This window comes from Saccopteryx leptura, chromosome 1 (assembly GCF_036850995.1).
Source record: "Saccopteryx leptura isolate mSacLep1 chromosome 1, mSacLep1_pri_phased_curated, whole genome shotgun sequence".
Classification (NCBI taxonomy): domain Eukaryota; kingdom Metazoa; phylum Chordata; class Mammalia; order Chiroptera; family Emballonuridae; genus Saccopteryx; species Saccopteryx leptura.
This window is the reverse complement of record NC_089503.1, coordinates 14,271,330-14,343,418: the sequence shown is the minus strand read 5'-3', so window position 1 is coordinate 14,343,418 and position 72,089 is coordinate 14,271,330. Positions and strand designations below refer to the sequence as shown.

At 36.6% G+C, this 72,089-nt stretch overlaps 2 protein-coding genes and 2 pseudogenes across 3 annotated transcripts; 2 read left to right on the top strand and 2 right to left on the bottom strand.

The window, feature by feature from the left end:
* Window positions 1-15,485: 15,485 nt before the first annotated feature.
* Window positions 15,486-16,422, bottom strand: LOC136388598 (olfactory receptor 5B2-like; annotated as a pseudogene).
* Window positions 16,423-29,441: 13,019 nt separating this feature from the next.
* On the bottom strand, window positions 29,442-30,386 carry LOC136388597 (olfactory receptor 5B2-like). The gene has a single exon (XM_066360418.1). It carries the CDS (start codon window positions 30,384-30,386, stop codon window positions 29,442-29,444), a length of 945 nt encoding a protein of 314 aa, XP_066216515.1.
* Window positions 30,387-36,179: 5,793 nt separating this feature from the next.
* Window positions 36,180-37,141, top strand: LOC136387915 (olfactory receptor 5B12-like; annotated as a pseudogene).
* Window positions 37,142-53,434: 16,293 nt separating this feature from the next.
* Window positions 53,435-59,088, top strand: LOC136388596 (olfactory receptor 10Q1-like). 2 transcript variants are annotated; one of them, XM_066360416.1, is made up of 2 exons: window positions 53,435-53,749; window positions 57,723-59,088. In XM_066360416.1, exon 2 carries the CDS (start codon window positions 57,728-57,730, stop codon window positions 58,685-58,687), a length of 960 nt encoding a protein of 319 aa, XP_066216513.1. In that variant the 5' UTR covers window positions 53,435-53,749; window positions 57,723-57,727; the 3' UTR covers window positions 58,688-59,088. The 2 variants fall into 2 exon arrangements, with proteins under 2 accessions (XP_066216513.1, XP_066216514.1); XM_066360417.1 differs by having other exon boundaries at window positions 57,668-59,088.
* Window positions 59,089-72,089: the final 13,001 nt, after the last annotated feature.

The following is a 72,089-nucleotide window of genomic DNA, read 5'->3' as shown; positions in this document are numbered from 1 at the left end:
CATGAGCTGAAAAACGAGGTAACAAGCTTAGCTAATAGAACAGGACAGATAGAAGAGAGGATTAGTGAAATAGAAGACAAGCAACTTGAGGCACAACAGAGAGAAGGAGAAAGAGACTCAAAAATTAAAAAAAAAATGAGAAAGCCCTACAAGAATTCTCTGACTCCATCAAAAAAAATAACATAAGAATAATAGGTATATCAGAGAGAGAAGAAAGAGAAAATGGAATGGAGAACATACTCAAACAAACAATAGATGAGAACTTCCCAAGCCTGTGGAAATAACTAAAGCCTCAAATTGAAGAAGCAAATAGGACTCCGAGTTTTCTTAACCCCAACAAACCTACTCCAAGGCACATCATAATGAAATTGGCATAAACCAACAGCAAAGAAAAAATTCTCAAGGCAGCCAGGGAAAAGAAGAATACATCATATAAAGGAAGGTCCATTAGATTATCATCAGATTTCTCAGCAGAAACTCTACAAGCTAGAAGAGAGTGGACCCCAATACTTAAGTCCTGAAAGAGAGGAACTTTCAGCCATGAGTACTATACCCATCAAAGCTATCCTTCAAATATGAAGGAGAAATAAAAACATTCACAGATACAGAAAAGATGAGGGAATTTATCATCAGAAAACCCCCTCTCCAAGAATTACTAAAGGGGGTTCTCCAATCAGATACAAAGAACAAAAAAAACCCCAGAAAAACAAAAAAAAACAAAAAAAAAAACAACAAAGCTACAAGTAAAAGCTCCAAGAAGAACACAATAAAACCAAATTTAAACTGTGACAACAACAAAAAGAAAGGGGAGGAGAGGATGGAGATTAACAGTAGCAAAGGAAGATGAAGTGCAAAAGTACTCAAAAAAATAGTGTGCTACTGAGTGACGTCACGGAAATGGCGCCGTGAGCAGCGCGTCCGACAGATCTCCCCAAAATCACAACAAATTTATCAACTAGAAACAGGAAAATTTATCCTCGGAGCATTCCGGAGTTCCACACAAACTGAAAGCGAAAGGACTGTTATCATTTGAATCTGAGAGACGAGGGTGTGGAGGAAGCTACCGCAGGGACGTTCATTCAAGCCACGAGGAAGTGCGCCTGTGGTGAGTCAGCCCACACTCGGGAGCCGCGAGCAGCAGCCGCGAGCAGCTGGGAGCAGCTGCCGCGAGCAGCAGCCGCGAGCAGCTGCAGGCGCGCGCCCGGTTCGGTTGCAGAGCGAGCACCGCCCACACTCCGGAGCGGTGAGCAGCCGCTGGCGCACCCGGTCCAGTTACAGAGCGAGCACCGCTAACGTTCCCAGCGGCCCGCGCACTGCGAGTGAGAGTCGCCAGCCACCGGTGCCCGGAGCACCCCATTCGCGGTGTACCCTGGGCATTCCACACGCCCAGAGCGCCCTGCTGGCCCGCACACCCAGGGTGCCCCATCATCCTGTGCCCGGTGCGCCCCAACCGCCAGCAGCGGGAGGAGCGGGAGAGGCCCCAGGGCGGTATTCCCTACTTGGGAGATTCTCTCCGCGGGCGGGGCACCTCACCCAGCCATTCAAGCCAACAATCAAGCGTTGGGGGAGGGGCGCGCGCAGGCAGCCTGAAATACCTTCGGGAGCACAGCTGCGACCCAATCACTAAAATTAACTTAACCCGTGAAATCTGCGCACCCTTGGTTCTAATTGATAAGATCTCTCTCAGTTCACCGACCCAAGACAAGAGGCGTGATATTTTTTAGTGCCTCTCGCTAAAGGGGCGGGGGCAACTTCTGATTGATAGAGCCTCCATATTCAGGGATAAACGCTAACAAGAAGGACTTGGCAGATAATAAGATCTATACTACACTAGTCGCAAGCAGAGTCTAGTGCCTCTTCTTCCCAGCCGAAACAGGCTACAAAGTGTGGAAACCCTGGGTTGAGAGGTCCAACTGAATGCTAGGCGCTGAACAGTCACCTTGACAACAATTGACTCCCACCCCCGCCTGATTACACTGGAGGCCCTGACTGCCAGAGCCTTTCCCAAAGCCTTGCACTGAGTGGGGATAGAGAGGGGATTTCCCAGCTCTTTGAGCCTCTTACTCCCCAGGCAGAAGCAGTTGCAACCTTATAGCTGGATCACCAGGCTGCTAATTCAGGAAGGGGGGACTAGGAGAGAGAATCCAGGAAAGCAAACTCTCTCATCGTTGGACCCTGCAAACGCCAACAAGCCTTGACTACCAGCAAGACTAAAGCCAATTATATGACATTGCCATAGAATCCCATCAACTGCAAATCCCTACCTAAGTGTGACACAGGGGCAGAGCCTGGGGTAGAGTCACCGACCAGGAAGAGGGAGAGAAAAGAAAAAGGAAGAAGTTAACATCTCAAAATCAAGAAAAATCCACAGACTTTACAAATTGTTCCACTAATTTTTTTTTTGTTGTTGTTTGTTTCTTCTATCTTATTGCCTTTATTTCCTCCACCTCAGTCCTTCTATTCTCTGCCCATCTTATGCTTCCCTTTTCTTGAACTACACTACCCATAAGTGTTACATTTTATTTCTCTTCTTCATCCTCACCCTCTTTTAAGGTTATACTCCAAAACACTTAACTCTCACTCTCTCCTCTTTTGTTTTATTTTGTTTTGCTTTATCTTGTTGTTTTCTCTTCCTTTTTTATTTCTTCCTTCGTTTTTCTCTTTTTCTTATTTTTTCCTTTCTATTCGTTTTTTCTTTTCTCGTTTTACTTTCATCCCATTTAATCCTCAATCACGAACAAATTAGTTAATTTGGGACTCAAGGCTTTTCTTTGGCTTTATTTTTCTTTTTCGCTTTTGTTTTTGTTTTTTTTCTTGTTTGTTTATTTTTGTGGCATTTTGGGTCCTCCCAACCCAAGGTCTCCATTGTATTTAGTCTTCGCTCCACTTAATACAACAGATTTTTACTTATCATTTTTATTTTTTTCTTCTTTATTATTCCTTTTTTATGGTTCCCTCTTATACCTCTCATTATATCTCTTAGTTGAGTATCACTCACAAGCAAATCATCTTATGCTTGTCTAAGATTTTCTTCCTTTTTTTTTTTTTGCATTTAGTAGGTCCCTACTCCCTTTTTTTTGCCCCTTGAACTCTTCACCCCAAATCAGGCCCTCCATTATAGGCACAATATTTCCCTGAGGAGGGGAGAGGAGGGAAGGAGAAGAAAGAAAAAAAAGGGGGAAATAATAAATTATTACTGTTTTTTTTTGTGGGGTGTTTTACCTTTTTTTTTTTTTTTTTTTTTACTTTTTACTCTTTATTAATTCTAATTAGTGCTATCAACAAGACCACCCTCAGATGCCAATAAGAAAGAGGAAATCGAATATTATGGATACAAAAGAAAGAGAGGTAACACAAATAGATGTGGAAAAATCTATGGAGAAAAGACTTAACATATTGGAAGCCTTGGAGCTAAATGACAGAGAATTTAAAATAGAAATCTTAAAAATACTCAGAGATATACAAGAAAACACAGAAAGGCAATATAGGGAGATCAGAAAACAACTCAATGAACACAAAGAATATATTACCAAGGAAATTGAAACTATAAAAACAAATCAAACAGAAATGAAAAACTCAATTCACGAGCTGAAAAACGAGGTAACAAGCTTAGCTAGCAGAACAGCCCAGATTGAAGATAGGATTAGTGAAATAGAAGACAAACAACTTGAGGCACAACAGAGAGAAGAAGAAAGAGACTCAAAAATAATAAAAAACGAGAAAGCCCTACAGGAATTGTCTGACTCCATCAGAAAGAATAACATAAGAATAATAGGTATATCAGAGGGAGAAGAGAAAGAAAATGGAATGGAGAATATACTCAAACAAATAATAGACGAGAACTTCCCAAGCCTGTGGAAAGAACTAAAGCCTCAAATTCAAGAAACAAACAGAACACCGAGTTTTCTTAACCCCAACAAACCCACTCCAAGGCACATCATAATAAAGATGACACAAACCAATGACAAAGAAAAAATTCTCAAGGCAGCCAGGGAAAAGAAGAGTACAACATATAAAGGAAGGCCTATTAGATTATCATCAGATTTCTCAGCAGAAACTCTACAAGCTAGAAGAGAGTGGACCCCAATATTTAAAGCCCTGAAAGAGAGGAACTTTCAGCCAAGAATACTATACCCATCAAAGCTATCCTTCAAGTATGAAGGAGATATAAAAACATTCACAAATTCAGAAAAGATGAGAGAATTTATCACCAGAAAGCCCCTACTCCAGGAAATACTAAAGGGGGTTTTCCAACCAGATTCAAAGAACAAAAGAAAACAACACCACAAGTAACAGCTCCACCAAGAACACAATAAAACCAAACTTAAACTGTGACAACAAAGAAAAAAAAGGGGGGAGAGGATGGAGATTAACAGTAGCAAAGGACGATGAAGTGCAGAAATACTTATAAGATAGGGTACTACAATGAATATGGTAGGTACCCTTTTCATTACTTAATGGTAACCACCCTAGAAAAAACCACCACAAAAACACTTGACTTAAAAAAGGTAGCAACAGAGGAAAGAAGTATGGAACACAAACAAACAAAAACAAATGATAGAAAAACAAAAGAGAAGAATCAAACTAGATACAAAACTAACAGAAAGCAATTTATAAAATGGCAGTAGGGAACCCACAAGTGTCAATAATTACACTAAATGTAAATGGATTAAACTTACCAATAAAAAGACACAGAGTAGCAGAATGGATTAAAAAAGAAAATCCAACTATATGCTGCCTACAAGAAACACATCTAAGCAAAAAGGATAAAAACAAATTCAAAGTGAAAGGCTAGAAAACAATACTCCAAGCAAACAACACCCAAAAAAAAGCAGGTGTAGCAATACTCATATCTAATAATGCTGACTACAAGACAGAAAAAGTACTCAGAGACAAAAATGGTCATTTCATAATGATTAAGGGGACACTGAATCAAGAAGACATAACAATCCTTAATATATATGCACCAAATCAAGGAGCACCAAAATATATAAGACAGCTACTTATTGACCTTAAAACAAAAACTAACAAAAATACAATCATACTTGGAGACCTCAATACTCCGCTGACGGCTCTAGATTGGTCATCCAAACAGAGAATCAATAAAGAGATAGTGGCCTTAAACGAAATACTAGAACACCTGGATATGATAGACATCTATAGGACACTTCATCCCAAAGCGACAGAGTATACATTTTTCTCTAGTGTACATGGAACATTCTCAAGAATTGACCATATGTTGGGCCACAAAGACAATATCAGCAAATTTAGAAAAATTGAAATTGTACCAAGCATATTTTCTGATCATAAAGCCTTGAAACTAGAATTCAACTGCAAAAAAGAGGGGGAAAAACCCCACAAAAATGTGGAAACTAAACAACATACTTCTAAAAAATGAATGGGTCAAAGAAGAAATAAGCGCAGAGATCAAAAGATATATACAGACAAATGAAAATGAAAATACGACATATCAGAATCTCTGGGATGCAGCAAAAGCAGTAATAAGAGGAAAGTTCATATCACTTCAGGCCTATATGAACAAACAAGAGAGAGCCGAAGTAAACCACTTAACTTCACACCTTAAGGAACTAGAAAAAGAAGAACAAAGACAACCCAAAACCAGCCGAAGAAAGGAGATAATAAAAATCAGAGCAGAAATAAATGAAATAGAGAACAGAAAAACGATAGAAAAAATCAATAAAACAAGGAGCTGGTTCTTTGAAAAGATCAACAAAATTGACAAACCCTTGGCAAGACTCACCAAGGAAAAAAGGCACAGACTCAAATAAATAAAATCCAAAATGAAAGAGGAGAGATCACCACAGACATCATAGATATACAAAGAATTATTGTAGAATACTATGAAAAATTATATGCCACCAAATACAACAATCTAGAAGAAATGGATAAATTCCTAGAACAATACAACCTTCCTAGACTGAGTCATGAAGAAGCAGAAAGCCTAAACAGACCAATCAGCAGGGAGGAAATAGAAAAAACTATTAAAAACCTCCCCAAAAATAAAAGCCCAGGCCCAGACAGCTATACCAGGGAATTTTATCAAACATTCAAAGAAGACTTGGTTCCTATTCTACTCAAAGTCTTCCAAAAAATTGAAGAAGAAGCAATACTTCCAAACACATTTTATGAGGCCAACATAACCCTCATCCCAAAACCAGGCAAGGATGGCACAAAAAAAGAAAACTACAGACCAATATCTCTAATGAATACAGATGCTAAAATACTAAACAAAATACTAGCAAATCAAATACAACAACATATTAAAAAAATAATACATCATGATCAAGTGGGATTCATCCCAGAATCTCAAGGATGGTTCAACATATGTAAAACGGTTAATGTAATACACCATATCAACAAAACAAAGAACAAAACCCACATAATCTTATCAATAGACGCAGAAAAGGCTTTTGATAAAATACAACACAATTTTATATTCAAGACTCTCAACAAAATGGGTATAGAAGGAAAATATCTCAACATGATAAAGGCCATATATGATAAACCATCAGCTAACATCATATTAAATGGCACAAAACTGAAGGCTTTCCCCCTTAAATCAGGAACAAGACAGGGTTGTCCACTCTCTCCACTCTTATTTAATGTGGTATTAGAGGTTCTATCCAGAGCAATCAGACAAGACAAAGAAATAAAAGGCAACCATATCAGAAAAGAAGAAGTAAAGGTATCACTTTTTGCAGATGATATGATCCTATACATCAAAAACCCCAAAGAATCCACAAAAAGACTACTAGAAACAATAAGCCAATACAGTAAGGTTGCAGAATACAAAATTAAAATACAGAAGTCAATAGCCTTTCTATATGCCAACAATTAAACATTTGAGAATGAACTCAAAAGAATAATCTCCTTCACGATTGCAACAACAACAACAAAATACCTAGGAATAAACATAACAAAGAATGTAAAGGACTTATATAATGAAAACTATAAACCATTGTTAAGGGAAATCGAAAAAGATATAATGAGATGGAAAAATATTTCTTGTTCTTGGTTAGGAAGAATAAATATAATCAAGATGGCCATATTACCCAAAGCAATATACAAATTTAATGCAATTCCCATCAAAATTCCAATGACAGTTTTTAAAGAAATGGAGCAAAAAATCATCAGATTTATATGGAACTATAAAAAACCCCGAATAGCCAAAGCAATTCTAAAGAAAAAGAATGAAGCTGAGGGCATTACAATACCTGACTTCAAACTATATTATAGGGCCACGACAATCAAAACAGCATGGTATTGGCAGAAAAATAGACACTCAGACCAATGGAACAAAATAGAAAACCCAGAAATAAAACCACATATATATAGTCAAATAATTTTTGATAAAGGGGCCAACAACACACGATGGAGAAAAGAAAGCCTCTTCAATAAATAGTGCTGGGAAAACTGGAAAGCCACATGCAAAAGAATGAAACTGGACTATAGTTTGTCCCCCTGTACTAAAATTAACTCAAAATGGATCAAAGTTCTAAACATAAGACCTGAAACAATTAAGTACATAGAAGAAGACATAGGTACTCAACTCATGGACCTGGGTTTTAAAGAGCATTTTATGAATTTCACTCCAAAGGCAAGAGAAGTGAAGGCAAAAATTAATGAATGGGACTACATCAGACTGAGAAGTTTTTGCTCAGCAAGAGAAACTGACAACAAAATAAACAGACAGCCAACTAAATGGGAAATGATATTTTCAAACAACAGCTCAGATAAGGGCCTAATATCCAAAATATACAAAGAACTCATAAAACTCAACAACAAACAAACAAACAATCCAATAAAAAAAATGGGAGGAGGACATGAACAGACACTTCTCCCAGGAAGAAATACAAATGGCCAACAGATATATGAAAAGATGCTCATCTTCATTAGTTATTAGAGAAATGCAAATCAAAACGGCAATGAGGTACCACCTCACACCTGTTAGATTAGCTATTATTAACAAGACAGGTAATAGCAAATGTTGGAGAGGCTGTGGAGAAAAAGGAACCCTCATCCACTGTTGGTGGGAATGTAAAGTAGTACAACCATTATGGAAGAAAGTATGATGGTTCCTCAAAAAAACTGAAAATAGAACTACCTTATGACCCAGCAATCCCTCTACTGGGTATAGACCCTCAAAACTCAGAAACATTGATACGTAAAGACACATGCAGCCCCATGTTCATTGCAGCATTGTTCACAGTGGCCAGGACATGGAAACAACCAAAAAGCCCGTCAATAGATGACTGGATAAAGAAGATGTGCCACATATACACTATGGAATACTACTCAGCCATAAGAAATGATGACATCAGATCATTTACAGCAAAATGGTGGGATCTTGATAACATTATACGAAGTGAAATAAGAAAATCAGAAAAAACCAGGAACTGCATTATTCCATACGTAGGTGGGACATAAAAGTGAGACTAAGAGACATTGATAAGAGTGTGGTGGTTACAGGGCGAGGTGGGGGAGAGGGAGAGGGGAAGGGGGAGGGGGAGGGGCACAAAGAAAACTAGATAGAGGTGACAGTGGACAATCTGCCTTTGGGTGATGGGTATGCAACATAATTGAATGACAAGATAACCTGGACATGTTACCTTTGAATATATGTATCCTGATTTATTGATATCACCCCATTAAAAAAATAAAATTATTAAAATTATTAAAAAGAAGAAGGTTGTAGAGAAGGTAAAATTGTCACTAGGCTTCACCTTTTTAAGCTGTGAGATTCATTATAACTTAGTTTTATTCCTGTCAGATGTTCAGCTCACCTTGACTCTCATTTTAAAGCTCAGAATACTCCTAAATTCAATTTTTTTCAAAAATTTATTATCTAGAAAGAGATATTGTGTCCAAATATGTGATATCTAAATTAGAATAGTGGAAAGGGACCTTAAGAATATTGGAGAACTTGCTTGTAATAAACCTTATAAATTATATTGGATTTATTTGCATGTTCATATTTTTTCTACCATGTGGCAATGCTGACATATGTGGAAAACATGACTCACTCAAACCCATGAAGGGAAGCATACAAAAGAATCCCACATGTGCTAATACATGAATAAGTTGGAAATTTGTTAAAAGAATGAGATAGAGTATGGCTAATTTTTAAATAAAAAGTTAACTAATGTATTAGGATGTACATTATATATATATATTGAATATATATAATTATTTATTTTGTAATTCAAAAGTATTTCAGAAGTTTAAATTCAGGTAAAATGTGACATGCATATTTAAATAAAGATATATGCTTTCTGTCGGCACATTTTATTCAGAGCTACAAATGTATATTACAAAAGCATTAATATTTTGTCTTCAATAAATCTACTGTTAGAAACAGTTTGCTCACATGATGATTTTCAAAACCAAAAAGGCCAGAGTACAAGAAAAGTTGATTAAGCAATAATAAGGGAATTTTATAATTTTTCTGTATATGACTACCTTATTTTATATTTTGTAAACAAATACTGATTAATAATAATGTTATCCATTTTTCTCGTTGGTAGTATTATGAAAAGGTTAATGTCACTCATTCATGGATGCTTTAGTATTAGATGATCTCCGTCATGTCTTACCCCTCTCCTATTTATTCACTCCACTCAATTCACACTGAGTTCCTTGCCTCTCCTGGACAACTCCAAGCATATTCCTGCCTCAGGGTTTTTGTATGTCCAGTCTTGTCCATCACTTTGTACTTGCTCTTACCAATGCTCAGAAAGCTCCCTCACTTACTTCAGGTCTTTGCTTAAATGTTGCCGTATCATAGTTACCCCAACCTTCTCTTTGATTTATTATTCTTAGTCTCCATCAGTACTCAAGTATTAAACTATTATTATTATTAATTTCTCTGTTTATTCACTTGTTTATCTATCTTACTACCTAGAACATACACTAACCTAGAGGAGTTACTTTGCTTCTTTACTAACATTCCTCCCACTAGGTAAATTATGACTTAGTTTATACTAATTTCTCAGTAAACACTTGTTAAATTAATAAATCAGTTAACTAATTAAGCTCCAGTGGACATGTTTCTTCCTTGCACTCCTTGCTTCATCATTCTGATCAGTACTCAACTATTAAACTATTTTCAATATTTATTTATTTCCCTATTGAGAATATATACTACACAAAAGGAGTTACTTTCTCTACTTAACTAAGAACTTCATTTCTAATGCATAAATTACAGCCTGGTTTATACTAAATTCTCAATAAATTTTCATTAAATAAATAAATGAATTAATTAATATTTGAGTATAACAGTGAATATCTTAGAACCACTGATAATTGTAGTAGTTCATTATTCATTATAGATAAGAGTGCAGTGGTTACCACAGGAGTGGAATGGAGGAAAGGCATGGGAATGGGTGGCTGGGGAGGGGCATAAAGAGAAACAAATATAAGGTGACCGAGAATTATTTGACTTTGGTTGATGTTATACACCGTAATTGACTGTCCAAATAATGTGGAAATATTTTCTCTAGATCTGTGTACTCTCATTGACCAATGTCACCTTGTTAAATTTAATTCTCTAAATAAAAGTAATAAATTAAAAAAAGAATTCTTTAGAAAAGTATTTTAGAGCATTTCATGAAACATGGCCAGTTCTTTTTTCTTATCATCTCACTCATTATTTGTATTTCCCCCTTTTGGACAAATTAATTTTTTGAAAACCACACTATCAAATGGATCATATAGAGCCATCTTAATTCTTTTACATTAAGGTTTCTCATTAAGATGAAAGTAACATGAGATAAGTTTTATTTAGTAAATCATAAAGAGACAAAATACCTGGTCCAAGTTGAAAAATACCTTTATAAGTAATGATTATTCATTTAAGGCCAATGATACTAAGCAAACAAGTTTTATGTACCTTTCACCCAATTTTCCTCTTTTATTAATAACTTTATCATATTACATTTTTCAAAACTAAAAAACCAACTTTTCCTAGCTTTTAACATAACTTTTATTACATTTCTACAATCTAAAATTTTAAAAATTTACTCAGATTATTATTTTTCAACTGAGGCCATGTTGCTCTCACAGAATCCAATCCACAATACAACATGGCACATATTTGTCATGTCTCTTTAGAATTTTCTGATCTGTGACAATTTCTCAGTCTTTCCTTAATTTTTATTACTTTGATAGATATTTTGTTGAATGCCTTCCAATTTATACCTGATTGAATTTTTTATCACGGTATTACAGAGGTTGTAAAGTTGAGATTTATACAAAGTAATTATTAATTTTTAATTTATTGTGATGACATGGTTCGCCAAGCCATACAGGTTTCAAGTGTACAGCTCAATATAACACCATTTACACTCCACATCATGCACCCTCCTACCCAAGCAGTCTCCTTTCATCCCCATCCTCCCCTTTTTCTCCTCCTTCTACCTACACCCCACCTTCCCTCTGGCTATTGCCAACTTGATATTCGTATCTATATGTTATGTATATATGTGTTTTTGACTAATCCTTTATGCTTCTTTTATCCAGTTCCCTCATGCCCCCTGGCCTATAAGTTTTAAGAAAGAATAAGCAGTGAACTTATTATCATGTTCTCTCAAGGGATACATGTTACCACCACAATTTGATTAGTTAAATGAGATGATCATGTAAACTTTTGCCAGGTTCTTTAATGTAATCCTACCTTTCCCCCACCCTGCCCCACATACTCAAGCTATACTTTAGAAGTGAGTCACCAACTTCAACACACACTTAAGGTGGAAGGGACTACATTCTATCTCTTAGGGAAAATGTATATAAATTATTTAAAATTTCACTATTTAGGAAATGCAAATCAAAACTATAATGAGATACCAACTCACACATGCTAGAATGGTTATTATCAACAAGAAAAGGAATACCAAGTGTTTGAGACATTGTGGAGGAAAAGGAACCCTCACTCACTTCCGGTGGGAATGCAAACTGGTACAGCCACTATGGAAAACAATATGGCGATTCCTCAAAAAATTAAAAATAAATTACTATATCACCAATAAATCTTCTTCCAAAAATATTGAAAACATTTATCTGCAAAAATATATGGATCCTTATGTTCACTGCAGTATTATTCATGGTGGCCAAGACACAGAAACAACCAAAGTGTTCTGTGATAGACGACTGGATAAAAAAGAAGTGGTACATATATACAATGGAATACTACTCAGCCGTAAGAAACAATGACACAGTGATATTCATGAAAACATGGATGGACCTTGATAACATTATACTGAGTGAAATAAGTAAATCAGAAAAAGTTAAGAATTGTATGATTTTACACATAGATGGGATATAAAACTGAGACTTATGGACATAGATAAAAGTGAAGTGGTTACCAGGAGGAAGGGAATGTGGGGGAAGGGAAGGGGACTTGAGTGAATGGGGAGGGATGAGGAGGTGAGGGGAGGGGTGTAAGGAGGGACGAATATAAGGTGATGGAAAATAATCTGTATTTGGGTGATAAGTATGCAGCATGATTAACAGTTCAAATGCTATAGAAATGTTCACCTGAAACCTAAGTACTCTTTCGTTTTTTTATTCATGATTTTAATTTGTGTTTATATACATTCAAGTGTCCCTGAGAATATATCTTCCCCCACCCCCTTATTCTCCCTCAGCCCCCCATACCCCTTCACCCCAGTGCCTTCCCCCCTTTTTTCCAGGATTTGCTGTATTGTTCTCTATAATGCTGTTTTATGTATATAAAATAATCTCTTTCCCTTCTCTGATTCCATTCTCTCTTCTACTTTCCCTCTGACCGCTTTTCCTCTGATCCCTTTGATTTCGCCTCTGCCTCTATTTCACTCCTGAGTTCACATTGTGCATTGGATTCCTCACATGAGTGAGGTCATATGATATTTTTCTTTCTTTTCCTGGCTTATTTCACTTAGCATGATAGTTTCCAGGTCCATCAATGTTGTTGCAAAAGGTAAGATTTCCTTCTTCTACATGGCTGCTTAGTATTCCATTGTGTATATGTACCACTGCTTTTTAATCCACTCATCCACTGATGGACACTTGGGCTGTTTCCAGATGTTGGTTATTGTAATCAATGCTGCAATAAACATGGGCGTGCATTTCTTTTTTTGAATCAGTGATTTGGTATGCATAGAATATATTCCTAAAAGTGGGATAACTGGGTCAAAGGGCTGTTCCAATTTTAATTTTTTGAGGAATTTCCATACTGTTTTCCACAGTGGCTGCACCAGTCTGCATTCCTACCAGCAGTGCAGAAGGGTTCCGTTTTCTCCATATGTTATAAGTATATGTTTATTTGATTGACATTGCCAAACCGTTTTCTGAAAGACCTGTATCATTTTGATTTCCAATACCAATCCATTTAAATTGTTTTCATCTTTATCAGTATTTGATATTTTAAAAGTTTAAAACTTTTAAGTGCTATAAGCCAGTCAGAGAAGATAAACACTGTATGATTTCAGTTATATGTGGAAGCTAATGAACAAAACAGACAGAAAAAATAAAACCGACTCACAGACACAGAGGACAGATGGACAGCTGTCAGAGGGTGAAAGCTTAGGGGCTGGGTGAAAAGGGTGAAGAAATAAAGCAGTAAAAATCAGTAATTGCAGAATAACCAGAGAGATGCGGTTTGCAGTGTGAGTAATAGAGTTAATAATGTCGAGATAACAGGGCTTGGATGGTGCTTTGGGCAAGAAGAAGATCACTCTGTAAGGTGCATGGTTTTCCAGGCACTTTGCAGTACATCTAAAACTGGTGTGAAATGGTATTGAATGTAAACTGAGATTGAAAAAAATTAAAATAATGTAATTCAACTTTTATTTCATTTTCATTTTTGCTTTATCTCAAAGACATCTCTAGAAGTTTCCTTAGCAAATCTTTCAAAAAGCACTAACTTAACTTGCCATTACAGTTTGGGACTGGGAATTTTTACTCTATCAAAAGAGGTACATCCATTTCTTCTTTTGCACAGATATCTCTGAGTCTATATTTCCATCCTGACTTATCACATGTTTATTGGACCAGACAAATGTCACAGTTACCAAGTTTTCTGTGCACACATTTGCACAATTCCATTTGGCTTTACTTCAAATTACAGTTAAGTCATTTAGCCTCTTCAAACTTCAACTTCTCTTCCATAAACAAGAAAGGAATAATTATCCTGTCATTCTCCTAAGATTTCAAGATTAACACATGACAAATATATTAAGTGTAGCGCTAATATATTAGGTGTTTCATAAAGTTACACACTAATATTTATTTTTATAGATATGGATATTGCATTGATCATAAGAACATTGGTAATCAAATAATACACCTGCTTACCCATATGTGCTTGTCCCTTTTCAGCTAATGAGAGACAATTAATACTTCTAGACAATGGACAGTGGGAAGAAATTATATATTGGTTGCAGCATACCCACTTACCTACACTTGTCTTTTATCCTACTGTGATAATTACTAGGCTTACTGTTCCACAGGTAAAACTTCTCTCTTTCTGGGACACTTATAATGCTTATACTGCATTATGGTTTCTCATAAAAATTTAAAGTTTAAAAAAATATTTTTTTGTTCCTCTGCCTCGATAATTTTAAATAACTCATTTTCAAGTTTTCTTGTTCATTCTTCTGCTTCATCAAGTCTGTTTATAAAGTACTTTATTAAATTTTTTAGTTCACCATTGCATTCTTCATCTCCAGAATTTGATTTTTTTATATAGTTTATATCTTATTGTCAAACTTCTCCTTTTGTTACAGATCATGTCCTGATTTTGTTTAGGTGTCTATGTGTGTTCTCCCCCACCTTAATGAGCTTCTTTAAAACAATCATTTTGAATTCCTTTTCTGGCAATTCACAGATCTTTATTTCTTTAAGATCAATGACTAATTTATTTTATTCTTTTTGTTGTGTCATATTTTTTAATTTCTGTGTTTCTTGTAGCTTTTATTCTTTGTGCACTTGAATAGGACAAGGTTTCCCCCAACTAGCATAGCTAGAGACACTGGGAGATTCATAGGCTTTTTATAATGGATTTAAAGTTTTCAGAACTAGCTATATTTCATTTACTTATGACAATGCCCCACTCCAGTGTGAGTGCCCACGTGGGGTACATATATATTCCTTGGTCCATCAACTTGTTTGTGCCCCTTTTTACAGTGCATATTTGCATTGACATGTGGTAGAGACAATGTAAGTGGAACAAGTGAATAAACAAGGTATCATTCAGTGACATTTGGCCAGCAGGGTCCAAAACTTCTAATGCTTTCCCTTAACCATCCTAAGTTAGGTATTACATTTCTGAATATGTTTTCTTTTCTAAAGACAAAAACTTTTGAAAAGCTAAAGATATTATTTTAGAAATTTAAATGCAATATGGAGCTTAAAATGTAATTCACTGCATGGTAAAATTCTGAAAGAAATTAAACAGTGCTATTCAGCATACTATAAGCTTAAATTCTTAATCACATTGAAAAGTGTGCCTTCTCAACCACAGCTTTAAATGCACTCTTGATGTCCTTGTTTCTCAGGCTGTAGACCAGAGGGTTCAGCATGAGGATGACCATAGAGTAGAAAACAGAGGCTATTTTGTTTGTGTCCATTAAAATGTCTCAAGCTGGGCTGTAAGTACATGAAGATGACAGTCCCATAGAAGATGGAGACAGTAGTGAGATGAGAAGCACAAGTGGACAAAGCCTTCTGGTGGCTTTGAGCTGAGTGCATCTTCATGATGGTCATAAATATAAATAGATAAGAAATCAATATCACTAGAAGAGCAAAAAAGACATTAAAGCTGGACATAAAAACAAGAAATACCTCACTTATGTGTGTATCTGAACTAGAGAGAACCATCACAGCTGGACATCTCAGAAAAAGGGATTGACCACATGACCACATTAGGCTTACAAAAAAAAGGCTGAATATGTTTCCAACATAGAAGGAGGCATTTAAGAAATTACAGATGTAGGAGCCTAGGCCTGACCCACATACATGCCTGTCGTCATGGTGGTGGTGTAATGTAGGGGTTTGCACACTGCTGCGTAGCGGTCATAGGCAATGGAGGACAATAGGTAAATTTCCACAGTGGCAAAGGCACCAAAAAAGAACACCTGAGCCATATAGGCATTGTAGGAGATGACCTTGTTGCCTATAAGTAACCCAGCCATGACTTTGGGAGTGAGAGCTGAGGAGTAACACAAATCCACCCCAGACAAGTTACTGAGGAAAAAGTACATAGGAGTGTGGAGATGAGAGTCCAAGAAAATCAGCACGATTGTTCCGAGGTTCCCAACCACAGTGATGAGATAAATGAGAGTGAACATGATAAAGAGGGGGACCTGTAGTTCTAGGACATGGGTTAGTCCAAGGAAGATGAAGGGTCACTTCTGTCTTATTCTCCATCAATTCTTTTTGACAATCATGAGATGTGTTGTATAAGTGAGAACTAAAGGAAAAAAAAAAAGAAAAAAAATTGTTATTAAATTAAAATGTATAAATACAATGTGCAGTATTTTATTAATAATTTATTTTTCTTTTTTTTTTTTTTGAATTTTAAATTATACTTTTATTTTTATTCCTTAGGCTAACACAAATAGAAAAATACATGTAAGAACACTAAGATTATCTAAAAGATAGTAAAGTAAAATAGCAATAATAATAATAATTTATTTTTCAAAATTATATTGACCTAATGTTAAGAGTCTTACATATAAATGTGTGTGTATGCAATGAGTAGTATTATAATTTTTACTTTACTATTAAAAATTAAGGATTTGGAAAATTGGTGATATTTTTAAATGATATCACTAGCATAAAGAAGACTCAAGATGCAAAACTGAACCTCAGTTCTAACACAATCAAATTTTGTGTGTGTTTATTTGCTGCTGTTTCAGCATATTTTCTTTTCTTTTTTTTCTTAAAATCATGAAAGTTTTTTGTTGTTGTTGTTGTTTTTTTTCATTTTTCTGAAGCTGGAAACAGGGAGAGACAGTCAGACAGACTCCCGCATGCGCCTGACTGGGATCCACCCGGCATGCCCACCAGGGGCGATGCTCTGCCCACCAGGGGGCGATGCTCTGCCCGTCCTGGGCTTCACCATATTGTGACCAGAGCCACTCTAGCGCCTGGGGCAGAGGCCAAGGAGCCATCCCCAGCGCCCGGGCCATCTTTGCTCCAATGGAGCCTTGGCTGCGGGAGGGGAAGAGAGAGACAGAGAGGAAAGCGCGGCGGAGGGGTGGAGAAGCAAATGGACGCTTCTCCTGTGTGCCCTGGCCGGGAATCGAACCCGGGTCCTCCGCACGCTAGGCCGACGCTCTACCGCTGAGCCAACCGGCCAGGGCTGTTTCAGCATATTTAAACATGCCACTAATAATAAAAATGATAGCAAAGTAAGAAGGTGGAACTACAGTTCAATCTTGTTAATTTATTTTGTTCCCTTTGTAGTTTATAGAATGGTCACTTTAGATTTATGCTTTTCTGTAACCTCTAGTAAGCCAATTGTTAGTGAACAAGATGAACTTACCACCCTACCCACTCAGAGCATCATTTATCTTATATTTTATTCATCTTCTTTAGAGAAGTAGCAGAATATTTTATAAGTACCATTAAATTCCCCACTAATAGAAAATTTAACATTTATACTCCAGCCTCTATTCATTTTTAAAAAAATAGTTTAAAACACCTATTTTTGTACTCATGTAACACAGTATATATAGCTTCACTAATAGTGTATATGGAATATTTAGCTTACCTTGTTTCTTAAAGAGAAGGGACAGTCCGTCCTGAATAGTGAGTATGAAATCAGAAATTCATCCACAAAATAATGGATAAATAATGATAAACAACCTATATTTTAGGAGTTATCAAAATTTTCCAAGTTCTCTACAATGGGGAAAGTTAGAGGAAAAAACTCTAACAAGGACCCAGAACCTGGGGCTTAAGTTCTGAATCCACCGTAAATTTGGCCCTTAGAGGAGTCCACTACCTTTGTCTTGTTTGTAAAGTAAACAAAATAAAATTGCTTGTGTCACATAATTTACAGCATTGTATCTGTAAATATGAAATAAGAGAAGGTCTATAAAACAACTGTGTAAAAGGTTATCATTTTAAAGTCCCTTTTTTTATCTTGGGGTGATTTTCTTGGCCATGGTTGCAGGTTTATAGCAATTCTTCATTACACATAAGGCCTTTGTGTAATGACAAGTATTAACACTCAGATGAATGTATGATAATCAAAGTACCTAGCGTGCCATGTGGTCCGTCTAAAACAGGGATCGGGAACCTATGGTTTGCGAGCCAGATGTGGCTCTTTTTTGATGGCTGCATCTGGCTCGCAGACAAATCTTAAATAAAAAAAATAACGTTAAAAATATAAAACATTCTCATGTATTACAATCCATTCATTTCCTACCGCTCATGTTAATGATTGTGGGCGGCTGAAGCCAATTATGGCTGTCCTGCGGGACAACACCAAATTTTTATTGGATAATGCTTAAAATACATGGATCCGTTGTATGGCTCTCATGGAATTACATTTTAAAATATGTGGTGTTTAAAGCTTTCTCAGCTAAAAAGGTTCCTGACTCCTGGTCTAAAATGATGTAGTGTGGAGTGTTGTTGGTATTTCAGAGGCCAATGCAAGAGATCCAGGAGTAAATTATAGAAATATCAAGCTCTCAGGGAACGTGTCCCATGAGGGCATCCATAGCTCCTCATCCCACTTTCTTAGGGAAGAAATAATTAAACTGCCTATGGGTATCTAGCTGTATAATGAATGTGCATGCATATTTTGGTATTACTTGTTAATTTTTTCCATTTCTAAATGCATAACTTACAAACAGTATGAATCACACATTTTTATTCTGTGTGTATAGTTCTAAGAATTTGTTCAAATATGAATGGTAATGTAGCTACTACCAGAATCAAGATAATAGAACATTTCCAACAAGGTTCTTTGTTGTCAACTCTTTACCCTACTCACTACCTCAGGAATGCACTGAACTGTTTTGTATGTAACAACCTTGTTTCTTTCACTTGGTATAATGTGTTTAAGACCCATCAATGTTGCTACTTTTACAGATAATGGAAATATTTTTGACTAATATTCTATTTTATGGACATTACAGATTGTTTATTCATTCTTCAACAGAGAGAAATTATGTTGGTTTTAGGATTTGGTAGTTATAAATAAAGCTGATCTAAATGTATGCCTAAAGGTTTTTCTATGAACATAGGTATTTTGTTTAGTTCATTGTTTTTCATAGAGAGAGAGACAGACAAACAGGAAGGGAGAGAGATGAGAAGCATCAACTGGTCATTGTGGCACTTTAGATATTCATTGATTGCTTTCTCATATATGCCCAGGGGTGGGGCTTCAGATGAGCCAGTGACTCCTTGCTCAAGCAAGTGACCTTGTGCTCAAACCAGCAACCTTTGGTCTCAAACTGGTAAGCCTATATTCAAGCTGGTGACCTTGGGGTTTTGAAGCTTGGTCTTCAGCATCCTAGGTTGACACACTCTCCAGTAAAATAGCTTCTAAAAATCTAAGAAATTCTTATCAATTTGCTTAAATATTCTAGTCACCACACCCTGAATTATTCACTCAATATAACTTATTTTCTTCCTTGATTATGTCTCCTCTATATTACCATATTTTATCTTTGAACTCAACAGTGGTTATTTGAGTAATACATTGCTGATAACACAGTACCAGATAGTGAGTTAAATAAACAAGTATTTTTTCTTTGTTCATGTTTTATCTAAAGTAAGGTCAGAAATAAAGAAGTCTTTAGTGCTTGACCAGGCAATAGCGTAGTGGATAGAGCATTACACTGGGATGCAGAAAACCTAGGTTCAAAACCCCAAGGTCATCAGCTTAAGTGTGGGCTCATTTGGTTTGAGCAAAGCTCACCAGATTGAGCCCAAGGTCACTGGCTTGAGTGAAGGGTCACTTGCTCTGCTGTAGCCCCCTGGTCAAGGCACATATGAGGAAGCAATCAATGAACAACTAAGGTGCTGCATCAAAGAATTGATGCTTCTGATCTCTCTCCCTTCCTGTCTATCTGTCCCTTTCTCTGTCTCTCTTTGTCTCTGTCCAAAAAATGAAATTAGTAAAAATACTAGTGAAATCTCAATAAACTCTGGACTTTAGTTCAGGATAAATTACTAATGTTAGATTTTCTGTTTTGAAAAAATTCAGCACAGTAATATATGATGATAACACTTTAGATATAATATTTTAGGGGAAACTGAGTGAGTGGTAAATAGGATTTCTCCGTGGTATTTTTGAAACACTTGTGTAAATCTGAAAAACTCCATTATTAAAATTTTATTAAAGGTAATTTTAGTAATAGGCTTTCTGCATGACATTTTAAAGAGCTTGGTGGACCTTCTATCCAGTGAAACAACAATATCACTGTTAAAAAAATCTTTGTAAAAAAACCAACAACTTTAAATTGTCCTAAGGACATATGAAACATGGAGAAGCATTTATTCAGAAAAAGTTATGCAACTTGTTATAATCAGAAAGAGTGGCATTTTAACTTTTACCTGCTCCTTTGGCCCTCTTACCCAAGCTGTATGGTAAAAGTACTACTTCAAGGAAATGTGTCCAAGAAGTCAGGAGTTCTTTCTAACTCCAGGTATCAGTGTAGAGCTACAGTTTCACCTTATGACAACAAGGCACTGGCATCTCTCATCTTCCCCAGATCTATGTTGTAGAAACACTATTCCCACAGGCAAAGCTGAGTGAGTAAGGGCTGCCATTTCCCATTCTGTTTCCATTTGTAGTGTTAGAGGTTTGCCTTGACATTTTGACTGGACAGTAATTTTATATTTGGAAGAATAAGAGTGGTCATATAACCCACAATATATATTTTAACCCAGAAACCACAAGAAGAGACAAAAAAGACATTGCCTAATGATTTAAAATGGTTAAATTGATGACATCAAGGTAACAGTGGCATCAGAGTTACTCCTGATCTCTCCTCTTGAAATTTCAACAAATTCAACAACTATAACTGAGCAAATGAACCCCAGCTGGGATGGCAGGCATGCCTGAAAGATTCAGGCACTGAATGGACTAAAGTTGGGATGAGGTGAACAGGAAGATGAAATGCTTTCGTGGTTTGCTTTGGAAAAGAGAGGAGACAAACATGAAGTGACCATTTTTTTTTCCCCTGCTGTACTGTGGGAAGGAGGGAAGCTTGGGCTCTCTGGATTTTGTCTGAGAGGAGCAGAGATGAAAAATCAAAGTAACTGGGTTTCCTTCTGCCAGGAGGAGCAGTAAAACAGAGGAACAGAGGAGGAGGTAAACCAAAGCGGCCAGAGCATGGAGTCACTGCCAGTGTTCCCATGGTCTCCCTGTACTCAGCACTTGGTAGAGACAGAGAAAGGTAAAGTGCAGCCCCCAGCCTCCCAGATCCTATCTCCCTCACCTCTCTGTACCAAGAGTGGCAGAGACAAACCCTACAGCTAGCTCTCCAGAATTGCTATCTCCTCTGAAGAACAGAGGTATTCTACATGTGGTTTCCAACTCTGATGAGATGTGGGAAAGAATGTCCAGAAGCCTGAGATCACCATTGTTAGAGCTAAAAAGCAGGAAATATGAAGCAGTAAAGCTAAAACTGGAAGAAGCTGTAAAGTCCTAGGATCACACTGTACCCAACTACTGACAGGAGAAAAAAAGGGAAGAATCAAGACACAGAGCTACCTGAAAATGAAACATAAAATGGGTCTAGGAAATCTTATAAGATCAATAATTATCTTAAATGTAAGTGGACTGAACTCCCCAATAAAGAGGCACAGAGTAGCAGTTGGATGAAACAGCAAAACCCAACCATATACTGCCTTCAAGAGACACATCCGGACCCGGGTTCGATTCCCGGCCAGGGCACACAGGAGAAGTGCCCATTTGCTTCTCCACCCCTCCGCCGCGTCTTCCTCTCTGTCTCTCTCTTCCCCTCCTGCAGCCAAGGCTCCATTGGAGCAAAGATGGCCCCGGGCGCTGGGGATGGCTCTGTGGCCTCTGCCTCAGGCGCTAGAGTGGCTCTGGTCGCAACATGGCGATGCCCAGGATGGGCAGAGCATCGCCCCCTGGTGGGCAGAGCGTCGCCCCCTGGTGGGCGTGCCGGGTGGATCCCGGTCGGGCGCATGTGGGAGTCTGTCTGACTGTCTCTCCCTGTTTCCAGCTTCAGAAAAGTGCAAAAAAAAAAAAAAAAAAAAAAGAGACACATCCAAGCTGCAAGGACAAAAGTAGATTTAAAGTAAAAGTTGGAAAAAGATTCTCCAAGTAAATAATATACAAAGAAAAGCAGGTGTGACTATATATATATATATATTACAATGCTGATGACCTCAAGACAACAAAGGTAACCAGAGACAAAGATGATCATTTCATAATGATAAAGATATAGTATCAAAAAGATGTAACACTTTTTAATATATATATGTACCAAACCAAGGAGCACCAAAATATTTAAGACATCTACTAACTGATCTAAAAATAGAAGCAGGCAAAAACTGATTCTACTTGGAGATTTCAACACAACATTGATGGCTTTATATAGATCATCCAAACAGAAAATCAATAAAAAAATATTGGCCTTAAATGACACTCTGAACTAAATGGACATAATGGACATTTATAGGACATTTCATTTCAAATATTAAATTATACATTCACTCCAGTGTGCATGGGACATTCTCAAGGATAGACCATATGTTGCACCACAAAGCTAACATCAACAAATTCAGGAAGATTGACATTATACAAGCATATTTTTTTATCATAAGGCTTTGAAATTAGAATTCAAGTGTAAAAAGGAAGTAAATAAACCCAGAGAAATGTGGAAATTAAACAACATCCTTCTAAAAAAAGAAAGGGTCAAAGAATAAATAAAAGCAGAAATAAAGAAAATATATATGGACAAATGAAAATGGCAACACTTTATGTCAAAATTTGTGAGATGCAGCCAAAGCATTAATAAGAGGAAAGTACATATCATTACAGGCTTCTATCAAGAAACAAGGAGATCCCAAGTGAACAACCTAACATAAAACCTAAGACACTAGAAAAAGAAAAGCAAAGGCAAACCAAAGTCAGCAGCAGAAAGAAATTAGTAAAAATTAGAGCAGAACTAAATGAAATAGAGAACAAAAAATGTAGAAAAAAATTAATATAACAAACAGCTGGTTTTTTTTAAAGATCTATACAATCAACAAACCACTGGCTAGACAAACTAAGATAAAAAAGAGGAAAGACTCATATAAACAAAATCTGAAATGAAAGAGAAGAAATTACCACAGACATCATAGATATATGTACAAAAGATCATACTAGAATATTATGAAAGATTATATGTCACAAATTTCAACAACCTAGAGGAAATGGATAAATTCTTAGAACTATGCAATCTTTCTAAACTGTGCCTTGAAGAAGTAGAAAACCTAAATAGACCTATAAGCAGGGAGGAAATAGAAACAACTTTCAAAAAACTCCCCAGAAACATAAGTCCAGGACCAGATGGTTACACTAGTGAATTTTACCAAATTGTCAAAAAACATTTGGTACCTATACTTCACAAACTTTTCCAAAAATAAGCAGAAGCAATACTATCCAACACATTTTATGAGGTCAACATAATGCTCATACCAAACCTGGCAAAGAGAAGACAAAAAAGAAAACTACAGACCAATATTTCTAATGAATACAGATGCAAAAACTCTAAACAAAATACTAGCAAATCAAATAAACCAAACAACATATTAAAAAAAATAATACATCACAATAAAGTGGGATTCATTCCAGGAGCATATGTATGATTCAACATTTGGAAATCGATCAAAGTAATACACCACATCAATGGAGCAAAAAACAAAAACCATATGATCCTATCAATAGATGCAGAAAAGACATTCGATAAGACAATATTTTTTTAGTTTAAAACAATATAATCGGAATAGAAGGAAAGTAACTCAACATAATAAAGGCCATATATGACAAACCGTCAACTATTATCATACTAAATGATGAAAAAATGAAGGCTTTTCTTCTAAAATCAGGAATGAGTCAAGGTTGCCCACTCTCTCCACTCTTATTCAACATAGTTCTGGAAGTCCTAGGCAGAATGATCAGGCAAGAAAAAGAAATAAAATGCATTCATATCAGAAAGGAAGAAATAAAGCTGTCACTTTTTGCAAATGACATGATCCTGTATATAGGAAATCCCAAAGACTGCACCAAAAGGCTATTAGAAACAATAAAGCAATACAGTAAAGTCACAGGATACAAAATCAATATACAAAAGTGTACTGATTTACTATATGCCAACAATGAAATTTCAGAATATAAACTCAAAAAATAACAGCAACAACGACAGCAACAACAAAAATCCTTTTAAAATTGCAGCAAAAAAATAAAATACCTAGGAATAAACAGCAAATAATATGAAGGACCTATATACTGAAAACTACAAAACATTATTGAAAGAAATTTAAAAAGACAAAATGAACTGAGAAAATATTCCATGTTCATGGGTTAGAAGAATCAACATAATGGCCATATTACTCAAAGCAATATACAAATTTAATGCAATCTCCATCAAAATCTCAATGACATTCTTTAAAGAAATAGAACCAAAAATTTCCACTTTTGTATGGAACCACAAATACCCCCAAATAACCAAAGTAATCCTGAGGAAAAAGAATGAAGCTGTAGGTATCATACTACTTCAATTCAAATTATACTATAGAGTCACAATAACCAAAATAACATGGTATTGGCAGAAAAACAGACATATAGACCAATGAAACAGAATTGAGAGCCCAGAAATAAAACTACATATATCTGGACAAATCATCTTCAACAAAGGACCCAAAAACACACAGTGGAGAAAAGAAATCCTCTTCAATAAATGATGTGGGGAAAATTGGGAAACGACATGGAAAAAAATAAAACTGGACTATAGTTTGCCTCCCTGCACAAAAATAAATTCAAAGTGAATCAAAGACCTAAATATAAGACCGGAAACTATAAATTACATTGAGGAGAACATAGATAGTAAGCTCATGGACCCTGGCTGTAGAGAAGTATTTATGAATTTGACCCCAAAGGCAAGAGAAGTGAAGGCAAAAATAAATGAATGGGACTCTATAAAACTAAAAAGCTTCTGAACAGCAGAAGAAACTGACAACAATACAAACAGGCAGCCAACTAAATGGGAGGTGATATTTCCAAACTACAGCTTTGATAAGGAGTTAATATTCACAATATATAAAATACAAAGCTTAGCAACAAACAAGCAAACAATCAATTAAAAAATGGAGAAAGGACATGAACAGACACTACCACCAAAAGAACATACAAATGGCCAATAGATATATGAAAAGATTCTCATCTTCACGCTATTTCAGAAACGCAAATCAAAACTACAATGGGATACCACCTTATACCTGTTAGATTGGCTGTTATCAACAAGACAGGTAATAACAAGTGTTGGAGAGGCTGTGGAGAAAAAGAACCCTCATTCACTGCTGGTGGGAATGTAAATTAGTACGATCATTATAAAATAAAGTATGGAGGTTCCTTCCTCAAAACATTAAGAATAGAATTACCATATGACCCACCAATCCCTCTACTAGGTATCAACTCCCAAAATGCAAAAACTTTTGTACATTAAGACACACGTACCACCATGTTCATCACCGCATTATTCAGATGGATCAATTCATGAAAACAACCAAAGTGTCCCTCTATAGAAGACTGAATAAAGAAGATGTGATACATATATAACAATAGAATACTACTCAGCCATAAAAATCAATGACAGGGCCCTGGCCTGTTGGCTAAATGGTAGAGCGTCGGCCCAGCGTATGGAAATGCCTAATGAGATCCCAGGCCAAGGCACACAGGAGAAGCGCCCATCTGCTTCTCCAGCCGTCCCTCTCTCCTTTCTCTACGTTACTCTCATTCCCTCCCACAGCCAAGGTTCTACTGCAGCAAAAGTTGCCTGAGTGCTGAGGATGGCTCTTTGGCCTCCACCTCAGGCACTAAAATGGCTCCAGTTGCAGTGGAACAATGCCCAGATGGGCTGAGCATTGCCCCTGATGCACCCGCTGGGTGGATCCCGGTTGGGCACATGCGACAGTCTGTCTTCTGCCCCCTCACCTGCTTCTCATTTTGGAAAAATACAAAATATGCAAAAAATAAAATATAATAAAAGTAAATAAAAAATAAAGAAACAATGACATAGTGACATTTACAACAACATGAGTGGACCTTGAGAACATTATACTGAGTGATCTAAATAAATCAGAAAAAGTTAAGAATTGTATGATTTTACCCATGGATGGAATATAAAACTGAGACTTATGTACATAAAGTGAAGTGGTTACCAGAGGGAAGAGAATGTGGGGGTGGGGGTAGCAAACTTGAGTAAATTGGGAGGGGGGAAGGGGGAGGGGAAGGGTGTAAAGAGGGACAAATATAAGGTGATGGAAAATGATTTGACTTTGGGTGATGGGTATACAACGTAATCAACAGTTCAAATGCTATAGAAATGTTCACCTGAAATCTATGTATTCTTGTTGATCAATGTCACTCTGTTAAAGTGAATTGTGTAAATAAAACTTTTTAAAAAAGAATGTCCTTAAACTGTAACTTTAGAATGTATACTTTTTGAGTCTGTAATCTTTCTCTTAGCCTTTGAAGCCCAACCATATTATTACTGGTGTCATAGTGAAATATATTTTGTTGCAGAGCACTATTCTCTGCACTGATATTACACATCATTGATATATTCCACAGTCCAGGAACATTTGTGTTTGGTCTAGTGTTTGATGATTGCAAATAAAGCTGATGTAAACATTTGCCTAAACATTTTTGTCAAATCTTAGGTTTTCTGTCATTTGGGTAAATATCTAGGAATAGGATTGTTTGGTCGTACAGTAAGGATATGTTTATTTGAATGAGAAACTGCCACATTGTTTTCTGAAAGGGCTATACCATTTATATTTCCCAACAGCAACCCATTCAAATTATTTTATATCTTTATCAGCATTTGGTATTTTAAAGGTTTAAAATATTAAATGAAATAAACCAGTCAGAGCAAGTTAAACACTGTATGATTTCACCTATATGTGGAATATAATGAGCACAACAAACAAGCAAACAAACACACAAAATAGAAACAGACTCATGGACCCAGAGGACAGACTGACAGCTTTCAGAAGGGAGGGAGTTAAGGGGCTGGGTGAAATGGGTGAAGGAATTAAGCAGTACAAATCAGTAGTTGCAGAATAGCCAGAGAGATTTAGTTTGCAGTGTGAAGAATAGAGTTAATAATGTGGAGATATCAGGGCTTGGGTGGTGCTTTAGGCAAGAAGGGGATCATTCTATAAGGTGCATGGTTTTCCAGGCACTTTTCTGTACATCTGAAACTGGTGTGAAATGGTATTGAGTGTAAACTGAAATAGAAAAAATTAAAATAATGTAATTTTACTTTTATTTTATGTTTTTTTTTTCTCTATCTCAAAATCATCTCTAGAAGTCTCCTTAGCAAATCTCTTTCAAAAAGAACCAACCAAACTTGCCATCACAGTTCTGGACTGGGAATTTTTTTTTCAACAAAGGAGATACATCTATTTCTTCCTTTACACAGATATCTCTAAACCCATATTTCTACCCTGACTTATCACACACTTATTAGAACAAATGTCACAGTTACCATGTTTTCTGTGCACACATTTGAACAATTCCAATTGGCTTCACATCAAATTAAAAAAAAAAGAGGCTAAGTCATTTAGCCTCTTCAAACTTCAACTTTTCTTCTATAAAGAGGAAAGAAATAATTATCCTGTCATTCTCATAAGATTTCAAGAGTAACATATGACATATATATTAAGTGTATCACTAATTCTGTCACATATTAATATTTATTGCAGTAGATATTGATATTGCATTGATCATAAGAACAGTGGTACTAAAACAATACACCTGCTTACCCATATGTGTTAGCCCCTTTTCATCTAAGGAGAGACATGCAGTAGTTCTAGACAATGGACTGTGGGAAGAATTGATATATTGGTTGCAGCATACCCACTTACCTGCACTTGTCTTTTCTCCTACCGTGATAATTAGTAGGTTTACTGTCCCACAGATAAAGCTTCTCTCTTTCTGGGACACGTACAATGTTTATATCTCATTATGGTTTCTCATAAGAACTTAAGGTTTAAAAAATTTTTTTTGCTACTCTGTCTGGATAATTTTAAATAACTCATTTTCAATTTTATTTGTTCATTCTTCTGCTTCATCAAGTTTGATTATAAAGTTTTTTATTAAAAATTTAGTTCATCACTGCATTCTTCAACTCTAGAATTTGTTTGGTTGTTTTTTATAGTTTATATCTCATTGTCAAACTTCTCCTTTTGTTACAGATCATGTCCTGATTTTGTTTAGGTGTCTATGTGTTTTCTCTCATAACTCACTCAGATTCCTTAAAATATTCATTTTGAAATCCTTTTCTGGGAATTCACAGATCTTACTTTCTTTCATATTAATGACTGATTTATTGTATTCTTTTTATTGTGTCATATTTTCCAAATTTTTGTGTTTCTTGTATTCTTTGTGAACTTGAATAGGACAAGGTTTCCTCCAACTAGCATAGCTAGAGACACTAGGAGATTGCTAAGCTCTTTATAATGGCTGTGCACTCTACTCAAGTCTATCTGTCCTGGAGGGAAGGCTTATGTTTGTACTTTCTTCAAATCTCACAGAAAATGTTGGCTTTAGTGAAAAGTTCACCCCTTTCTCTCCAGCAATGCACTAATAGGTTGGAACGCTGGATGCATATTTCACTCCTTTCTATTGCTTTTGGGAAAGAGATTCAGGGTGTACACCTTCCCCTAAGATAACAGAACCATGTCCGTTGTAATAACCACTTGTCTCTTTGTCCTTGGGCACTCTACTGCAAGATGTTAGACACACACTCACTTCCCCTCCCTTCTCCTGGGGTAAAGTTTCCAGAACTAGCAATATTCCATTTACTTATGACAGTGTCTCATTCCAATATGGGTGCGTACATGGAATACACAAATATACCTTGGTCCATCACCTTGTTTGTGCCCTTCTTTAACATGCATATTTGTATTGGGATGTGGTAGAGACAATGTAAATGGAACAAGTAAATAAATCAGATCATTAGTGACATATGACAAACAGGTCCCAAAATTTCTAATGCTTTCCTTTAACCATCCTCATTTAGTTATTACATTTCTGAATATGTTTGTTTTTAAAAGACAAAAACTTTTGAGAAGCTAAAGATGTCATCATAGAAATTTAAATGCAGTGTAGGGCTTAAAATGTAATTCAATGCATGGTAAAAGTTTGAGAGAAATTAAATAGTGTTATTATGCATACTATAAGGTTAAAAACCCAATCCCTTTGAAAAATATGCCTTTTCAACAAGAGTTTTAAATGCACTCTTGACCTCCTTGTTTCTCAGGCTGTAGACCAGAGGGTTCAGCATGGGGATGACCATAGAATAGAAGACAGAGGCCATTTTATCTGTGTCCATGGAATGTCTGGAACCAGGCTGTATGTACATGAAAATGACAGTCCCATAGAAGATGGAGATAGTAGTGAGGTGAGAAGTACAGGTGGACAAAGCCTTCTGGTGGCCTTGAGCTGAGTGCAACTTCAAGATGGTTTTAAATATGAATAGATAAGAAATCAATATCACCAGAAGAGCAAAAAAGACATGAAAACTAGACATAAAAACAATAAATACCTCACTTATGTGTGTATCTGAACAAGAGAGAACCATGACAGCTAGAACATCACAGAAAAAGTGATTGACCACATTAGACTTACAAAAGGAAAGGCTGAATATATCTGCAACAAAAAGGGAGGCAAATAAGAAACCACCAATGTAGGAGCCTATGGCCAGATGCACACACACACCTGTCGTCATGGTGGTGGTGTAATGTAGGGGTTTGCACACTGCTGCATAGCGGTCATAGGCCATAGAGGACAACAGGTAAAATTCCACAACGACGAAGGCACCAAAAAAGAACATCTGAGCAGCACAGGCATTGTAGGAGATGACTTTGTTGCCTATAAGTAACCCAGCCATGACTTTGGGAGTGACAGCTGAGGAGTAACACAAATCCACCAGAGACAGGTTACTGAGGAAAAAGTACATGGGAGTGTGGAGACGAGAGTCCAAGAGAATCAGCACAATTGTCCTGAGGTTCCCAACCACAGTGATGAGATAAATGAGAGTGAACATGATAAAGAGGGGGACCTGTAGTTCTAGGACATGGGTCAATCCAAGGAGGATGAAGTATGTCACTTCTGTCCTGTTCTCCATCAATGCTTTTTGGGAATCATAAGATGTCTTGTAGAAGTAAGAACTAATGGAAAGAATGAAATAAAAATAAGAAATTATTGTTAAATTAAAATGTATAAATACAATGTGCATTATTTTATCAATCATTTATACCTCAAAATTATCTTGAACTAATGTTAAGAGCCTTACATATCATATACTATTAATATTTTTACTTTACATTTAAAATTAAGAATTTGGGAACTTTGTGATACTTTACAATTTTATCACTATCAAAGAAGAGTCAAGATGCAAATTGAATCCCAGTTCAAACACAAAAAAGTTCTGTGTGTGTTTAGCTGCCTTAAGGTCAGCATATTTAAAGGTGCCAGTAGTAATGAAAATAACAGCATGAGAAAAAGGTGGAACTACTGTTCAATTCTGTAAATTCAGTTTTTTCCTTTTGTAGCTTAAAGAACGGTCACTTCACATTTATGTTTTTTCTATAGCCTCTGGTACACCAGTTGTTATTGAACAAGATGAAGTTACCAGCCTACCCAATCAGTGCATCATTTATCTTATATTTTTATTCATCTTCTTCAGAGAAACAGCAGGATATTACATAAGTACCATTAAACTCCACACTAATAGAAATATTAACATTTATACTCCACCCTCAACTCACTATTTAAAAAATAGTTTAAAACACCTATTTTTGTACTGATATAACACACAGTATTTGTTGCTGCACTAATAGTATACATAGATTATTTACCTTACCTTGCTCCTTGAAGAGAAGGGACAGTCAGTCCTGAGTATTGAGTGTAAAATACAAAATTCATCCATGAAATAATAAAGAAATAGTGATAAACACTCAATATTTAAGGAGTTACTGAAATTTTCCAAGTTCTCTAAAATGTGAAAAGTTAGAGGAAAATACTCTAACAAGGACCAGAACCTGGGGCTTAAGTCCTGAATCCATGATGAATTCTTATTCCGCCATTGGAGGCATCCACTACTTTGTCTTGTTTGTAAAATAAACAAAATAAAATTGCTTCTCCTATATAATTTACAAGATTGTGTCTGTAAATAGCAAACAATAGAAAGTCTATAAAACAACTGTGTAAGGGGTTACCATTTTAAAGTTTTGTTTTGTTTTGTTTTTATCTTGGAGTGATTTTCTTGGCCATGGTTTCAGGTTTATAGCCATTCACAGAAGATAGAAGGCCTGTGTGTAATGACAACTATAAGCATTCAGATGAATATATAATGATCAAAGTCCCCAGTGTGCACTGTGGTCCCTCTAAAATAATGTTGTGTGGAGTGTTGTTTGTATTTCAGAGGATAACACAGGGGACCAGGAGTGAATTATAGGATATGAAGCTTAGAGGGAACGTGCCCCCTGAGGGCATCTATAGCTCCTCATCCTAGCTTCTTAGGGAAGAAATAATTTACCTGCCTATGGGACCCAGCTGTATAATAAAAGGGCATGCATATTTTGGTGTTACTTGTTATTTTTTTTGTATTTATAAATGCATAATTTATAAACTGTATGATCCACACATTTTGTGTGTGTGTATACTTCTAATAATTTGTTCAAATGTATATGGCAATGTAGCTACTACCAGAATTAAGATAATAGAACATTTCCAACATGTATACAAAAGCACAAGGTTCTTAGTTGTTAACTCCTTCTCCTACCCACTGCTTCAGGAAACCACTGAACTGTTTTGTGTAGGTAACAACCTTTGCAATATCTTTCACTGGATTCTAGCGTATGTAGTCTATGAGTCTTGCTTCTTTCACTTGATATAATGCATTTATGACCCTTCAATGTTGCTACTTTTACTGGTAATGCTAATATTTTTTAGTAGTATTCTATTTTAAGGATATTACAGATTGTTTATCCATTCTTCAGCTGAGAGACATTATATTGGTTCTAGGGTTTGGTAGTTATAAATAAAGCAGAACTATACATATGCCTAAAGGTTTTTTCTATGAACATAGTTTTATTTTTTTCCAAAGAGAGAGACAGAGAAAGATAGACAAGAAAAGAGAGAGATGAGAAGCATCAACTGGTCATCATGGCACATTAGTTGTTCATTGATTGCTTTCTTCTATATGCCTGGGAAGCGAGGCTACAAGCAAGTCAGTGACTCAAGCTTAAGCTGGTGAGTTTGTGCTCAAGTCAGTGACCTTGGGGTTTTGAACTTTAGTCCTCAGTATTCCAGGACAATATTTTCTGCAGTAAAACGTCCTTTAAAAACCTGAAAAATTCTTTTTTTTTTTTTTCAGAGACAGAGAGTGAGTCAGAGAGAAGGATAGACAGGGACAGGCAGACAGGAACAGAGAGAGATGAGAAGCATCAATCATTAGTTTTTCATTGTGCGTTGCAACACCTTAGTTGTTCATTGATTGCTTTCTCATATGTGCCTTGACCGTGGGCCTTCAGCAGACCAAGTAACCCCTTGCTGGAGCCAGCGACCTTGGGTTCAAGCTATTGAGCTTTTGCTCAAACCAGATGAGCCCGCGCTCAAGCTGGCGACCTCGGGGGCTTGAACCTGGGTCCTCTGCATCCCAGTCCGACGCTCTATCCACTATGCCACTGCCTGGTCAGGCAAAAAACCTGAAAAGTTCTTATCAATTTGTTTCCATAGTCTAGTCACAATTCTCTAAATTATTTCCTATATATGACTCCCTTTCTTGCTTTATTAATTATCCTTTTGACACCTATATCTTTATCTTTGAACTCAGAAGTGGTTATTTGAATTATACATTAATGGTAATGCACTGCTGAATAGTGACTTAAATAGTTTCTTTATTTGTTCTAGGTTTATTAAAATTAGATCATGACTGAAAAGGTCATTAGTAAAAATACTAGTAAAATTTCAATAAACTTTGAAATTTAGTTAAGGATAAAGTAGTAATGTTAGAATCTTTGTTTTGAAAAATGCAGCCCAATAATATATAATGATAAAACTTTAGATGCTAAGTTATAGGGGAAACTGAGAGAGTGGTGTACAGAAATTCTTAGTGCTATTTTTGAAACACTTGTGTAAACAGAAATAACTCCATTATTAAAGTTTATTAAAGATAATTTTAGTCATAGGCTTTCTGAATGACATTGTAAAAATCTGATTAGATATTCTCTTCAGTGAAACAACAATACCACTGGTAAAAAAATTTTTTTAAAAAACCTCAACAATTTGTATTTGTCCTAAGGACTTATAGAACACTGAGAAGCATTTATTCAGGATAAGTTATGCAACTTGTTATAATCAGAAAGAGTGGCATTTAGCTTTGACTTGCTCCTTTGTCTTCTTCCTCAAGCTGTATGGTAGAAGTTCTACTTCAGGGAAATGTGTCCAAGAAGTCAGGAGTTCCTTCTAACTCCAGGTATCAGTGTAGAGCTGCAGTTTCACCTTATGACAGGCAGGGCACTGGCATCTCTTATCTTCCCCAGGTCTCTGTTGTAGAAACACTATTCCATCAGGCAAAGCTGAGTGAGTAAGGGCTGCCATTTTCCACTTGTAGTGTTGAAGCTTTGCTGTGACTTTTTTGTTAGGCAGTTATTTCACACTTGGAAGAATAAAAGTGGTCATACAACCCCAAAATAGACTTCAAGTCAAAAACCATATGAAGGAAGACAAAGGAAGACATTACCTAATGATTTAAAAAGGTCAATTCTTCAGGAAGACATAACAATTATAAATATATATGCATCAAATACTCCTAAAATATGCAGTAAATATAAACAGAATTGGAATGAGAAATAGTAACACAATCATAGTGGGAGATTTCAATACCTCAGATTTAATAATGGAAAAACAGGTAGAAGATTGATAAAGAAACACTGAATTCTATTCAATAAAAAATACACTTACCATCTGATGAAGCAAGCCAACTCATAGGAATTATGTACATGAAATACAAACTTATATTTTCAGAAAACAACTTTAGACCAATGGTTAGTAAGTTTATTCAAAATAGCCAAATTAAAAAAAAAAAAAACTAGAAGTGCACTACAAGTGGAAGATGTAAATATGTTTTGTGATATCTATGTAATGTAATACTATTTAGCAATAATAAAAAACATTTTATCACTGATATATTGTGGATTGCATTGTTTTCCTTAAACACTCATTTGTTGAAATCCTAACCCTCAGTACTTCAGATGATGACAAGATTTTTCCCTTTTTAATTAGTTATAATTAAGTAACAATGGGGTAGGGCAAACTTTAAATGTAGTATGACTCTTGTTTTTCTTTTTTTTTTAATTTTGGGAGGTGTTGTTAGAAGAATGGCACTTGAGAGGTACTCTTGACTTCTCCTTGGAATTTCCAACAATTTGAACAGATTTAACTCAACAAAGATTCCCTGCTCAATGCACCAACATGTCTGAGAGATCTGTGTATTGAAACATCTGAAGGTGAGCAAGTGGGAGTGAACTGGGAGGTTGGAAGGGAGAAGAGTCTACAGGGTGCCAGGGACACAGCACTCACATGGGATATAAAACTAAAAACTACAAATGAACAAAAAAGAAGAACAAGGAAGCAAAAACTCAGAGACACAGACAATGGTGTGGTGGTTATCAGAAGAAAGGGGTAGGTGGCAGTTAATTTTAAAGGGGGTCAAATAGATGGTGATTGAAGATGATTGGACTTTGGGTGGTAGGCTCCCAATTCAATCTATTGATCATGTATCATAGAAATGCATATGAAACATATATGATCTTATTAACCAACATCACCCCAATAAATTATAAAAGAAATAAAAAATTACAAAGGAAAGATTTGAACAAAAGCAATCACAAAAGAAAACACTGTGTGAAGATGAATATAGAGATCATGGCTTAGCAGCAACAATCAAGAAATGCCAACGACTTCTGGAAAATCACTGAAAGGCTCAGAGACAGACATGAAACAAATTCTTTCTGAGGAAATATTCACAGGGAACCAACAGAACAACCCTCCTGACACTTGTATCTCAGACTTCTAGCCTCCAAAAATATGAGATATTAAATTTCTCTTGTCTAAGCCACAAGTTTGTGGTACTTTTCATGTCCTAAGAAATTAATACATGTAATGATATGAATGAATCTCAAATGTACCATGCTAACTGACACTAAGATTTTACTTATAGGACATCCTTGCAAAGGCAGAATTATATGGACAGAACAGTTAGTGGTTGAGGCAGTGGATAGGGGAAGGGGTTGAACACAAAAAAAAGCTCAGAGGTTTTGTTTGGCTGATGAAACTCTTCTATATGATGATTGCAGTAATGGTTACATAACTATATATGTTTAACAAAACTTGAACATTTGTACACAAAAAAACTATAGATATTATTATTGTTTATAAATTGTATTTTAATTAGAAAATAGGAAAAAATAAGAAATAGCTGGTAATATGAAAACATGTGTATACTCTCATTCTTTACAAAATGTTTCTTATGTTTTACTTTCTGTTGAATAAATTTTCTATCTACATCTTAGACAAAGGTGTTTTCAAGATACAGCAAGTGGTGAAAAAGAGTTCTCTGTTGTTTAATGTAATAGAGTATACCATAAAGCAAGCAAGCTGAAATATATCCTAGAGTCATAAGATGGTAGCCACAGAGAGCAGAGACATTTTAGTATCCTTCCATAACTCTTGTAGATGCATGAACTCACTCAAACCACCATTTAGTCCCAATTCTGGCATATGGGTTCCTGACCTTGACAGAAAGTTGATGCATGTGAGCAAGAGGCTCTGCTGATACTTCAATTCTCATGATAATCATCAAGCAGCGTTATTTGCTCATTTTGTCAGAGATGCCTCTCTTGATAATTCCTAAATGACTTTAATGGAGAACATTTCAGAGGTGACTGAATTCATTCTTGTGGGGTTAACAGATGCCCTAGAGATGCAGATCCCACTCTTCATAATCTTCTCTCTCATCTACCTTATCACTCTGGTTGGAAACCTGGGCATGATCATGTTGATTCTGTTGGACTCTCAACTCCACACTCCCATGTACCTTTTTCTCAGTAACCTCTCCCTGTTGGACTGTGTTTATGCCTCAGCTGTCACTCCTAAAGTAATTATGGGGTTTCTCACAGGAGATAAGACCATATCATACAATGCATGTGCTGCCCAGATGTTCTTCTTTGCAGCTTTTGCCACTGTTGAAAGTTTCCTCTTAGCCTCAATGACTTTTGACCACCATGTAGCTGTGTATAAACCCCTGCATTATACCACCACCATGACAACCACTGTCTGTGTCTTACTGGTTACTGGACCTTACATCTGTGGATTCTTGGAATCTTCCATCCACATTGCCTTCACTTTTCACCTTTACTTCTGTCATTCCAATGTTGTGAATCACTTTTTCTGTGACATTCCCCCACTGTTGGCTCTCTCTTGCTCTGGTATCAACACAAATGAGATTATCCTCTTCATGTTGGCTGCATTCAATGTCTTACTCACTCTCTTTGTTATTTTGAACTCTTATCTGTTTATTTTTATTGCTATCCAGAGGATGCACTCAGCTGAGGGACACACACAGAAAAAAACATCTCCACCTGTGTATCCCATCTAACCATTGTTTCCATTTTCTATGGGACAATCATCTTCATGTACTTACAGCCAAATTCTAGTCATTACATGGACACGAACAACATGGTCTCCGTGTTCTACACCATGGTCATCCCAATGCTGAACCCTCTGGTCTACAGCCTGAGGAATAAAGAGGTCAAGAGTGCATTCAAGAAGATGATAAGAAAAGCAAAGTCTTTGTTGGGTTTACCTACTAATTAAAATAGCATGCAAACCATTAAAACTTCTAATAGAGCCCTAGTGTCTATAAATAATTTTTGAATTTTAATTATTTCTTGTTCATTTTTAAGAGAAGTAAGCCTTCATTTCCTTGTTTCACAAATAAAACTGGTTGAGCTGGTAATTATTTCTTATCTTTACTTTTTCTGAGCAGTTCCCCCCAAATGATACTGGTTATATTTATGCTTTGAAAATGTGACTATGCAGAAGAAATTTTAAATGTCTTTTTCCAGAAATACAATGTTACTTCTATCTTAAGATTTAGATTATAATCCCAGTTACTAAAGAATCCCACACTATTATCATTTTAATGGTCTAAAGTCTAAAACACTTTGTAGGTAAACCTCTTAAATATATGAAATCACATTTACATTTACTAAAATGCAAAAGAATTCCATGATATATATTTTATGTAATTTATTGTTTTTAGAGGACAGAAAGAGAGAAGGAGCGGTGGAGCGAGAAGCATCAACTCATAGTAGCTGCTTTTCATATGTGCCTTGACCGGGCAAGCCGGGGTTTCAAACTGGTGACCTCAGCATTCCATGTCGATGCTTTATCCACTGCTTCACAAAAGATCAATCAAGAACTCCATGATTCTTGTACCTAGCATAGGAGCTTGGTTTTCCAACATTCTTGCTTTTAAGAATGATCTTGAGACTGTTGAAATATTGATTCCAAATAATCCAATTTAGTATATCTCTAGTGGAGCCCAAAAATCTGTATCATGATTATTCCTTAGCCACATGTACCTGAATACTGAGCGGAGACAGTAAGAATGCCAGTGGTGAGTTTGGATAATGAGGGATACTATAAAAGCAAATTTTATTTGTTTCCCGAATTTCAAGAGAAAAACACAGCTCAGAGGGCAAAAATATATCCATACTTATTCCTTCCTTGAGTTTATATAAGAAAGTCTGGGCAAGGAGGACTGCCTGCATGCTTAAACTTCACCTGTATTTCAGAGGGTTGGTATGCAGATTACACTTTGGGAACTGTTACCCTAGAGCAGTGATTCAAAAGCATTGTTGCAAGACCAACAGAATCAGCATCACCTACAAATTTTCATATACGTCAATTGTAGGAACCCCTCCACCCAGACCTACAGAATCAGAAATTCTAGGAGCATGACCCAGCCTTTTGTGTTTTAACAAGTTCTCCTGGAGATTTTAAATCATTGAGAACCACTGGACTCATGCAACCTAGAAATATTAGCCTAGAAAAATGCATCCTTCCCAATTTAGTCCAGCTAATGATTGTTTGGCCTTATAACATACTATAGTGGGCATGAAGATATTAGGATTTTTAAAATATCTCTTTTACCAAGGATCACTAGTCTTCTCAGTATAACATTGTTAACTCTTTGTTAGGAAAGCATTAGAAAGACTGAAAGAGACATGGAAAAGATGAAATAATATTGATCTAGCATTTTCCTTGAAACTGTTAAAATTTTCTTTAGTATTGATATTCTGAAGACTCTCCATCACTCACCAGTTTTCAGTAGGAGCACCTTCAGCCACGTAAGTTTTTGAGGGCATTAGAAGTATATACAGGGGCTAGAACACTTCTGTTCTGTCCACACATTGCTGTTACTTAAAACAAAGCCCATGTTATCATGTTACAACAAAGCCATGGGAAGACTTGTCATCCCTGTTTTCAAGGAGTTGGTACTACGCAATGACAGGCCTTACTTAAAGAAAGGAAGCTGGAAAACTCACATGGTCTAGTGAACATCCACTTTTAGGAGGTTTGGAGACCACACATCTCACTTTCCAGAGGATTTCATCTAGTTATATGGTTCAAAATTTATCTAGAAGGCTAACACTGAATGTTTTGTTTCTCATAAATATTACAGTTTCGGTTATTTCCATATACATCACTGACCACAGGTAGGTTTCATGCTGCCAAACAAGACAATTTGGTCGTTATAAAGGCAGGTGAACATAATTAATTATGTCATGTTTAAAGCATTATGGATATTGTAAAGTATCTAGTATTTTGAAGAAACCATGGATCTTTGAATGGTATGCAGAGATGATGTGTTCTTAACCTCTATATGTACTTGCCTTGTATATGAGTTATATATAGTATTCCTAAGCCAAAGGAAGTCTTTTTCAATTGACCACTTTAATAAAAAGTCAAGTTTATGTGTTGTTGTCGTTTTATATGTAATGTAGTACATGAAAACCTCTGATAATCCTGACTTAAATGATAATTTTCAAGAAATTACAGGATTAATTGGAGATGTTGACTTTGTCTTTCTGACTTAATTCACTTAACATAGTATCCTCAGGATCTGGCCATGTTGTCAAAATGGCACGATTTTACTTATATTTAGAATCTTAAAAAGCTGAGCTCAGGCAGAGTGTAGAGGGGTGGTTGCTAGGAGCTGGCGGGTGGGGGTATAAACTTCCAGTTATAGGATGAACAAGTTCTCAGGATTTAATGTACAGCATGATGACTACAGTTTTGTCTACTTGAAAGTGGCTATAAGAACAAATCCTAGTGTTCTTGTCATAACAACAACCACAAAATATGGGAATTATCTTAGGTAAAGTTGTGTTAGCTAATCTTGTTATGGTAAACATTTTACAATATATACATGTATCAAATCATCACATTGTACCTTAAACTTTCACAATGTTATATGTCAATTATAGCTCACTAAAACTGGGGGAAAAACATTTTCTTTAGTAAATAAGGAAATAATAAAAATAAGTTGAGAAGGCCCGGAGACAAGATGGCGATGGAGTAGGCAGACGTACTAACTTCCACTTCCCAGAACCAAAGTGGATTACAACCTAATTTTAAGAACCATCATCTGGAAAAACCAATTTTGGACTAATCTAAGAGGACTCTTCAACCAAGGAACACTGAAGAAGCCACACTGAGACTGGTAAGAAAAGTGGAAACGTGGAGAGGGCTGTCCAGCTCCCCAGAGTGAACAGCAGACAGAAGAGACTCGTGTGGCAGGAAGTGAGTTTAGCAGAGAGGGAGGGTCCTGAGTCCCAGGAACAAAGCCCCAGCCTGCATCCCCAGAGCCTGGAAGAGGCGTATGGACAGTATTTAGCTGAAAACAAGTCAAGATACTGTTTGTGAGAAAGAGACAGATTTCTCAGACCCAGGATTCTTCTTAAAGAGACCTCGCAGAAAACCTCTCTCACAACCACTCACCAGGGGTTTCAGGGGGATGGGGAGAGAGGAGAGGACCAGAATAGCAGGAAGAGAGTGTAATCTAGGAGGCACAGAGAGAAACACTTTCAGAAACAGCCACCCTAACCCCTGAGATGAGCCACTCCCCAAATCTGAAGTGAATATTTTCTCTGGAAACAGCAATACCAGCAAAGGCAAGCAGGACACCAGACAAACAAGCTCCCACAATACTTAGAGCAGAGTTGCTTAGAAGAAGAGAGCTTTCAGGACTACAATAGTGAGTCTTAGGGTCTGAGCTGCAGTGCCCCCACCCACACGGCTGAGGGCTCGCTTGAGGGCGGGTAGCGGTGGGACATGGAAGAACCGTTCTGTTGGCAAGGGCAGAAGCTGGCTGGCCACAACTGAGGCCCAGGTAAGAGCTCGGTCTTGCCTGGCTGGGGAAGAGGGAAAGTGCAAAAGTGGTCAAGCCCAGCTGTGGGCCGCCTAAGGGCAGGGGCCTTGGAAGGGGCAGAGACCCACCCTTAAGCAAGGGTGCAGAAGTGCAGCCTTGCCCTGCCCACCTGTGAAACCAAGACTTGTGGCCTGACGCGGGAGTCGACTCCTCTTGCAGTGGTGAAGCCAAAGTCCTGAACAAGTGGAGTCCTCCGACTGAGCATGAACATGCAGCCCTGCCCGGCCTGTAGAGCCAATGCATGAAGCAGTCCCATGAGCAGGCTCCTCTTGCAGGAGTGGGGCAAAAACCTGAAATCAGGTGGAGACCTACAGCTGAGCAAAGCTCAGGGCCGTCAGGGCCGAGCATAACCACACCCGTGGGGGCAGGGTGAAGGCCTAGGACACTGAAGCTTGTACACCTTAGCACATGATTACAGCCAATCCCATGAAGGATTGGTGGAAACCACAGCAACATCCCCAGTGGGCTGGCACTTGCAATGCCCATACCACAATGCCCTAGGCAGCAGCAGCAGAGGGGGTGATGGGCCTGCAGACACACCACTTCTAGGGAACACAGAGGCCACACTCAGTGGACTCCAGAGGCCAAAACCTTATTCTACACAGACAAAATGAGAAGGCAGAGAAATGCAACACAAACGAATCAAGAGAAATCCCCAGAAAAGGACTGAATGAGTCAGATATAACCAAATTACTCGATGCAGAGTTTAAAATAATGATTGTTAGGATGCTTAAAGATCTTAGAACAATAATATATGGTCATTACAAACACCTAAATAAAGAGATAGCAAATATAAAAAAGGACATTGAAATAATAAAAATGAACCAGTCAGCAATGACAAATACAATATCAGAAATGAAGAACACAATGAAAGGAATTAAAAGCAGGATGGATGAAGCTGAGAATCAAATCAAAAAGTTAGAGGACAAGATAAATGAAGGCACAGAAGCAGAGCAGAAAAAAAAAAGAGACTCAAAAGTCTGAGGAAACTCTAAGAGAGCTCTGTGACAACATGAAGAGAAATAGCATTCGCATCATAAGAGTTCCTGAAGAAGAGAAAGAACAAAGGATAGAGACTTTGTTCAACATATCATAGCTAAAAATTTCCCTAAATTAAGGCAAGAAAATGTCTCATAAGATCAAGAAACACAGAGAACTTCATTAAAGAGAAAGCCAAAGAAATCTACACCAAGACACATCATAATTAAAATACCAAAGCTAAGTGATAAAGAGAAAAATATTAAAAGCTGCTAGAGAAAAAAAGGCTATCACCTACAAAGGAGCCCCCATAAGGATGCCTTCTGACTTCTCAACAGAAACACTTGAGGCCAGAAGGGAATGGCAAGAAATATTCAAAACCCTTAAAAAAAAGAAATATTCAAAGTAATGCAGAACAAAGCCTACAACCAAGACTACTTTATCCTGCAATGCTATTGTTTAAAATTGAAGGAGAGAGTGACGTCACGGAAATGGCGCCGTGAGCAGCGCGTCCGACAGATCTCCCCAAAATCACAACAAATTTATCAACTAGAAACAGGAAAATTTATCCTCGGAGCATTCTGGAGTTCCACACAAACTGAAAGCGAAAGGACTGTTATCACTTGAATCTGAGAGACGAGGGTGTAGAGGAAGCTACCGCAGGGACGTTCATTCAAGCCGCGAGGGAGTGCGCCTGTGGTGGTGGTGAGTCAGCCCACACTCGGGAGCCGCGAGCAGCCGCCACGAGCAGCCGCCGGCGCGCGCCCGGTTCGGTTGCAGAGCGAGTACCGCCCACACTCCAGAGCGGCGAGCAGCCGCTGGCGCACGCCCGGTCCGGTTGCAGACCGAGCACCGCTAACGTTCCCAGCGGCCCGCGCACTGCGAGTGAGAGTCGCCAGCCACCGGTGCCCGGAGCACCCCATTCGCGCGTGTACCCTGGGCATTCCACGCGCCCAGAGTGCCCTGCTGGCCCGCACACCCAGGGTACCCCATCATCCTGCGCCCAGTGCGCCCCAGCCGCCAGCAGCAGGGGGAGCGGGAGAGGCCCCAGGGCGGTATTCCCTACTTGGGAGATTCTCTCCGTGGGCGGGGCACCTCACCCAGCCATTCAAGCTAACAATCAAGCGTTGGGGGAGGGGCGCGCGCAGGCAGCCTGAAATACCTTCGGGAGCACAGCTGCGACCCAATTACTGAAATTAACTTAACCCATGAAATCTGCGCACCCTTGGTTCTAATTGATAAGATCTCTCTCAGTTCAGCGACCCAAGACAAGAGGCGTGATATTTTTTAGTGCCTCTCGCTAAAGGGGCGGGGGCAACTTCTGATTGATAGAGCCTCCATATTCAGGGATAAACGCTAACAAGAAGGACTTGGCAGATAATAAGATCTATACTACACTAGTCGCAAGCAGAGACTAGTGCCTCTTCTTCCCAGCAAAAACAGGCTACAAAGTGTGGAAAGCCTGGGTTGAGAGGTCCAACGGAATGCTAGGCACTGAACAGTCACCTTGACAACAACTGACTCCCACCCCCGCCTGATTACACTGGAGGCCCTGACTGCCAGAGCCTTTCCCAAAGCCTTGCACTGAGTGGGGATAGAGTGGGGATTTCCCAGCTCTTTGAGCCTCTTACTCCCCAGGCAGCAGCAGTGGCAGCCTTATAGCTGGATCACCAGGCTGCTAATTCAGGAAGGGGGGACTAGGAGAGAGAATCCAGGAAAGCAAACTCTCTCATCGTTGGACCCTGCAAACGCCAACAAGCCTTGACTACCAGCAAGACTAAAGCCAATTATATGACATTGCCATAGAATCCCATCAACTGCAAATCCCTACCTAAGTGTGACACAGGGGCAGAGCCTGGGGTACAGAGTCACCGACCAGGAAGAGGGAGAGAAAAGAAAAAGGAAGAAGTTAACATCTCAAAATCAAGAAAAATCCACAGACTTTACAACTTGTTCCACTAATTTTTTTGTTGTTGTTGTTTGTTTCTTCTATCTTATTGCCTTTATTTCCTCCACCTCAGTCCTTCTATTCTCTGCCCATCTTATGCTTCCCTTTTCTTGAACTACACTACCCATAAGTGTTACATTTTATTTCTCTTCTTCATCCTCACTCTCCTTTAAGGTTATACTCCAAAACACTTAACTCTCACTCTCTCCTCTTTTGTTTTTTTTTTTGTTTTGCTTTATTTTGTTTTTTTCTCTTCCTTTTTTATTTCTTCCTTCATTTTTCTCTTTTTCTTATTTTTTCCTTTCTATTCGTTTTTTCTTTTCTCGTTTTACTTTCCTCCCATTTAATCCTCAATCACGAACAAATTAGTTAATTTGGGACTCAAGGCTTTTTTTGGCTTTATTTTTTTTTTCGCTTTTGTTTTTGTTTTTTTCTTGTTTGTTTATTTTTGTGGCATTTTGGGTCCTCCCAACCCAAGGTCTCCATTGTATTTAGTCTTCGCTCCACTTAATACAACAGATTTTTACTTATTATTTTTATTTTTTTCTTCTTTATTATTCCTTTTTTTGTCCTTTTTTCTGGTTCTCTCTTATCCCTCTCATTATATCTCTTAGTTGACCATCACTCACAAGCAAATCATCTTATGCTTGTCTAAGATTTTCTTCCTTTTTTTTTTTTTTGCATTTAGTAGGTCCCTACTCCCCTTTTTTTGCCCCTTGAACTCTTCACCGCAAATCAGGCCCTCCATTATAGGCACGATATTTCCCTGAGGAGGGGAGAGGAGGGAAAGAGAAGAAAGAAAAAAAGGGGGAAATAATAAATTATTACTGTTTTTTTTGTGGGGTGTTTTACCTTTTTTTTTTTTTTTTACTTTTTACTCTTTATTAATTCTAATTAGTGCTATCAACAAGACCACCCTCAGATGCCAGTAAGAAAGAGGAAATCGAATATTATGGATACAAAAGAAAGAGAGGTAACACAAATAGATGTGGAAAAATCTATGGAGAAAAGACTTAACATATTGGAAGCCTTGGAGCTAAATGACAGAGAATTTAAAATAGAAATCTTAAAAATACTAAGAGATATACAAGAAAACACAGAAAGGCAATATAGGGAGATCAGAAAACAACTCAATGAACACAAAGAATATATTACCAAGGAAATTGAAACTATAAAAACAAATCAAACAGAAATGAAAAACTCAATTCACGAGCTGAAAAACGAGGTAACAAGCTTAGCTAGCAGAACAGCCCAGATTGAAGATAGGATTAGTGAAATAGAAGACAAACAACTTGAGGCACAACAGAGAGAAGAAGAAAGAGACTCAAAAATAATAAAAAACGAGAAAGCCCTACAGGAATTGTCTGACTCCATCAGAAAGAATAACATAAGAATAATAGGTATATCAGAGGGAGAAGAGAAAGAAAATGGAATGGAGAATATACTCAAACAAATAATAGACGAGAACTTCCCAAGACTGTGGAAAGAACTAAAGCTTCAAATTCAAGAAGCAAACAGAACACCGAGTTTTCTTAACCCCAACAAACCCACTCCAAGGCACATCATAATAAAGATGACACAAACCAATGACAAAGAAAAAATTCTCAAGGCAGCCAGGGAAAAGAAGAGTACAACATATAAAGGAAGGCCTATTAGATTATCATCAGATTTCTCAGCAGAAACTCTACAAGCTAGAAGAGAGTGGACCCCAATATTTAAAGCCCTGAAAGAGAGGAACTTTCAGCCAAAAATACTATACCCATCAAAGCTATCCTTCAAGTATGAAGGAGATATAAAAACATTCACAAATACAGAAAAGATGAGAGAATTTATCAACAGAAAGCCCCCACTCCAGGAAATACTAAAGGGGGTTTTCCAACCAGATTCAAAGAACAAAAGAAAACAACACCACAAGTAACAGCTCCACCAAGAACACAATAAAACCAAACTTAAACTGTGACAACAAAGGAAAAAAAGGGGGGAGAGAATGGAGATTAACAGTAGCAAAGGACGATGAAGTGCAGAAATACTTATAAGATAGGGTACTACAATGAATATGGTAGGTACCCTTTTCATTACTTAATGGTAACCACCCTAGAAAAAACCACCACAAAAACACTTGACTTAAAAAAGGTAGCAACAGAGGAAAGAAGTATGGAACACAAACAAACAAAAACAAATGATAGAAAAACAAAAGAGAAGAATCAAACTAGATACAAAACTAACAGAAAGCAATTTATAAAATGGCAGTAGGGAACCCACAAGTGTCAATAATTACACTAAATGTAAATGGATTAAACTTACCAATAAAAAGACACAGAGTAGCAGAATGGATTAAAAAAGAAAATCCAACTATATGCTGCCTACAAGAAACACATCTAAGCAACAAGGATAAAAACAAATTCAAAGTGAAAGGCTGGAAAACAATACTCCAAGCAAACAACACCCAAAAAAAAGCAGGTGTAGCAATACTCATATCTGATAATGCTGACTACAAGACAAAAAAAGTACTCAGAGACAAAAATGGTCATTTCATAATGATTAAGGGGACACTGAATCAAGAAGACATAACAATCCTTAATATATATGCACCAAACCAAGGAGCACCAAAATATATAAGACAGCTACTTATTGACCTTAAAACAAAAACTAACAAAAATACAATCATACTTGGAGACCTCAATACTCCGCTGACGGCTCTAGATCGGTCATCCAAACAGAGAATCAATAAAGATATAGTGGCCTTAAATGAAATACTAGAACACCTGGATATGATAGACATCTACAGGACACTTCATCCCAAAGCGACAGAGTATACATTTTTCTCTAGTGTACATGGAACATTCTCAAGAATTGACCATATGTTGGGCCACAAAGACAATATCAGCAAATTTAGAAAAATTGAAATTGTACCAAGCATATTTTCTGATCATAAAGCCTTGAAACTAGAATTCAACTGCAAAAAAGAGGGGGAAAAACCCACAAAAATGTGGAAACTAAACAACATACTTCTAAAAAATGAATGGGTCAAAGAAGAAATAAGCGCAGAGATCAAAAGATATATACAGACAAATGAAAATGAAAATACGACATATCAGAATCTCTGGGATGCAGCAAAAGCAGTAATAAGAGGAAAGTTCATATCACTTCAGGCCTATATGAACAAACAAGAGAGAGCCGAAGTAAACCACTTAACTTCACACCTTAAGGAACTAGAAAAAGAAGAACAAAGACAACCCAAAACCAGCCGAAGAAAGGAGATAATAAAAATCAGAGCAGAAATAAATGAAATAGAGAACAGAAAAACTATAGAAAAAATCAATAAAACAAGGAGCTGGTTCTTTGAAAAGATCAACAAAATTGACAAACCCTTGGCAAGACTCACCAAAGAAAAAAGGCACAGGACTCAAATAAATAAAATTCAAAATGAAAGAGGAGAGATCACCACAGACATCATAGATATACAAAGAATTATTGTAGAATACTATGAAAAATTATATGCCACCAAATACAACAATCTAGAAGAAATGGATAAATTCCTAGAACAATACAACCTTCCTAGACTGAGTCATGAAGAAGCAGAAAGCCTAAACAGACCAATCAGCAGGGAGGAAATAGAAAAAACTATTAAAAACCTCCCCCAAAATAAAAGTCCAGGCCCAGACGGTTATACTAGTGAATTCTATCAAACATTCAAAGAAGACTTGGTTCCTATTCTACTCAAAGTTTTCCAAAAAATTGAAGAAGAAGCAATACTTTCAAACACATTTTATGAGGCCAACATAACCCTCATACCAAAACCTGGCAAGGATGGCACAAAGAAAGAAAACTACAGACCAATATCTCTAATGAATACAGATGCTAAAATTCTAAACAAAATACTGGCAAACCGAATACAACAACATATTAAAAAAATAATCCATCATGATCAAGTGGGATTTATCCCAGAATCTCAAGGATGGTTCAACATACGCAAAACGGTTAACGTAATACACCATATCAACAAAACAAAGAACAAAAACCACATGATCTTATCAATAGATGCAGAAAAGGCTTTTGATAAAATACAACACAATTTTATGTTTAAGACTCTCAACAAAATGGGTATAGAAGGAAAATATCTCAACATGATAAAGGCCATATATGATAAACCATCAGCCAACATCATTTTAAACGGCATAAAACTGAGGACTTTCTACCTTAAATCAGGAACAAGACAGGGTTGTCCACTCTCTCCACTCTTATTTAACGTGGTGCTAGAAGTTCTGGCCAGAGCAATCAGACAAGACAAAGAAATAAAAGGCATCCATATCGGAAAAGAAGAAGTAAAGGTATCACTTTTTGCTGATGATATGATCCTATACATCGAAAACCCGAAGGACTCCACAAAAAGATTATTAGAAACAATAAACCAATACAGTAAGGTCGCAGGATACAAAATTAACATACAGAAGTCCATAGCCTTTCTCTATGCCAACAATGAAATATTAGAAAACGAACTCAAAAAAATAATCCCCTTCACGATTGCAACAAAAAAAATAAAATACCTAGGAATAAACATAACAAAGAATGTAAAGGACCTATATAATGAAAATTACAAAGCATTGTTAAGGGAAATCGAAAAAGATACAATGAGATGGAAAAATATTCCTTGTTCTTGGATAGGAAGAATAAATATAATCAAAATGGCCATATTACCCAAAGCAATATACAAATTTAATGCAATTCCCATCAAAATCCCTATGAGATTTTTTAAAGAAATGGAATAAAATTGAAGGAGAAATAAAAAGCTTTACAGACAAAAAAAAAACAAAACTCAAGGAATTCACTACAACTAAACCAATGCTGCAAGAAATGCTAAGGGGCCTGTTGTAAAGAGATCAAAGGAGAAAAAGAATATAGCAAAAAAAGGAATACAGTTTTAAAGAATAAAATGGCAATAAACAACTACACATCAATAACCTTAAATGTAAATGAATTAAATGATCCAGTCAAAAGACATAGGGTAGCTGTGTGGATAAGAAAACAGGACCAGTACATATGCTGTCTACAAGAAACACAGCTTAAATCAAAAGATGCACATAGACTGAAGATAAAAGGATGGAAAAAAAATATTTCACGCATATTTTTTTGGAAATAAAAAAAACCTGGCATAGCAATATTTATATTAGACAAAATGGACTTTAAAACAAAGGCTATAGTAAGAGATAAAGAAGGTCACTACATAATGATAAAAGGAGCAATCCAACAGGAAGATATAACTGTTATGAATGTTTACGCACCTAATATAGGAGCACCTAAATATATAAAGCAGACTTTGATGGATTTAAAGGGCAAGATCAATAGCAATAATATAATAGTAGAAGATTTCAATACCCCACTAACATCACTAGATAGATCCTGAAGAAAGAAAATTAACAAAGAAACAGCAGACTTAAAGGACGCACTAGATCAACTCCATTTAATAGATATATTCAGAACCTTTCACCCTAAAGCAGCAGAATATACATTGTTTTCAAGTGTTCATGGTACATTCTCTAGGATAGACCACATGTTAGGGCACAAAAGCTGTCTCAACAAATTTAAGAAGATTGAAATCATATCGAGCACTTTCTCTGATCAAAATGGCATGAAACTAGAAATCAACCACAACAGAAAAACTGAAAAATACTCTAACACTTGGAAACTAAATAGCATGTTGTTAAATAACAAATGTGTTAATAATGAGATCAAAGAAGAAATAAAAAAATTCTTAGAAATGAACGAAAATGAGCATACATCAACTCAAAATTTAAAGGACACAGCAAAAGCAATCCTGAGAGGGAAGTTCATACCTTAAGAAGCTAGAACACCTCAAATAAACAACCTGACCCTGCATCTAAAAGAACTAGAAAAAGAACAACAAGTAAAGCCCAGAGGTAGTAGAAGGAAGAAAATAATAAAGATCAGAGTGGAAATAAATGGCATAGAGGGTAAGGAAACAATACAAAGGATCAATTAAACCAGGAGCTGGCTCTTTGCAAAGGTAAACAAGATCGATGGACCTTTAACCAGACTCACCAAGAAAAAAAGAGAGAGGACTCAAATATATAAAATTAGAAATGAGAGTGGAAAAATAACAACTGACACAACAGAAATACAAAATATTGTAAGAAAATACTATGAAGAACTGTATGCCAAAAAACTAGACAACATAGATGAAATGGACAAATTCCTGAAACATATACTCTCCCAAAAATTAATCAGGAAAAACAGAAAACTTAAACAGACTGATTACCACAAATGAGATCAAAACAATTATCAAAAACCTCCCTAAAAAGAAGAGTCCTGGGCCTGATGTCTTCACAAGTGAATTCTATCAAATATTTAAAGAACTAACTCCTATCCTTCTCAAGCTATTTCAAAAAAAATTCAAGAGGAAGGAAGTCTTCCAAGCTCCTTTTTTGAGGCGAGTATAACTCTGATTCCAAAACCAGGCAAACAAAACACAAAGAAAAAAAATTATAGGCCAATACCCCTGATGAATTTAGATGCTAAAATCCTTAATAAAATATTAGCAAACCGGATCCAGCAATATATAAAAAACTCATACACCATGTCCAAGTGGGATTTATTCTTGGGAGGCAAGGTTGGTACAATATTTGTAAATCAATCAATGCGATTCATCACATAAACAAAAAAAAAAGGAGAAAAACCACATGATAATTTCAATAGATGCAGAAAGACCACTTGATAAAACCCAGCACCCATTCATGATCAAAACTTTCAGCAAAGTGGGAATACAGAGAACATACCTCAACATGATAAAGGCCATCTATGACAAACCCACAACCAACATCATACTCAATGGGCAAAAATTAAAAGTAATACCCTTAAGATCAGGAACAAGGCAGGGGTGCCCCTTTCACTATTCTTATTCAACAGAGTTCTGGAAGTTCTAGCCACAGCATTCAAACAAGAAAAAGAAATAAAAGGCATCCAAATTGGAAAAGAAGAAGTAAAGGTATCATTATTTGCAGATGATATGATATTGTATATAGAAAACCCTAACGTCTCAGTCAGAAATCTACTGGACCTGATAAATAAATTCAGCAAGGTGGCAGGATATAAAATTAATACTCAGAAATCAGAGGCATTTTTATACATTAACAATGAACTGCCAAAAAGAGAAATTAAGGAAGCAATCCCCTTTCACCATTGCAACCAAAAAAAAATAAAGTACCTAGGAACAAATTTAACCAGGAAGATTAAAGATTTGTACTCGGAAAATCATAAAACATTGATAAAAGAAATCAGGGAAGATACAAACAAGTGGAAGCATATACTGTGCTCATGGTTAGGAAGAATAAACATCATTAAAATGTGTATATTAGCCAAAGCAATTTACAAATTCAATGCAATGCCAATTAAAATACCAATGACTTACTTCAAATATATAGAACACATATTCCAAAAATTTATATGGAACCAAAAGAGAACACAAATAGCCTCAGCAATCTTGAAAAGGAAAAATAAAATGGAGGTATCACACTTCCGGATACCAAATTATACTATAAGGCCATTGTACCCAAAACAGCCTGGTACTGGCATAAGAACAGGCATATAGATCAATGAAACAGAATAGAGAACCCAGAAATGAACTCACACCTTTATGGACAACTGATATTTGACAAAGGAGGTAAGAGCATACATACAATGGAGTAAAGACAGCCTCTTCAACAAATGGTGTTGGGAAAATTGGACATCTACCAGCAAAAAAATGAAACTAGACCACCAACTTACACCATTAACAAAAATAAACTCAAAATGAATAAAAGACTTAAATGTAAGTCTTGAAACCATAAGCATCTTAGAAGAAAACATAGGCAGTAAGCTCTCTGACATCTCTTGCAGCAATATATTTGCTGATTTATCTCCACGGGCAAGTGAAATAAAAGACAGAATAAACAAATGGGACTATATCAAACTAAAAAGTTTTTGCGCAGGTAAGGACAATAAGAACAGAATAAAAAGACAAACTACACAATGGGAGAACATATTTGACAATATGTCTGATAAGGGGTTAATAACCAAATTCATAAAGAACTTGTAAAACTCAATACCAAGAAGACAAACAATCCAATCAAAAAATGGGCGAAAGAAATGAATAGATACTTCTCCAAAGAGGACATACAGATGGCCAATAGGCATATGAAATATGCTCAGCAGCACTAATCATTAGAGAAATGCAAATTAAAACCACAATGAGATATCACTTCACACCAGTCAGAATGGCGCTCATCAACAAAACAACACAGAATAAGTGCTGGCGAGGACGTGGAGAAAAGGGAACACTCCTGCACTGTTGGTGGGAATGCAGACTGGTGCAGCCACTGTGGAAAACAGTATGGAGAGTCCTCAAAAAATTGAAAATCGAACTGTCTTTTGACCCAGCTATCCCACTGTTAGGAATATACCCCAAGGACACTATAGAACGGCTCCAAAAGGAGAAATGCACCCCCATGTTTGTGGCAGCATTGTTCACAATAGCAAAGATCTGGAAACAGCCCAAGTGTTCGTCAGTGGACAAGTGGATTAAAAAGCTTTGGTACATGTATACTATGGAATTCTACTCAGCCATAAGAAATGATGACATTGGATCATTTACAACAACATGGATGGACCTTGATAACATTATACTGAGTGAAATAATAAATCAGAAAAAACTAAGAACTATATGATTTCATACATAGATGAGACATAAAAATGAGACTCAGAGACATGGATAAGAGTGTGGGGGTTACAGGTTGGGGGTGAGGAGAGGGAGGGTGTTGGGGGAGAGGAGGGGCACAAAAAAAACAGTTAGAAGGTGACGGAAGACAGTTGGACTTTGGGTGATGGGAATTCAGCATAATCAAATGTCAAAATAACCTGTAGATGTTTTCTCTGAACATATGTACCCTGATTTATCAATGTTACCCCATTAAAATTAATTTTAAAAAATAAGTGGAGAGGTTGAAAATGAAAATTCTGATAGCAGAATTAGGGGTAAAATAATACCTAAAAATGAAGATAGATAACTGCAAAGGAGCAAATAAAACAACCTAGTTAATTGAGAGTCAAAATTATAGTTATCACCATAAAAATTAGTAGGATTAGGGCAGAGAGAAATATAAATATAATTGACAGGGAAAATGAGAATCCTGAAAGTAATCAGTGGGATATAAGTGCCACTAAGAGAAAGAAGTAGAAATTTGAGGTTTGAAAGGACCATAAGATTCATCTAATTCTGCCATTTATACATCTTCAATTTTTCTAACTGGAATCATGATAAGATATTCTATGTATTCTGTGAGTTCGGAGTTGTCATGAACATTTCCCACTGATTACATTTGCTAGGATACACTGTTCAGAGGTCTCTGTCAGGTAGAGATGAATGAGGACACCATCATGTGGTCCCCAGCCAGTAGTTATCTGTGAGTGTCACGTGGAAAGTTGCCCATTAACTTTGTCATAGTTGATCAACCCAAGAAATTTTTTCTAAATATTATTTAAATGGATTTTGTTTTAAAGAAAACCTCTGAGGAATCTTTTTCTCTTTGAGACCCATTATTTTGCTATAGGGCACTAAATTGCCTGGCTAAATTCAGCAAGAATGGCCCCAGGAGGAAAGAGGAGAATGAAGAAGAGAAGCTTGGTCCTCCTATGCAGGACTCTGGCTTAGAATGAGCTCACAGAAACTACTTTTCTGCTATCCCTCTTCATCTTGCCCTAGCCAATAATGGCATTCTAATATCTGACTCATTTCCTGAATATCAACACACTCTTTTCTTCCCACATCTAAATATTACAAGGATATCACCTATAGGTGACTTTTCATTTCTAGAGAATTGTGCATATTTGAAACTTATTTATTCTTATTTTATTCATCCTTAAAGAACAGGATACATAGGGCCATAAAGCATTCCAGGAGAGCTCCTTTAATCACCTATGGCAGAAATGTGTAGCATTTCCAAAAAAAAATTTTTAACCTGTATGAATTTTCTTTGATGGCTGATGGGATGAAGTGAATTGCAAAGAGGTAAGAAAAAATCTTCAGAGATCTTTCAAAGACTGATTGACTATTTCTTTTGCAATTAATCTTAACTTACTGTGTATAATACTTTACAGCAAAGGTCGCCAAAACAGACCTACAGACCAAGTTCAGACTCTTTTTGTATGGCTCTTGAGCTAAGGATGTGTTTTTCCTGTTAGAGAAAAGGATGAAAGGAAGGAACGAATAGAGTGAGGAAGGAGAAAGGGAGGAAGAGGAGATTAAGAAAGATACATGATATAGGAGGAGACAACATGGCCTAAAATATTAGTACCTGGTCCTTTATAAGGAAAGCTTGTCAATTCCCAATTTAGAGTGTAAGAAGAAATTTCAAGTGCATGCAAGAAGTGTTGAATAAAATCAAATGGCATAATGAATAAGGTATAATTATTTATACTTCCAACATGAGGAAAATGGGGTTCAGATTGTGTCTTGTCCAGTATCATATAATTGGGAAATAATGGAGCCAGGGTCCAAACTCAGAACTTACTTTTCCAGATCTAAAATGCTTCATCTTGGCTTGACCTGTGGTGGCGCAGTGGATAAACCCTTGACCTGGAACACAGTGGTCGTCAGTTTAAAACCCTGGGCTTACCCAGTCAAGGCACATATGGGAGTTGATGCTACCTGTTCCTCCCCCTTGTATCTCCCTTCTCTCTCTCTCTCTCTCTCTCTCTCTCTCTTTCTCTCTCCTCTCTCAAATGAATAAATAAAATCTTTAAAATATATATTTTAAAAAAATAATAAAAAACAAAATGCTTCACCTTAAATCCCAACTCCTAGTTACTAAATCTTTTGTAACTTTAGTTTTTAACCTGTAAAATAAGAATAAATGTTATCTGTCTCATACTGTAGCTATGAGACACAACAGAATAAACATATTTGAAGGGCTTAGAAGAATACCTTCAAATTATGGCATACACTATTTTTTTATATTGGAATATGTTTCCGTGACACCTAACGAGGCTTCTATGAAACACTAGAGAAATAAGTTTTGAAAAGTTAAATTCATGCATACATTTTTTCACATCAGGATTTCCAGAGCCTTTTAATGCTTATTGCCATTGTAGATCATGAAAAGAACACTTAGTGTTTTCCAAATGTACTTGAATATATATACATATATATGTATGTGTCTATTAACCTATCTCTTTATAAAGCTATCTATCTATCTATCTATCTATCTATCTATCTATCTATCTATCTATCTATCTATCTATCTATCTATTATCTATCTATCTATCTATCTACCACCTACTGTTCATATAGTATTTCTATCTGGGGGAGAAGATTGTTATAGTTTTTGTATTCTAAAGATTATATTAAAAACCCTCACTTAGAAGATTTTTTTTTCCATATTCTGTTAACATCATGCCTCCCATACATTAGGTAAGCATAAAGCCTTATAATTGAGATATATTCACAATTCTACAGTGGTTCATAAAAGAAGTGTTTTATCCAGTGGTGGAGAGAGGATGGGAATCAGAAATGCTTCCTGGATTACTGATTCCTGAGCTGAAACCAGTAGAAAATAGCTAAGAACAAAAAAGAAAAAAGTCATCCAGGGACTTTACATGATTTAAGGAGTTCTTATATATTTTGAAAATTAACCCTATTTTTTTAAAAAGCTGTGACGATCATTATAAATTTGTCTTAAAATTTGTCTTATGAATATATGAAATATATTGATATGTTATATATGTGTGACTATTGGATTTTTAGTTCTATGTAGGTTATTGTTCATATGAAGAAAAACTTTTGTGTTTTATCTAAAGTAAAAATCCCATTCATTCAAAATAATTAAGTTCAGTGCTTGATGGGTTAATTGAAAAGGCAGCTACAAAAAAATTAATTTTATATTGTATGTATTTCTTAAAATCTTTTTTTAACTTTATCTTGAAAATTGAATTTAACAGGGTGACATTGATCCATAAGAGTACTTAGGTTTCAGATAAACATTTCTAGAGTTGTTGATTCTTGAACTGTTGATTACTGTATGTTATATTCCTTAAAACCTTAATTTAACTTAAAACTATAATTGCACATTTTTACCTCCAGCCTTCTGATACTTAATATTTTCTGTGTGTGCTTTTGGTTGCCTGATTATTGCAAACTGAAGTTTTTCTTACATGTACCATAGTCACAAATCATTGCTTCAATTTGCAATAGCAATGTCTTTAACATTGAATAAAAATGTAAAGTCATTTGTGAGAAAAACATATGCTACATTATCTTTTATGATTTTTCCGTCAAACATACATAGTTCTGCTCATCTTAGCAAATTCATCAGTAAATGATTATTTGTTTGAAACTTATTTTTATCAAATATTTTCAAAATATTGAAATTAATTTGCATTGAAAATTTTTTTTCACAGTTCATAGTTCAACATTTCATACACGTCCATGAACTTGCACAGTATCAAGTATACATGATGTATTCACAGTTAAAAACAAACACAGCTGCCTGGGTAAGCAGAAACCTCAGCTGGAAGAAGCACAAGAGCCCAGATGTAGAGGAGTTCAGTGTAGTGTGGACACTTATGGTGCATTTTATAGAGAGAAAGAACACGAGATGGTTAAGTACCAATTAGTTAACTTCTGGTCTTAAACATTTTCCTTCTTACTTCTAATAATGTATAAGTGATCTGCCTTGTGATTTTCACAGAGACAATTAGTTTTTCATCATTTGGTGGGACAGGGTGAAGATCATGGTTTATTTCAGATTTTAAAATTTCCAGAAAATATTTTTTAAAAAGTAATAGTTTTAATAAAGCACTGTTTTATTTTTTGCCTCTTAAAAATAGTTTTTGTTTCATAAGTCAATCTGAACATCTTTATATTTTAATAGGGGTATATGTGAATCTATATTGTTCTAAATGATAATGTTTTATCCTTTTTCTGACAGCTGTCAGAAGTAAGAAGGGCTGGGAGCTGGGTGCAATAGGTAAAGGGATTAAGAAAAAAATCTCATAGACACAGAGAGCAAGGTGGTGATTACCAGAGGGGAAGGGGTTAGGAGGCCGTGGAAGAGGGGAAGCAGGATAAACGGTAATGGAAGGAGACTAAACTTTGGATGCTGAGCACACAATACAACACACAGATGATGTGATTTAGAACTGAACACTTGAAAAGTATATAATTTTATTAAGCAATGTAACCCCAATAAAGTCAATAAAAAATAAAAAAATAAAATGAGAACTGGGGGTCTGACCAAAACAATCTTATAACCTAAGTATTAGCACCCTTCTAGGTAATAATTGGGTAGTGGTCCATCATCTCCTGAATTTTTGTTACATAAAAAGTATAGCTTATGTACAAATCTGATGGTAGTGGTGACTTTGTGAAAAGTGGTTACTTTTTCTTTCTTGTTTCCCTAAGATATTTCTATTTTCCTTTTCACCTCTCTTTATCTTAGCTAGCTCCACGTTTATTTCTACCCACCATGCATTCAATGCTTCTTCCTGTTGGGATATTTGAACTCTAAAGTTTGAGTTGACAGGTGAAGTTTTACAGAAGATACTTAAGTAAGGAAATAGATATAAGTGGCATACGCCAGGTAAGAGGGGCACTTTGGAGTAAAGGTGTGTTCCCAGTCCTCTGGGACCAGAACATCCAGAATAATACGAAGAATTTAATAGTTCTAATTTTAATCTGTAAAATAAATGTTTGCAATTACACAACTATGAATTCTATGCAAAAGCAAAGAGTTAGCACCTACAAACAGATATTTAAAGGCTGATGTTTAAAGTTATTTTAGAAGTCTGTCCTTTTTCTCCCCTTCAGAAACATAGCTATGAAGCAGTCTAAAGAATAGTATTCCATATCTTTTATTACAATTAGAATCTCAATCACAATTAAGTAATTTCCAAATCAGAAACAAAACTTGAAAATCTTTCTTTTGCTCAGGCAATAACACAACTCCTCAAAGGAAAAGTCAGCACGTTCTGTAACTCTCTTGCAGGAGACATGTTTCCTAGGAGCCCGGTTCTCAACCAGACCCGCCCCACTGAGTTTGTCTTTAGGGCCTTCACCACGGTCCCTGAATTCCAGGCGCTCCTCTTCGTCCTCTTCCTCCTCCTCTACCTGCTGATCCTTTGTGGCAACACGGCCATCATCTGGGCGGTGTGCACACACAGCTCCCTGCGCACACCAATGTATTTCTTCCTGTGCAACTTGTCCTTCATAGAGATCAGCTACACCACCGTGGTGGTGCCCCTGATGCTCTCCAATCTCTTTGGAGCCCGGAAGCCCATTTCTCTGGCTGGCTGCGGGACCCAAATGTTCTTTTTTCTTATGCTCGGTGGCGCCGACTGTTTTCTCTTGGCAATCATGGCCTACGATCGCTATGTGGCCATCTGCCACCCGCTGCACTACACTCTCATCATGACCCAGAAACTGTGCATCCAGATGGTGGCCTGCGCCGTGGTCCTGGCCCTCTACCTGTCCCTGCAGCTCACATCCCTAATCTTCACCTTGCCCTTCTGCGGGCACCTCCGGGAAATCAACCACTTCCTCTGCGATGTGCCCCCGGTCCTGCTGCTGGCCTGCGCTGACATCCGCGTGCACCAGGCCGTCCTCTATGTCGTGAGCATCCTCGTGCTGACAGTCCCCTTCATCCTTATCTCTGTCTCCTACGTGTTCATCACCTTGGCCATCCTGCGCATCCGTTCCGCTGAGGGTCAGCGCCGGGCCTTCTCCACCTGCTCCTCTCACCTCACCGTGGTCTTGCTGCAGTATGGCTTCTGTGCCTTGGTCTACCTGCGTCCCCAGTCCAGCACCTCGGTGGATGAGGACCGACAATTTGCCCTCATTTACACCTTTGTCACCCCCTTACTCAACCCACTGATTTACACCCTTAGAAACAAGGATGTCAAAGATGCCCTAAAGAAAGCCATCAATAGCAAAGGAACAGCTGAAGCTCTCTGAGATGTTAGTGGAACTTGAAGGAGGTATCTGGCATGTGACAACAGGAAACTCCTACATACAAATACCATAGTTACATTACTTCCCCACAATTTGCATTTTCATTAATTCTTTGATCCTAATACACTTAGTTGCTACAGTTCACTCTCATTTGTTTTTTAAGTTCTCTGAAGCTTTAAAACTCAGACAGCTGGAGAGGGATATTCCATACGCTACTATTGTTTGCTTAGCCCCAAATTAAAAATTAACATTTTCTCTGATGCAACTTCATTATCTTTGAAGCTTTCTCCTGAGAAGCAATGGTATTAATTTATGCTTTGAACAATACTTTGGAGGAAAACTGTTCATAAAGATATTTTGCTCAATCTAATATACCGTATTCTTGTATTTACCTAAAAACTGTGACAAATAACCACCTGGTCAATTAACCTGTCTCTTTCATTAAATATCTTTTGCACGTAACAGTGGTCTCTGTGTGCTGGTCTAATCTCTGCCCCCACATTTAATCTCTGACCACAAGTAGGTCAGGCAAGATGAAGCAGTCAGTTTGCTCTAAGAATTAACATGTGTTGAGGGCAACTGTCAGATTTATAACATAAGACCTCTAAGTTGTCATAAAATAAGAGTGGCACTGGTCAAACTTTCTAGAGTTCACCGTCTGCATTAGTCAGTTTTCTCCAGAGAAACAGAGCCAACAGGATGTACATCTATAAAAGGAGAGATTTATTTTAAGGAACTGACTAATATGATTATGAGGTCTGGCAAGCCCAAAATGTCCAGTCCAGACCAGCAGTTTGGAAATTCTAGCAGGCATCAATTGCAATCTTGAGTCCAAAGGCATTCTGGAAGTGAAATCCATTTCTTCTCTGGGTATTTCAGTCTTTTCTCTTAAAATCTTTAAATGATTGGATAAGGCCCACCCACATTGTGCTAAGTGATCTGCTTTACACAAATTTTACTGATTCAAGAGTTACTCATATCTAAGAAAACACATTGACAGCAGCATTTTGATGGGTGTTTGACTAAACAACCGGGTACCATATATAGCTCAGCAAGTTGACACATAAAATTGAGAGTCATAATCCACTCTTTGTAAGCTTGGCATCCATAATTATCTTTTTAAACCACATTTAATCTTCATTAAAGACAATAACAAAGTCAAAGTTCTGCCTAACCTGATATGATTATCCTGCATATAACTGAAAACGCACTAACTCTATTCCCAGAAGATGATACAAAGTCCTTGAGTGATGTTCACTCTTCTACTTGATAATCTGTAACTTAAATGCTATGCTGTAGAGTTAACAATACTTAAATATTATAATGCAAAGTTAATATTATGTTATACAGTAAGGAGATAAAAGAGGAAAGAAATTATACACCTACATATAGCCAAGCACATTCATAAAAAAGAAGAAATACATGGAACCTTTATAAATGTTCAATTAATGTTATTTTAATTTCTGAAACTGGTCATATGGTTGATCAAAACTGGTATTTATTATTCCCTTTTTTCAATACCCATTCCATATTCTCTTTGTCCTCAGAAACCTGTGGGATGACTGAAACCTTCATTCCTAAAGGGTCTGGGACTTTAACAGTCTTCAAAGGCCATTTCTGTTCCATCAAGCCAGATGGCTTTGGGATTGTAGAGAGCATGGTAAGACCAGTGAATTTCATTAGTATGGAATCATTTATATACTTCATTTGCTGAAAAGTGAGTCCTTTACACAGAAATAATGCTGTATGGAACACCTTAACTATGACAAAATATCTGTAAGTCTGTAGTTTTGGCAGAAGCTTTGTATGCAGGGCAGGAAAATCTGTATTCAGGGTAAGCACAATTATGCATTCTGTGAAATGAACCTGAGCTAAAAACTCCATTGATTACCTGGCCTCCATAAGTACTTACTCTGATTTGGAAACTACAGTGACTATTGGGTCTCTGGAATTAGTGCCAGTTCAGAACCAGTCAAACACCAGTCTAGATGTTAGAGCTCAACCCTGTCTGGCTATTGGGATATGACTATCCTGCACACGAGCACACGTTCATGCACGCACACATACACACACACACATACACACACATCAAAGAGCTACATTAATCACTCTAGACCCACACAAAGAACTGTCTTTGAATAAATGGGGTACATGGGAGCATACAGTCACACACAAACTTATAAAAATGCATATACACATGACCAACCAACATATTTTTCAAGAAATAAGTGAATTTGCTAAGACATGTAAGAGTGTCTCTGTTAAAAAAGTTTTAAGCTAGGAAAGATGCTATGAAAAAGATAACATTTAATAAGTATTCATTGACGTTCTATTAAGTATACAGACAGCACTATCCTGAGTCCAATAGAAGCTACATAATATATACAATGTGGTCTCGGTTTTTCAGGGTGATAATTTGGGACTTGAACTAAACCCAGCCATGACAATATGGTGGTAGTAAACACTTCAAAAGGGAGACTCAGATGACCTTGATTAGGGAATGTATATATTTTTCTAGAAATTATTTGGATCACTTGCTGCAAATGTTGTTCAAGAGTTTATACTGGTATCTACTTTGACAGTCATATCCTAGACCTTCCATTGATGAGGGATCCCAAATGTAAGGACAGTTTCAGTTTGGACTAATTATCTGTTAACAAGGGAGAAGATCAGCAATCACTTCACCACCTTCTGGGAAATGGAATCTATGAAGCAAAACTCTAGATAAGAAAGCAGTTGACTTCTTCCACAGCCTTTGTTCAGGAAGGTTACTAAAGTCTTGGTCCCACTGGGTGGTCTCTCCAGGCTCATGATCCTCCCTTCTCGGTCCACAGGAACAGTCAGACATTACCTGCGAGGTCCTGTTCTTTATGAATATAACTGAGAAAACTGGCTCACTGTATTTCTGTCCCTTTCATGTTAAAGCTAAGAAAAAGTCTTTTTCTACCTCCTTCTTGATTTACAAAGTTCCAGGCACCAGCTGACACTGAGTCAGAAAAGTGAGTAATGGTTTTATAAGTTGAGACTCCACCATTTCAGAACTAGTTCGGACCATGACTTAGAATATTTTCTCTGAATCCATTTGGAAGTTCAATTTTTCTGAGTAGAATGGGAATAATTAATCTCAGTCAAAGAAATGTTGAAAGAATAAATGACATAAATTTTGATACAGTTTAAGGGTTCCTAAAACCCGCTCTTTATAAGTAACTCATTTAATCCTGACAGATAATATGGTAGATGTTATTCCTTATCAATATTATTACTCTTTTCATAGATTCAAAGAAATAAGGAAAGAATTAACATTTGTTATGCAAATCAAGAGATTTTACATGTCCATCCAAGTGTTCTAAACATTTTATCTAATTTAATCTCATTATGACCCTTTTAGATAAGTATTATTATTTACCTCTTTTAAATATGGAGAAGCCAAAAATAATATGAGTGATATACCTAGAAGATATTGCTATTATTAGTAGACTGTGATTCTAGCACAATTCTGTTCAATGCCAAGTCCATGAACCTTACTTTTAAATAACACTAATTGATCACTTAGAGAAATGTTTTAGCCTAAACTCTAGATTTTCAGAATGCAAATGGCTAATTTTTCTCATAAAATCCTGGGCTAGACTGGCTGGAGAGGTAGAAGGAAGATAAGTCTGTGATGTGGAATGTGACTTGGAGGCATTGAGAGTTCACGTGAGCTCATGAACAGATCCAGCCTAGAAGTTGGCTGCCTTTAAACTTACATACTTTACTATTTAGTAAAAACTTGTAAGAGCAAGTTAATGATATGTTGATATAATAAGTTTCATTCTCCTGAACCATAAAGTCCATCATTTACCTATCTAGAATATGGGCCCTATTACTCTACCTATACCTCTTCTCCTAGTTCATTCTCATTCTTCAGATCTAAGCTTAAGTGTTACTTCTTCTAGGAAGCCTTTGTAGAATCACTTAATCACAAACTATGCCATGTCTCATGTTGTGCAGTCTTATAATACACTATTTTTCTTTGTAGCACTTCATTAGATCTATCTATCAGTCTGTCTGTCTGTCTGTTGCCTAGATACTTATTATCTATCTATATATATTCCAGATTATTTAATTAACGGTGTCTGCCTCTCATATTACAACAGAATATCCACTTGGTCACGGACTGTGCCATTTTGATCACCATTGTGTGCAGTGCTTGTCACTTAGCACATAAAAATTAAATATGAGTGACTTCAGAAAAGATAATTAAGGTGTGAATCAGCAAATAAAAATAAATGATTTTCTAAAAATCTCAATGTCTGCAGACTAAAACATAAACAAATGTTTTAAAAAATAGTGGATGACACTCTGCTGTTTTGAAAATGAGAATAGGAGATTTGAAATGTTAACACCTAAGGAGATAAATAGCAGTCAAAATATAAGAAGAACATCAAACAAACACAAACCTGTTCATTGATCTTATTTTTATTAGATTGAAGAAATAGACTGCCCATGACCATATGGGTGATGTACAAATCTTTTTAATATTGACAATTCTTAAGACCTGTTCCATGTAGGACACTTTTTAGGAAGATGTTTAAAATGAGAAGATTTTCAGAGCTAAAATTGTGAGAAATATTAAATCCATGTCATATGAGGAATGGCTAAATAAATCTGGATGAAAATATAGGACTGCATAGTATCTGAATTCTTTTACATGGAAATTACCCCATGGTGTAAAGTAGAATGAATATATAGAAGTTGCACAGAGGTAGGTTCAAGCTGATTACCAGAAAAAACTTTTAGAGCATTGATCCTTTCAACAATGGAGCAAGAGAGCAAGGAGGTAATGAGACTTCCTGGCACTGAAGGTGACCTGATGTTCAGATACTTTATTGGAGATTCAAGTATATAGTAGGGACTGAACTAAGCAATTTCTGTGTTCCCTTCCAACTCCAGGAATTTATGACCTATGATTGCTCTGATGTAAGTATTTTATTATAGATCCTAGAGTGTATCATTAAGATGATGAGTGATTGACTCTAATAAATTTCTTAGAAGTCATCATTATTACACAAATTTCAGAGCCCTCCATCATAATATAGGTGGTAGATTAGCCTCAGACATCTGATATATTCTTAAATGTGCTATGCCCTTGAGTAGTGGAATGATGATTTTTTTTCTACAGTGTAGCCCTAATGTTTTCTATAATTAGAGCCACTAATGTTGCTTCCATAAGGGTTTTTAAACAAGTGATCTGATTATGAAATAATCTTAAAAGGAAAAAGAGAAAATAGAAAAAATTATAAATGATATGTTTTTCACAGTATATTTATCCATTGAACACATAATTTTGAGTGTCCACAATTTGTACATAACTAGTTTGGTGATATAGGGAGATAAAATATAAATAAAGGATATGAGTTCCCTTGAACTTAAAAATAATAATGATTTATTTTTTGATATTATACTGCTAAGCTGCTGTTACTATGGACTAGCATTGAGGTAGATAATTTACATTATGATCTCAATTAATCCAAGCAAACCATAAAAATAGGTACAATTATTATCCCCACTTTTCAAAGAAAGAATATCATAATATGACTGATGGTTACTAAACTTATTGGGGTAATCACTTCATAAGGTATATAAATGTGTAATCAGTATCTTCTACATGAAACTAATATATAATATTATATGTCAACTATAATTTTAAAATAAATTCAAAAATAAGAAATATTATATATTGCCCTGTATCACAGAGCCAGCAGATGCAATTTTTCAAACCATCAGTTTTGAAATTAAATGTAATTTTACACTGATTCACTGCCCTTTCTCTGCTTGTTGTATACAATGTGAAATATGCTAAATGACATTAAAAGTAATTCAAATCATTATTAAAGTTCAAAAGAGAATAAATGAAATGGATATTACTTATTAACTAATAGAAAAAAAACCAGCCACTTTTGCTCTAAATAGTCGTAATATTTAGAATAGTCTCTGTACACACACACATTTTCTTCCAATATTACTTAACTACAGGTTATACACAGATTGGAAATCCAATCGGATCTATATTGTTGGATGTTGCCTTTGTATGATATGTGTATGGCCATAAAATAAAATTAAATACACAACAAAATTTACTACCTTCAAAATATTCAGCCTGACCAGGCGGTGGAACGGAGGAGAGGCATGGGAGTGGGCAGCTGGGGAGGGGCATAAAGGGAAATAAATATAAGGTGACAGAGAATTTTTTGACTTTGTTTCATGTTGTACAACGTAATCGACTGTCCAAATGATGTGGAAATGTTTTCTCTAGATCTGTGTACTCTAGTTGACCACAGTCACCCTGTTAAATTTAATTGTCCAAATAAAAAAGTAATATATTAAAAAAAGAACTCTTTAGAAAAGAATTTTAGAGCATTTCATGAAACATGGCTCGTTTATTTTTCTTATCATCTCACTCACTATTTGTATTTCCCTCTTTTGGACAAATTAATTTTTTGAAAACCACACTATCAAATGGATCATATAGAGCCATCTTAATTCTTTTACATTAAGGTTTCTCATTAAGATGAAAGTAACATGAGATAAGTTTTATTTAGTAAATCATAAAGAGACAAAATACCTGGTCCAAGTTGAAAAATACCTTTATAAGTAATGATTATTCATTTAAGGCCAATGATACTAAGCAAACAAGTTTTATGTACTTTTCTCCCAATTGTCTTCTTTTATTAATAACTTGATCATATTACATTTGTCAAAACTAAAAAAACCACAACTTTTTCTAGCTTTTAACGTAACTTCTGTTACATTTCTATAATCTAAAATTTTAAAACTTTATTCAGATTACTATTTTTCAACTGAGGCCATGTTGCTCTTACCGAATCCAATCCACAATACAACATGGCACATATTTGTCATGTCTCTTTAGAATTCTCTGATCTGTGACAATGTCTCAGTCTTTCCTTAATTTTCATTATCTTGATAGATATTTTGTTGAATGCCTTCCAATTTATGCTTGTTTGAATTTTTTATCACGGTTATACAGAGGTTGTAAGGTTGAGATTTATACAAAGTAATTATTGATTTTTAATTTATTGTGATGACATGGTTTGCCAAGCCATACAGGTTTCAAGTGTACAGCTCAATATAACACCATTTACATTCCACATTGTGCACCCTCCTACCCAAGCCGTCTCCTTTCATCCCCATCCTCCCCTTTTTCTCCTCCTTCTACCTACACTCCACCTTCCCTCTGGCTATTGCCACCTTGTTATCTGTATCTATATGTTATGTATATATGTGTTTTTGACTAATCCTTTCACCTTCTTTCATTCAGTTTCCTCATGCCCCTTCCCCTATAAGTTTTAAGAAAGAATAAGCAGTGAACTTATCATCATGTTCTCTCAGGGGATACATGTTACCTACAGAATTTGATTAGTTAAATGAGATGATCATGTAAACTTTTGCCAGGTTCTTTAATGTAATTCTACCTTTCCCCCATCCTGCCTCACATACTCAAGCTATACTTTAGAAGTATGTCACCAAGTTCAACACACGTTTAAGGTGGAAGGGACTACATTCTACCTCTTAGGGAAAATGTATATAAATTATTTAAAATTTCATTATTTAGGAAATGCAAATCAAAACTACAATGAGATACCATCTCACACATGCTAGAATGGTTATTATCAACAAGACAAGTAATAACAAGTGTTGGAGACATTGTGGAGAAAAAGGACCCTCACTCACTTCTGGTGGGAATGCAAACTGGTACAGCCACTATGGAAAACAATATGGTGATTTCTCAAAAAATTAAAAATAAATTACCACATCACCAATAAATGTTCTTTCAAAAATATTGAAAACATTTATCTGCAAAAATATATGGATCCCTATGTTCACTGCAGCAATGCTCATGGTGGCGAATACATGGAAATATCCAGTGTCCTGTGATAGACGACTGGGTAAAAAAGAAGTGGTACATATATACAATGGAATACTACTCAGCCATAAGAAACAATGACACAGTGATATTCATGACATGTATGGACCTTGATAACATTATACTGAGTGAAATAAGTTAATCATAAAAAGTTAAGAATTGGGCCCTGGCCGGTTGGCTCAGCGGTAGAGCGTCGGCCTGGCGTGTGGGGGACCTGGGTTCGATTCCCGGCCAGGGCACATAGGAGAAGCGCCCATTTGCTTCTCCACCCCCCCTCCTTCCTCTCTGTCTCTCTTTTCCCCTCCCGCAGCCAAGGCTCCATTGGAGCAAAGATGGCCTGGGCGCTGGGGATGGCTCCTTGGCCTCTGCCCCAGGTGCTAGAGTGGCTCTGGTCATGGCAGAGCGACGCCCCAGAGGGGCAGAGCATTGCCCCTGGTGGGCAAGCCAGGTGGATCCCGGTCGGGCTCATGCGGGAGTCTGTCTGACTGTCTCTCCCCATTTCCAGCTTCAGAAAAATACAAACAAAACAAAAAAAACTAAAAAAAAGTTAAGAATTGTATGACTTTACACATAGATGGGATATAAAACTGAGACTTATGGACATAGATAAAAGTGAAGTGGTTACCAGGGGGAAGGGAACGTGGGGGAGGGGAAAGGGACTTGAGTGAATGGGGAGGGATGAGGTGGTGGGGGGAGGGGTGTAAAGAGGGACAAATATAAGGTGATGGAAAATAATCTGTATTTGGGTGAGAGGTATGCAGCATAATCAACAGTTCAAATGCTATAGAACTGTTCACCTGAAACCTAAGTACTATTCTTTTTTATTTATTTATGATTTTAATTTGTGTTTACATACATTCAAGTGTCCCTGCGAATATATCTTCCCCCAGCCGCTTATTCTCCTCAGCCCGCCCATCCCCCGTCGCCCCAGTGCCTTCCCCCCTTTTCTCCAGGATTTGCTGTACTGTTCTCTGTTAGATCCAGGGAGTGCTGATATGTTGGGGCTGCCAAGAGTGTAACTATTGAAGGAACCAGGAGTGCTGATAGGGCCCCTGTGACGCCGAGAACAAAGAGTTCAGATGAGTCAGAGACCCTTATCAGAAGTTTATGTTTGAAATTCTCCACTGAGCAATACCCCCCACCCCGTAACTGCGCAAGACCTCCCTAGCCAATAGCTAACAGCCACATCAGCTTCTGTATAATGCTTGCTCAACCTAGATAGCCACCCTATTAAAAGGAGCTCTTTTAGAAGCTCGGGGCTGCAGTGTTCCCCTGTGTGGGTTACCTGCAGTCCCTGCGCAGGTTTGGGGGGCTGCAGTGTTCCCCTGTGTGGGTTACTTGCAGTCCCTGCGCAGGTTTGGGGGTCTGCAGTGTTCCCCTGTGTGGGTTGCCTGCAGTCCCTGTGCAGGTTTGGGGGGCTGCAATGCTCCCTTGCGTGGGTTGCCTGCAGTCCCTGCGCAGGTTTTGGAGGGCTGCAATGCTCCCTTGCGTGGGTTGCCTGCAGTCCCTGTGCAGGTTTGGGGGGCTGCAGTGCTCCCTTGCGTGGGTTGCCTGCAGTCCCTGCTCAGGTCTGCAATAAAACTTATAAAATTCACTTTGTGTCTGCTGTGGCCTATCTCGTGGGATGTAACATTCTCTATAATGCTGTGTTATGTATATATAATTTCATTAATCTCTTTTCCTTCTCTGATCCCATCCTCTCTTCTACTTTCCCTCTGACCGCTTTCCCTCTGGTCCCTTTGATCCTGCCTCTGCCTCTATTCTGCTCCTCAGTTCACATTGTACATTGGATTCTTCACTTGAGTGAGGTCATATAATATCTTTCTTTCTTTTCCTGACTTATTTCACTTAGCATGATAGTTTCCAGGTCCGTCCATGTTGTCGCAAAAGGTAAGATTTCCTTCTTCCTCATGGCCACTTAGTATTCCATTGTGTATATGTACCACTGCCCTTTTATTATAAATTTTTATTAATTTTAATGGGGTAACATCAATAAATCAGGGTACATATGTTCAAAGAAATCATCTCCAGGTTATCTTATCATTCAATTATGTTGCATACTCATCACCCAAAGTCAGATTGTCCTCCGTCACCTTCTATATGGTTTTCTTTGTTCCCCTCCCCCTCACCCCTTTCCCTATTCCCTCCCTCCCCCCCACCCCCCAGTAACAACCACACTCTTGTCCATGACTCTTAGTCTCATTTTTATATGGATATACATATATTCCACCTATGTATGGAATCATGCAGTTCTTAGTTTTTTCTGATTTACTTATTTCACTCTGTATAATGTTATCAAGATCTTTCCATGTTGTTGTAAATGATCTGATGTCATCATTTCTTATGGATGAATAGTATTCCATAGAATATATGTGTCACATCTTCTTTATCCAGTCATCTATTGAAGGATTTTTTGGTTGTTTCCATGTCTTGGCCACTGTGAACACTGCTGCAATGAACATCAGGCTACATGTGCCTTTACGTATCAATGAGGACATGAACAGACACTTCTCCCAGGAAGAAATACAAATGGCCAACAGTTATATGAAAAGATGCTCATCTTCACTAGTTATTAGAGAAATGTAAATCAAAATGTATCACTGATTTTTAATCCACTCATCCACTGATGAACACTTGGACTGTTTCCAGATCTTGGCTATTGTAAGCAATGCTGAAATAAACGTGGGGGTGCATTTCTTCTTTTGAATCAGTGATTTGGTATTCATAAGATATATTCCTAAAAGTAGGATAGCTGGGTCAAAGGGCAGTTCCATTTTGATTTTTTGAGAAATTTCCATACTGTTTTCCACCGTGGCTGCACCAGTCTGCATTCCCACCAGCAGTGCAGTAGGGTTCCGTTTTCTCCACACCCTCTCTAGAACTTATTGTGTTTTGTTCTGGTAATAAGCGCCATTCTGACAGGTGTGAGGTGGTATCTCATTGTGGTTTTAAATTGCATTTCTCTAATAATTAGTGATGTTGAACACTTTTTCATATGCCTATTAGCCATCTGTACGTCCTCTTTGGAGAAGTGTCTATTCATTACTTTTGCCCATTTTTTGATTGGATTGTTTACCTTCCTGGTGTTGAACATTACAAGTTCTTTATAAATTTTGGTTATTAACCCCTTATCAGACATATTTTCTCCCATTGTGTGGGTTGTCTTTTATTTTGTTAATGGTGTCTTTTGCTGTGCAAAAGCTTTTTAATTTGATATAGTCCCATTTGTTGATCCTGTCTTTTATTTCACTTGCTCGTGAAGATAAATCAGCAAATATATTGCTTCGAGAGATGACAGAGAGCTTACTGCTTATGTTTTCTTCTAAGATGCTTATAGTTTCACGCCTTACATTTAAGTATTTTATCCATTTTGAGTTTATTTTTGTGAATGGTGTAAGCTGGTGGTCTAGTTTCATTTTTTTGCAGGTAGCTTGTCCAATTTTCCCAACACCATTTGTTAAAGAGGCTGTCTTTACTCCATTGTATGCCCTTACCTCCTTTGTCAAATATCATTTGTCCATACAGGTGTGGGTTTATTTCTGTATCTCTATTCTGTTCCGTTGAACTGTATGCCTGTTCTTATGCCAGTACCAGGCTGTTTTGAGTACAATGGCCTTGTAGTATAACTTGGTATCAGGAAGTGTGATACCTCCCACTTTATTCTTCCTTTTCAAGATTGCTGAGAGGTTATTCGTGTTCTTTACTGGTTCTATTGAATATATAAATTTTTGGAATATGGGTTCTATATCTTTGAAGTATGTCATTGGTATTTTAATAGGAATTGCATTGAATTTATATATTGCTTTGGATACTATAGACATTTTAATGATGTTTATTCTTCCTATCCATAAACATGGTATATGATTCCACTTGTTTGTATCTTCCTTGATTTCTGTTATCTATATTTTATAATTTTCTGAGTACAAGTCCTTAACCTCTTTGGTTAAAAATACTCACAGGTACTTTATTATTTTTTTGTTGCAATAGTGAAGGAGATTGTTTTCTCAATTTCTCTTTCAGACAGTTCATTGTTGGTATATAAAAAAGCCACTGATTACCAAATATTGATTTTTTATCTTACCACTGTGCTGAATTCTTTTATCAGGTCAAGTAGTTTTTTGACTGAAACTTTAGGGTTTTCTATGTACAGTATTATATCATCAGCAAATAATGATAGTTTTACTTCTTTTTTTCTAAATTGGATGCCTTTTATCTCATCTTGTCTAATTGCTGTGGCTAGAACTTCCAGAACTATGTTGAATAAGAGTAATGAAAGGGGGCACCCCTTGTTCCTGATCTTAAGGAGATTTCTTTTAACTTTTTCCCATTGACTATGATGTTGGCTGTGGGTTTGTCATAAATGGCCTTTATCATATTGAAGTATGATCCCTGTATCCCCACTTTGCTGAAAGTTTTGATCATAATGGGTACTGGATTTTATCAAATGCTTTTTCTGCATCTATTAATATTATCATGTGATTTTTCTTTTTCTTTTTGTTTATGTGATGAATCATGTTGATTGATTTGCGGATATTGTACCAGCCTTGTCTTCCTAGAATAAATCCCACCTGATCATGATGTATGATTTTTTTCATGTATTGCTGGATCTGATTTGCTAATATTTTGTTGAGAATTTTAGCATCTAAATTCATCAGAGATATTGTTCTATAGTTTTCTTTCTTTGTAGTGTCTTTGCCTGATTTTGGAATAAGTATTATGCTTGCCTCATAAAGGGCGTTTGGAAGTCTTCCCTCCTCTTAAATTTTTTGAAATAGCTTGAGAAAGATAGGAGTTAGTTCTTCTTTGAATATTTGGTAAAATTTGCTGGTGAAGCCATGTGGCCCAGGACTTTTGTTTGTTGGGAGTTTTTTGATAACTGTTTCAATCTCGTTTGATGAAATTGATCTGTTTAGTTTTTCTGATTTTTCTATATTGATTTTTGAAAGATTATATGTTTTGAGGAATTTGTCCATTTTGCCTAGGTTGTCTAATTTTATGGCATATCATTCTTCATAGTATTTTCTTATAATTCCTTGTATTTCTGCTGTGTCAGTTGTTAATTATTCTTTCTCGTTTCTAATTTTATTTATTTGAGTCCTCTTCTTTTTTTCTTGGTAAGTCTTGTTAAAGGTTTATCTATCTGGCCTGACCTGTGGTGGTGCAGTGGATAAAGTGTCGACCTGGAAATGATGAGGTCGCCGGTTTGAAACCCTGGGCTTGCCTGGTCAAAGCACATATGGGAGTTGATGCTTCCAGCTCCTCCTCCCTTCTCTCTCTCTGTCTCTCCTCTCTCTCTCTCCTCTCTAAAATGAATAAATAAATAATAAAAAAAACTATATAAAAAAGGTTTATCTATCTTGTTTATCTTTTTGAAGAACCAGCTCTTGGTTTAATTGATCCTCTGTATTTTTTTTTTTAGCCTCTATGTCATTTATTTCCACTCCAATCTTTATTATTTCCTTTCTTCTACTTCCTCTGGGT

Excerpts from the sequence above, each read along its gene's own strand:
- LOC136388597 (XM_066360418.1), bottom strand. The coding sequence starts at position 30,386 with ATGGAGAACAGGACAGAAGTGACATACTTCATCCTCCTTGGATTGACC.
- LOC136388596 (XM_066360416.1), top strand. The coding sequence starts at position 57,728 with ATGTTTCCTAGGAGCCCGGTTCTCAACCAGACCCGCCCCACTGAGTTT.